This window comes from Cololabis saira, chromosome 7, assembly GCF_033807715.1.
Source record: "Cololabis saira isolate AMF1-May2022 chromosome 7, fColSai1.1, whole genome shotgun sequence".
In the NCBI taxonomy this organism is placed as follows: domain Eukaryota; kingdom Metazoa; phylum Chordata; class Actinopteri; order Beloniformes; family Belonidae; genus Cololabis; species Cololabis saira.
In genome coordinates, this window is record NC_084593.1 from 44169175 (window position 1) to 44235289 (window position 66115).

Here is a 66115-nt window from a genome sequence, read left to right on the forward strand (position 1 = left end):
AACCTGCTGGTATGCTTTAGAAATTTGACTTTTTCACTGTAGGTGCTCCTTGTGAAATCATAGCAGTTATGGTTTTGATAGTTCCTGTTTTATTTTGAAGCCCGTGTCTTTGTGTTTAAGTTCTGTTCTGCCCCGCCTGTTTCCCATCTGTCCTGATTGCCTACACCTGTGTCTCGTTAACCTTCTGTATATCTGGTCTTGTCTTTCCCTGCTCCCTGCTGGTCTGTACTGTTTCCTCCCTCCGTGTTTCCACGTCAGGTTTTTGTAGTTTTTGATTCATGTTTAAGCTCTTGTTTTTACAATCCTGCTAAGCAGCGCTTTTCTTTGATTTAAGTACAATAAATCACTATTTTTGGAGCTCCTGCCTCTTGTTCTCCTGCATCTAGGTCATACTCCATCATTTCCTGAAAGAACGCAACAGCTGTCACGGACCCAGCAGGAGAGACTTTTGATGTGTTGGAGTTCTTTCACCAGGAGGTGAAAAAGACAAGGCCCTGTTGGCAGGAGAGGATTCACCCTTATGGGGAACACGCCTAGCTGGGGGTGGGCCCAAGAGCTTTCAGGCTCAGTTCAGGCAAAGAGGGGGACAATGTCGGCGTCAGGGGCGTCGGATTCATTTCAGTGCGGGGCCAAAAAGTCTGTAAGTGTCTGCGTGTGTGTGCGTGGCGGTAGATAGACCTCACTTAACTTCTGTGAAGTAACTATAGCTTGTTTGCACCACAGGGTGGCGCTATAACAGATCATAAGAGAGACAGAAATGACTTTTCAGTTGCCTCTCCGCCGTCATCCAATTCAGCACCGCGGACAGCCCCGTGCTGCAACGCTGCGCTGTCCACGGTGCTGAAAGGGAAAACCCTGGTAACACTTTACAATAAAGTACACAACATTTAGAGTAGGCTAGTTACCAAAACCCTCATTAACATTAAGGAATTTTGCTTTGCAAATAAATGAATCTATTTAAACAAGACAAGGAATGAAATAATAATGGGCATAAAATAATAATAATAAGCTTTATTATTAACAAAATTATTTACAAAAAGTAAAAACTAATGACTTTTTACTGAATTATGATTTTTCTTATGTTTACGAATTTCTTTCTCCCACCGGGTCTGCTCTACCTAGAAACAGGAGTGTAAAGGCCCCGGTAGGTTTGTGATTGTCCAGCACACACATGCTCTCATTACCCCCAATGGCAAGCACACAGAGAGAGAGGGCCGGTAAAAACGGGTTTTTGACCATATGCCCGATGGCCAGTACAGAGCTGCTACTGTGGAGTTCTTCTGGCTGCCGCTGCACTGGTTCTGGGGCTGAAGGGCCGGGCTCCGAAGGAGTTGTGGACATCAGGGATGTTACGCTGAAGTTCAGTTTTGTTTGTATTTTCCTCTCTTATGCACTGGCTCTTTTGACATGTTTGCAGAAGCATGCAGTCAATTTGCAATAGCCTACTGGTAGTCAAGGTTATTAAGCTAGCTTAACGGTTCAAATAGACTTACTGTAAACAAAGTACAGCAACACACGTCACAGAATTGAAGCAATTTTATTGGTTATGATGTACACTGTATGCATTTGATTTTGTCCTCTTTGATTGGATTAAAATGTAAACATTCTTCCTGTTGTATGTTTGCCTTATTTGTTTTACCTAATAGGCGGGAATGATTTAAATTTCTTTTTACCGTAAGTGTTGCAATATAGGGGCATTTGAGGAGTGATTCACGACTTAAAAAGAATGTGAGAGGAGGGAAAAGTGGGGGGGCCAATGGCCCCCTGGCCTCCCCACTTCCGGCGCTCCCCCACTTGGTCGGCGTCGTATGGAGGAAGAGGAAACACGCCTGGCTGGAGGCGGGCCCAGGCTCAAGGGAAACAACGACGGTGACTTCAGCTCCACACAGAAAGGGTGTTTCTGCAGAAACACCCTTTCTGCAGAAACACCCTTTCTGCAGAAAGGGTGTTTCTGCAGAAAGGGTGTTTCTGTGTGGAGTTTGCATGTTCTCCCCATGTTCCCTTGGGTAGCTAATGTGAGCTACCCTCACAAAAACATGCAACAGTACAGATATACACCTGACAAGGATACTTGCACATAGAGGGCAGGGTGTACCCCTGCCTCTCGCCTTTGGATGGGGGGACACTGCTAAATGTGGTTACTGGCATAGCCACATGGTGCCCTGACCTCCCCCTCCCGGTTTTAACCACATTAGTCACACCCACACACACTCATCACCAGGGCCAGGAGTGAGGTCTTCCTCCACTCATGATTCCTGCACTCGGGTTGTTACACAACAAAACCTGGAGACTCTTATAATAAGTTTAGACCCAGAAAAAGCGTTTGACTCAGTGAGATGGTCCTTCCTATATAAAGTAATATCAAAATTTGGCTTTCATACAACTATTATTGAAGCAATTGCAGCATTGTATGATAAACCAACTGCCAGGATTAAAATGAACAGAGACCTAACTAATTCATTCACTCTAGAGAGTGGAACGAGGCAGGGATGTTGCATATCGCCGCTCCTCTTCCCGCTTTACATAGAACTGCTGCGCCAGTGGATAAGGCAAAGTTCGGAGATAAAAGAGATAAAGATGATGTCTGGGGAACAGAAACTGGCCCTTTTTGCAGATGATTTATTGATAAATTTAACACAATCCTCACAGACACTTCCAAAATTGATGACAATGTTAAAGGAGGCGTTTCAAACGGTTCTTCAGCGGTCGAACAGTGATATTAATGTTGTGAGTAGTCGACAGCATGTCGACTATAACATCATATTTGTGTCCTGCATCATTCTACCAAAATTCTGAGGTAGTGCGCCTATGATTCCGACTTCGCACCAAACAAAAATGACAGATTTAAGAAATGGATTTCTAAAGGCTTAACCACCTATTATTCCTTTGTCCACAAGGGGGCGTTCCAGAGATTTGAAGCTCTGCAGAACCAACAAGGGTTGGGAAAAGAGGACTTTTACTTGCAAGTTAGACATTATTTTAATCAACACATGAAAGAAGCTTTAGAAGAAGCTGAATCAGGGTTCCTGCAGGTATTTATATCATTACTTAAATCTCAAACCTGTAACAAAATTATATCCAAACTGTATACTGGCATTCAAAAATCAAAACAAGACAGTAGAAAATACATGAATTCATGTTCGGGGTCTCTGGAAAGTCTCTAGAGACAACATCTGTTGTATGAGACGCTATACAAATAAAATTGAATTGAATTGAATGAAGGTGAGGTGGGAAAGAGAAGGAAATACGATTCCTGTAGAGAGTTGGGAGAGAATATGTCTATACAGTGGATCTCAACAGGATCAAATCTGTGGCGTGACTTTTGCTGGAAAAACATATATAGATTTTTTATTCCGCCCATCCAGAAACAACATCAGGGTGGTGGTGGTTGGTGCTGGAGACTTGGTGGGACCAGTGGAGCTAAACACCTTCATGTCTTCTGGAACTGCCAGGTTACCAGAGTATTGGTAAGACATCCATGAACATAGTCTAAATGACTACAGACCCGTCGCCCTGACGTCTGTGGTCATGAAGACCTTTGAGCGACTGGTGTTGAGCCACCTGAAAGACACCACAGGCTCCCTGCTCGACCCCCTGCAGTTTGCTTACCGGGCAAACAGGTCGGTGGATGATGCAGTCAACATAGGACTGCATTACATCCTGCGTCATCTCGACACCTCAGGGACTTATGCAAGGATCCTGTTTGTGGACTTCAGCTCGGCGTTCAACACGATCGCACCCGCAATCCTCCACCAGAAGCTCACCCAGCTCACCGTGCCTGCCCCCACCTGTCAGTGGATTACCAGCTTCCTGAGTGACAGGAGGCAGCAGGTGAGGCTGGGGAGCATCACATCCAGCACCCGCACCATCAGCACTGGCGCCCCCCAGGGGTGCGTCCTCTCACCACTGCTCTTCTCCCTATACACAAACGACTGCACCTCAGGGGACTCTTCTGTGAAGCTCCTGAAGTACGCGGACGACACCACCGTCATCGGCCTGATCCGGGAAGGTGACGAGTCCGCGTACAGACGGGAGGTGGATCAGCTGGTCCACTGGTGCGGTCGGAACCACCTGGAACTGAACCCGCTCAAGACTGTGGAGTTGACAGTGGACTTCAGAAAAAACCCACTGCCACTCCTCCCCCTCACCATCCTCAACAGCACCGTCTCCTCCACAGACTCCTTCAAGTTCCTGGGGTCCACCATCTCCCGGGACCTGAAGTGGTCCACCCACATCAACTCCATCAGGAAGAAGGCGCAGCAGAGGTTGTACTTCCTGCGGCAGCTCAGGAAGTTCAACCTGCCACAGCAGCTGCTGATCACCTTCTACACTGCCATCATACAGTCTGTTCTCTGCTCTTCCATCACTGTCTGGTTTGGATCAGCCACCAAACTAGACAGGCACAGACTGCAACGGACCATCAGGTCTGCAGAGAGGATAGTTGGGACTAACCTCCCATCTATCGACGACCTGTACCGGTCCAGGACCAGGAAACGGGCAGGTCGAATCTCTGCAGACCCCTCACACCCGGGACACCGCCTGTTCCAACTCCTCCCCTCTGGACGGCGCTACAGAGCACTGTACGCCAAAACCTCCAGACACAAAGACAGTTTCTTCCCGCAAGCGGTTGCTCTGATGAACTCCCACAAATAATAAGTCTCAGAGTAACCAAACACGTGCAATAAAAAAATCATCCAGCACCCTCTTTAATAATCATGTCTGCCTCACTCTGCTGCACCTCTCACTTTTGTACTTCCTTTTGTATAATTTTTTGTATTTTTTGTATAATTTGTCTGTTAAATTGTATATAGGTTATACTTATTCTTATTTTTATTCAGAACTATCCTTCTTTTATCACTACCTCAAACTGCTGCACCTTAAAATGTTAAAATGTTAAAATGTTTATACTGTAGATAGTAATACCACATTTGTTTATTGTTTATTTGTTTATTGTTATTTGTTTACTACCAAAGAGCGAAATAACCGAATCAAATTCCTTGTTGGACAATGTTCGAACCTGGCCAATAAAGCTGATTCTGATTCTGATTCTGATTCTGATATAGAGTATATTTTGTGTAAATATTCCCTTCAAATATGAAGCGAGGTATTTGGGTGATATACAGTTTGATAAATGGAATACAGATGATAAAAATTGCTGTTTTCTGTTGGCAGCAAGTAAGAAATCTGTCACAAGAAGCTGGTTAAAATTAGAACCAGGCACTAATGATGAATGGATTGATACTGTATGCAAAAAGTTGTCATTTTCCCTCAGAATACAAAAAGAAAAGTTCTATAGGATTTGGTCTAAATGGACTGAGTACATGAAGCCTGTAAGATCTGATTTCATGGAATCTGTGTTTTTTGTGATGACCTGTTCTCTACACCTGATACCACTCTAATACTGGACTTTATTTCTTTTTCATCTTGCGAAGCTGTGACGATAACGAGAAAAGAGCTCCCCCAGTTCTGTTGTTATTTAAAATCTTATTTAAAAATTATTTTTAAAATCTTGGAAAAGCATCACGATCAAAGACACTTGGACTTTTGTGGGGGGTTTTTTGGATCCACCTTTCCCAATTTCATTGGGAACTTTGGAGAAAGACATTGCAATGGTCCAAGGAGTGAATGTAATACTGTATATGGAAACAATAGCTTTTTCAAATAAACAGGAAATTTCATTAAAAAAAATAAATAAAATAGCAGTGTTAGCATTTTTCATTAGAAACTCAAAATATTTACTCAATGAAGTGAAAAAAAATATTTTTTTTGGAAGATTTAGCATTCATGTGAATCACTCAAATAAGTTGTATAAGCACAGTTTTTGAGAGCCGTTTCACATCAGTGCTGCATCAGTTGGCCAAGCTCTTTAACGGCTATTCCAGCCAGGATGAGTCTGCATTTCTTGGTTTTGCCTCAAACAGCATTTCTGGATGTTTTCTGTTGGATTAAGGTCCGGGGATCGGGCCGGCCACTCCATTACCTGGATTATGGTCTGGAACCAAGGTGCTGCTGGCTACGGAAGAGTGTGAGGGCCAGGCAGGAGACAAATTTTTCATTATGCACTCCGAGAAAAAAGTCTAAATGTTGAGAAAAAAGTCTAAATGTCGAGAAAAAAGTTGAAATGTCGAGATTAATGTTGAAGTACAATTTCGAGAAAAAAAGGCGAAATGTTGAGAAAAAAGTTGAAATGTCGAGAAATGTTGCTTCTTCCGCCTCTCGACGAAGGCGGACGCTTTTCTGCTCTCTCCCTTATCTGCCTGCCCTGCTATTGCTTTTGTTTGTCTCGTCTTCAGAGTCTCTTCTTTTTCACTCCTCCGAAACTTTACAATCATGGAATTGATTAACTGGTCTCTCAGCACAATTGACCAAATTTTTGCGACAAGACGACAGGGGGTAAGGGAGCCCTCTTGCCCCGATGGGACTTTCTTTCTGGATACACAATGGATTCCTACAAATACTTGAAATCTTTGTGCCTCAAGATTCTGTCTGTCGAGGATGTTGAAGACGCCTTCATAATTGGATTTATGATAGCAGGATTTCTCTTGATCATCCTCCTGATCGGAGGGGGGGGATTCCTAGTATATCGACAAACGCGTAAGTCGTCGACAGCTGTTCTGGCTTTCAGAGCTGCCGGATGTGGCTGAAGGGTCAAGCAAAGCGATCAACGCTCAGACTCTTACGTTAGGGGAGCAGGGCCGTAAGCTGGATGCGATTCTCGAACAGAATCGCAGGCTGGCCGTGGTGTTTGAGCTCATTGGCAAGATGGATAACACCCTGGAGAAGTTGGAAGCTCGGCTTGGCGGGAAGTGATCACAAATTTGTGTGATTGGAGTCGCCATTGATGAACCAGAGACTGAAGGCAGACGGAAAATTACTGGGCTGCCTGTTTTCAATATAATTGTTGATCCTATAATCTGGCCTTGACAGAGCGGTCTTGGCCGATAGCTCCTGGTCACAATCTTCCTGGTGGAATGTAAACAAGATGAGTCTGCCCCCACTACCAACCCTCCCCCTCTCCCACGAACACCTGTGAATCCCTGTTTTCAAAACTGTACGAGCCGCCTGATAACATCAAGGACATTTGGCTGAGAGCAGCTCTGGGCGAAGGTTCACTGACTCATCGCTACACATACACTTACTGACAAACACACGCACTTCCCTCAATTCAACGCCTTCCTCGGCCCCTCCCTCCCCCCCCCCCCAACAGTCTCCGGGTTCGAGCGTCACGGAGGCCGCAGCCCTCACTTGGATGAACTGGGCCGGGATCCCCCGCCCCCCCTCGACATTTTAACTTCTCGAAATTGTATATCAACATCATTCTCGAAATTTCGACTTTTTTCTCGAAATTGTACTTCAACAGTAATCTCGACATTTTGACTTTTTTCTCAACATTGACTTTTTTCTCGAAATTGTACTTCGAAAGGGCACAAAAAAAAAAAAATCTTCCCCTCAAATATTTTTTCTCCTTCATGGCCCTAATACTCTTTTTTAGTATTTTGGTCCATGATCCCTGTTCGATCAACAGGCTTGTGCAATAATATTATTTGGACCAAAACACTGATCTGGTCAGTCATAATTTACTGATATTATTTTAAACACAACTGTACATTACTACCGTTTGTGTGGATAACAGATAAAAGATGCGACAGCGAGGCATTCATGGTGGAAGCAATGCAGCACGTCGACCAGACGTCACGTTTCAGATTTTTATTAGAAAAAAACTGCAACAGTTATGACCATTCAATTTTCACAGCAGTACTACATCGCCCCGAAATGTGGTTCTACCATCTCCAGGCTGCGTCTTCTGCAGAGCTCAGCGCCGGGCCGGCGCCAGCGGCGCTCTCTCCTGCACGACCCGGCTCCTAGAAACCTCCAGGACCGCTCCACATCTCCACACGGCCACGGGGAAATAAACTCCAGCTCCTCGGATCTGCATCTTATAATCCTCTCCCACAATCACATTCCTCAGTTCTGACCATCGGTGGCTAAAACAAGTGAATGGGTTCCATCAAGTCCTTCATTATTCCCTCAGATTCAAAAACGTTGGACTAAATAAACACCACCGGACCATCTGATGTGTGAAACCCTCAGAACTTTCTAAAACTGCTGGAGCTCTGCAGGCGGACCGGCTGCTGTCGACAACATCGGGCTCATCGTGTCAGCCCACAAAGGAAATAAAACAATCATTACTAGCTTTGCATGTAAATTAACAGCTTTGTAAAAAGAAACAGGACGTGGTGACACAGTTAAATTACAGATGGAGGGGTGTGGGGCGACGGCCACACCCCTGCTCTACGGGGTCTTACTGCCAAAACACAGTAGATGAGAATATATTATAGTAAGAATGACTGGGGACTGCCCCCCTCCCCACCCAGCCCGCCGCCCCATCGCAAAAGTCCTTAGTTGTCATGGCGACCTGGTGACAACGGTGCAGTGTTTACTGCTGGCCCTCCTTCTTCTCCCCCTCCGAGCTGGAGCTGCCGGAGCCGCTGGAGCCGCTAGAGCCGCTGGAGCCGCCGCTGCTGCCGTCCCGCTCCGCTGCCATCTGCAGGAACACGGACAGACGTCAGACTCTGACGGAACTTTTCAGGAAATTTTGATATGGGCATGCCCTACTGCCCATTCAGCCCCTCTTGCTGCTTTGGTTTGGGGCTGTAGTGGTTGTGTTCGGGGTGGTTCTATGTCAGTTTGAGGTGTTTACGGTTGTATTGCATTCATTCCTGTGCTCGCCGCAGGGGGTGTGGTGTAGGGCTGTTAATACACTGCAAAAACTCAAAATCTTACCAGGAATATTTGTCTTATTTCTAGTTAAAATGTCTCATTTTTTGTCAAAAAATGTCATTGCACTTAAAACAAGAGTCATTACCAGAAAAATAATTTATTTGACAATTTTCACCCGTTTCAAGTAAATTTTCACATGAAATAAGTAGAAAAATCTGCCAGTGGAACAAGATTTATCTTCTTATTACAAGCAAAGAAATATTGTTCCACTGGCAGATTTTTCTACTTATTTTAAGTGAAAATATACTTGAAACAGGTGAAAATTGTTGTTTTTTCCAGTGATGAGTCTTGTTTTAAGTGTAATGAGATTTTTTTGACTAAAAATGAGACATTTTAACTAGAAATAAGACAAATATTAGAGGAGGTTCGGGGTTGTGTGGTTTAGGGTGATTAATAATGGCCAAGAAGTAGTTTAGGGTTATTAATAAACCGTTAAAAGTTGTTGATAAACCTTTGGGAATGGGGCCATTTGGCATGCACGGTAACGCTTTTGACTGAGAAAAGTAATGCCCATCGAGGCACGATGGAGACGCAGCTAACGATGTATGGCATGCATGGGTGCATGTTGCGGTTCGGGCCGTATTAACAGACGAAAAAACGTGCCGAATAATAAGAATATGAAAAGGGAAACCTTTTCTGTATACCATTATATCGCCTTCATTTTCATGTTTTTCCGGCCGTGTTTTATTTTTTAGGGATTTTTTTTCCCACATCAGAGCGGGGTCATGCTTTACACCCTCTGGTGCGCAGTGGGACTTTTGCGACTTTAGCTTGTTAGCAAAATGCTAGCAACATTTCCCTTTGGACCATTCTGGACGATTGCAATATGGTCATGCCATTACTTGGCATGCCCATAATAATAGATTTTATTTATAGAGCACTTTTCATTCAAAGAATCTCAAAGTGCTTACAAGATTAAAACAGATACAAATTTAAAAACTCAGAGACGGAGAAGCGGCGAACAAACACGCCAGCGTCCTCTCCTCTCTCCTCTCTACTCTTCTTAACAGTTAAAACCTTCCCTGAATAGGAAGAAGGCCTGGGACGATAATCAATAAATCAATTAATCGCACGATAAATGAAAATGGACTCGATAATGTTTCCGGCCTCGATAAATGGCCATATGCACGCATATTTGTTTTCTTCGTCTCCGGCCTCCAAACACACTAGATGACAAGAGGGCTCACTCTGTGCATCGGTCTTAGCACCTGGGCGCGTTTGTTCCTTAGCGGAAAGAAAATGAACGGAGTGAACCATCTTGTCAATCATTCAGACTCTTTGTATCCGTGGGGGGAGGCGGAGCCGCGGGTTGAATCCCCCGAGTTGAATCCCCGGGCAGACTGCGCGGACCCCAGTTTATTTTCCTCCGCTTAGTAATATGCTTCAATTCAGCGGGTTGTCTCGTCTGATCTGAGGTCGTAGGCAAAAAAAAAAGGAGAGCGCGGGTGGAGAGGAGAGGGGCGGTGGCGGCCCGGTTGCCCGCCGTCTCTCTCCCGCCGTCTCTCTCCCTGATTGCCGGGCGCGCCGGGGCGGCGAGGGGACGAGCCGGAGCTCCGTCACCCCACGCTTCCGCCGCCAAGGTCCCCAAGTGGATGGGAGCGTGCGTCCGCCTCCGCCGGCCTTTCGCAGGCGCAGAGGTGCGCGGGCAGCGCGGAGACCTGAGTCCACCGCGCAAGCGGGGGGCTCGACGGAGACGGCACTCCCTTTAACCTCTCACCCCGCGGGTGAGAGCTGCTGTTTGGGGGGTGGCGGTTTCTGCAAGGTTTCTAAAGGTTTAATTATTAGATTTGGAAGGGTGTACTTGCATTATTATTATATATTAACATTACATAAGTGCTTATTTTCGTCTCGACAATGTCGACAATAATATCGTTTATCGTCAATAATTTGTGGGACAATGTATCGTCCAGCAAAATTTGTTATCGTCCCAGGCCTAATAGGAAGGTTTTAACGGTGCAGCCGGGAATCTTACCTTCTTGTAGGCCATCTCGAAGAGTTTGAGTGAGGCCTGCTGCAGGTTGTTGGCCGCCTGCTTGATGTTCTCGCCCGTCTCTGAATCCTTGTTGGCCAGAAGATCCCGGACCTTGGTGATCTCCTCCTTCAGCTTGGTGCACTGTGGGAGGAGAGGAGACACGAGTGAGCAGAGAGAGACGCCGTTGCTGGTGGGTTTTTTTCTCTTTTTTTTTTTGAGTTATTTGTGAAGAAGTACTGAGTTCCCTGTGAGGAAGGTTTTTTGTGTTTTTCTATTAAACTACGCCTTGTTTTGGCTAAAGTTTAACCCGGTTTGGTGTCGTGTGCTTGGGTTCAGAGAACGACCCATAACAGACGTGTGTACAGACGTGTGTACAGACGTGTGTACACACGTGTGTACACACGTGTGTACACACGTGTGTACAGACGTGTGTACACACGTGTGTACAGACGTGTGTACACACGTGTGTACAGACGTGTTAAAGAGGTAAAGCCACAGATTTGTTTTCTTTATTGTTGTAATCTGTGCCTTAAATAAATCTGACATTGTTTATTATATAACAGACTGATTTATTGCTTGTGTAGTTGAAAAATACATGAGAAGAGGACCTTGAAAAAATATATTAAATCGTAATATTGAGGCAATTAGATTATTTTCAAAAATCGTTCAGCCCTCCGTCCAACTACAAACTGCAGACACCGGGAGGGTCTGGAGGGATTTGGAGCTCCTGTTTTCTTTTTAACTGCAGTTTAATCAGCAGGTGAGTCTTCCAACAGCAGTCCCCTCATCGTTGGTTCCCCTTCAGGACCGGCAGCAGATAAACTCTCACTTTAACCGTCTGACATGTGTGTTCTGTCTGGAGCTTCACGGGGGTTGCTGGTGTCTGCTGATGCTTGTCATCTAAACTAGGGAAGCCCTGATACCGATACTGCTCTCATATATTCTAACTCTCCAAAATGCTCCGATACCACGCACCGATACTTCATTGTTGTTGTAGTTACTGGTTAGTGACTCTAGGGGGAGATGAGCTACAGTCAGCGTGGTGATGACAAGAGAGTGATGCATGAGTGAGAAGAGAGTGATCCATGAGTGAGAAGAGAGTGATCCATGAGTGAGAAGAGAGTGATCCATGAGTGAGAAGAGAGTGATCCATGAGTGAGAAGAGAGTGATCCATGAGTGAGAAGAGAGTGATCCATGAGTGAGAAGAGAGTGATCCATGAGTGAGAAGAGAGTGATCCATGAGTGAGAAGAGAGTGATCCATGAGTGAGAAGAGAGTGATCCATGAGTGAGAAGAGAGTGATCCATGAGTGAGAAGAGAGTGATCCATGAGTGAGAAGAGAGTGATCCATGAGTGAGAAGAGAGTGATCCATGAGTGAGAAGAGAGTGATCCATGAGTGAGAAGAGAGTGATCCATGAGTGAGAAGAGAGTGATCCATGAGTGAGAAGAGAGTGATCCATGAGTGAGAAGAGAGTGATCCATGAGTGAGAAGAGAGTGATACATGAGTGAGAAGAGAGTGATCCATGAGTGAGAAGAGAGTGATCCATGAGTGAGAAGAGAGTGATACATGAGTGAGAAGAGAGTGATCCATGAGTGAGAAGAGAGTGATCCATGAGTGAGAAGAGAGTGATCCATGAGTGAGAAGAGAGTGATCCATGAGTGAGAAGAGAGTGATCCATGAGTGAGAAGAGAGTGATACATGAGTGAGAAGAGAGTGATCCATGAGTGAGAAGAGAGTGATCCATGAGTGAGAAGAGAGTGATACATGAGTGAGAAGAGAGTGATCCATGAGTGAGAAGAGAGTGATCCATGAGTGAGAAGAGAGTGATCCATGAGTGAGAAGAGAGTGATCCATGAGTGAGAAGAGAGTGATCCATGAGTGAGAAGAGAGTGATCCATGAGTGAGAAGAGAGTGATACATGAGTGAGAAGAGAGTGATCCATGAGTGAGAAGAGAGTGATCCATGAGTGAGAAGAGAGTGATCCATGAGTGAGAAGAGAGTGATACATGAGTGAGAAGAGAGTGATCCATGAGTGAGAAGAGAGTGATACGTGAGTGAGACTGGCAGCTCTGTTTCAGGCAACATAGCAACAATTAATGCAGTGGGACGTCAGCAGTGTGGACATGTTTCAGAATAAGGGACAAGGACAGAAGCAAGACAGACTGAAGCTACTGCTGCTAAGGTGTCAAGAGGAGGAGAATACGTTGTTTAATACCAGCAACTTGATAAAACATCTCAAGACGCATCATAAAGCTGAGGATACGGAGTTTACTGATGCTACTGCAAGAATGCAACAGCAACATTAGCTCAGGTTCTGCAGAAGAGACAAGTTAAAATAACGGAAACTCTAACCCGTTATATTATATTATTATCTAGCGCTGGATGAGCAGCCACTTTCAGTTGGAGAAGACGAAGGATTTCACCGTCTTCTCTACGCACTCGAGCCGCGATATGATGTTTCATTGATATGTTTGATATTTTCTTAACCCTTGTACTGTCTGGGTCAAAATGACCTAATTCTCCTGTTCCTTCTTTCCTCCTACTCTCTCCTTCCTTCTCCCTTTCTTCCTTCTTTACTCCTTTCCTTCCTTCCTTCCTTTCTCCCTCCCTTCTTTTCTCCCTCCCTTCTTCCTTGACCCGCAGACAGCACAAGGGTTAACGTGAATGTGAAGACAGCGCCAGTGTGGAGACTTTTTATTTACACAGATTATTTTTTGTTTAAAATAGTTATTCTACTTCATTTATTTTTATTGAATTTATCTGTTGCAAATAAAACCTGTCTTCCAATTCATTGCATGTTTCATGTTTGTGGTAGAAGTATGGTATGGGTTCTGGGTAAACTGTTCTGGGTCCTCCCTGGTGTAACCTGTTCTCCTCAGCTCACCTCATCAGCAGGAAGCTGGTCCTTGAACTCCTCCATCTTGGACTCCGTGTCGTGTACGATTCCCTCGGCCGTGTTGACGGCCTCCACGCGATCCTGCAGGGGGAGAGTGTTAGTGTCGTCACCGAGGCGGCTGGACGCTCCGCTTGCAGCCGACGTCAGTAAACGTTACCTTCCTCCTCCGGTCCTCCTCGGCGTACTTCTCCGCGTTCTTCACCATGTTCTCAATGTCGTCCTTGCTGAGACCTCCCGACGACTGGATCACAACTGGGGAGACGGAGTGAAGCACGGTTAGTATGGCTGCAGCTATCGAATATTTTAGTAAGAGTATTCTACTGAAAATTCCATCTAGTAATCGGATAAAACATATTTTTGTTTAGTTAAATAGCAATTATAAATATACATTAGATGTTAATTGATATTACTAAGACTAAATTATATAATCCACTAGGTTCATGGCTGTGCATTTAAAAACCCTGAACTTACACCAGTTGACCAAATTCACTGATTCACTCAAAAAACTAAGGATCTTACCAAGAAATGTTCTTATTTCTAACCTAAAAATGCCATTACACCTGATAACACACATCACTTAAGAGGTTAGGTGTTTTTCCCACGTGTCTCAATTGAACTTTCATTTGTGTCAAGCACATTTTAAGTTCTAGTTACGGTAAGTTTTAAGTTAAAGTCTTTAAGATTTTGAGGTTTGGCAGTGTTCAAAATAAAATGATGAGACCTGCTGTATTGGAGCACATTTTCTTTTAGTTAAAACTGTAGCGGGAACAGATGTTTAGAGTAACCTATGTATGTACCGGGTGAAGGCTGATTTATGGTTCCGCGGCGGCTCTGCGTCGATTTAACGTGGAAGCATAAATCAGGCTTTAGGGGGGGAACATATAGGAGAACGGACCAGAAGAATATAGAGTGGATTAAAAATAAAAGTTAAGCACTGAGCTACATGTGTCTCCCGTCTGGGCCATTGCACACTATCTAGCATGGCATGTTACAAAAACCAAACATATCCGCCACATCTTTCTTCCCCCTTTAACGTGCACGGCGTCAGCGCGTTGTGCTGCATTAAATGTAGTCCGGGTGAAATACCTGCTTTGAGCTGCAAAATTAAACAATTCCTCAAGGCAGAGGAAATTCCTCCATCATTTTTTGTAATCGAATTACTCAAATTATTCGAGGAATCGTTTCAGCCCTAACAGTTAGGTAACGGTGACTCAGCAGAACCCGGCGGGGGCTGGGCGGCGCCGGTACTCACTCTGCTGCTCGCGGCCCGTGCCCTTGTCCTTGGCCGACACGTGGACGATGCCGTTGGCGTCGATGTCGAAGGTGACCTCGATCTGGGGGACGCCGCGGGGCGCGGGGGGGATCCCCACCAGCGTGAACTGGCCCAGCACCTTGTTGTCCGCCGCCATCTCCCTCTCGCCCTGACACACCTTGATCTCCACCTGGGTCTGTCCGTCCGCCGCCGTGGAGAACACCTGCCGGGGGAGAGGATGGGACTTTACATTACATTCCATAGCATTTATTACAACAGAAGTGTCTCTAGGGTCTTTCCAGAGACCAGAACATAAACCCCCAAGCAATTATTACATAGTTTGTGGAATGGTTTGAATTTGGAGTTAAAGGAATGTACAAACATAAAACAATTTAAGAAGAAACATAAAATTGTTTATTTGAGGTATACAGGACTGTCTCAGAAAATAAGAATATTGTGATAAAGTCCTTTATTTTCTGTAATGCAATTAAAACAAAAATGTCATACATTCTGGATTCATTACAAATCAACTGAAATATTGCAAACCTTTTATTATTTTAATATTGCTGATTATGGTTTACAGTTTAAGATTAAGATTCAATATTCTTATTTTCTGACACAGTCCTGTACAGACATAATTTATATTTAGTTGTGGAAAGGGGGTGGGATTAAATACGTTTATACTTCCTCCCACTCCTTTTCCAACATGGAACTTGAAATATGTGTTTTGATGTTGGTTTTTTTCTTTATGTGGTGGAATGCCCACCTGGATTTGTTTTCTTGTTTTTTAGCTTGTTTTTTTTTTATGTTCGAAATAAACATTACATAAACAATGGCAGGTAAAAACTCCCCTTTAGGAAGGTAGAAACCTGGATCATAAGGGGGATCCTGGTTCTGACCCCTGACCCCGGACTAAAGCATCACACGGAGGGCTGCTCGTACCTGGCCCTTCTTGGTGGGGATGGTGGTGTTCCTGTTGATGAGCTTGGTGAAGACGCCCCCCAGAGTCTCGATGCCCAGAGACAGAGGAGTCACGTCCAGCAGCAGCACGTCCGTCACGTCTCCCGCCAGCACGCCCCCCTGGATGGCTGCTCCCATGGCAACCGCCTCGTCCGGGTTCACTGACTTGCTGGGAGCGCGGCCGAACAGGTCCTGGACCGTCTGCTGGACCTGCAGGGACGGGGGAGACGGGGACGCCGTTAGCTCGTCAGAGACAACAGTGGTGTCAGCCGCAGGGCTGGGGGTCCAGTCAAATGTCAAGAATCAAGTCTGATTCTTAAGATTCAGAATCCATTATCACGCTTTGATTCGATCTGATATTGATTTGGGTTAGTGTTATTAAAACTGCTTTTTCAGCTGTTGCATGAATGATATGACTGTAGTTCTGCAACATATTAATACTAGTATTATATTGAGATTCAACAGCAAGTATTGGCAGCTAATGATGCTGTAAGGACCAATCAGCTCCCAGAATGCTGATAGAACTGCAAACAGAAACATCGTGTGTCAGAATTACCAAACAGATACAGGGAGGAAACAGAGAAGGATGAAATCGGTTTAACTTTTTCCCACATTCCGTTTACATTTTTTTCAGTTTTGAATTTTTGAGAATTTGGTTTTTAGCATTTTATGCAAATGTATATGTATGTATATGTATACCAAGACAGTATATAAAGTAATGAAATATAGACAATTTATGCAATTATAACCTAACACTTTAATGTTTTCATACCTTTAAACATATTTAAAGGCAAAAACATGGCCCCAGTTATTCTGGTGTCCAACAAAACATTCATTTTTTGGGCAAAAACAAAAAAATACCAAAAGTTGTAATGTAATGATGAAAAATAAAATAATAATAATAATAAATCGTTAGACATACGAATCAATTTTAAGAATCGATTTAAAATCAGAAGATCGATTTTTTTCCACACCGGCCTAGTCAGCCTGGTCACATGAACGCTCCGACATGAACACAAGTCTAGCGAGGAGGGACCACGTCAACAAGAACAGGTCTGGTGTGGTGCGTTTGGAGCAGTTAACAGGTCTGATGCAGAGAGGTTCGTACCTTGGGCATGCGGCTCATGCCTCCCACCAGCAGCACCTCCCCGATGTCTCCTTTGGTCACCTCGGCGTCCTGCAGGGCCTTCTGGCACGGGGCCACGGTGCGGCGGATCAGGTCGGACACGATGTTCTCAAACTGGGCCCGGGTCAGCTTAATGTTCAGGTGTTTGGGCCCGGAGGCGTCCATGGTCAGGTAGGGCAGGTTGATGTCCGTCTGGAGGAGAGACAGACAGACAGCGTTCAGACAGACTGCTGAGGGGGCGGGGCCACAGCAAGGGGACGCATCTCATTACCGTATCGGCCCCAATATAAGACCACCTCCTCTTTTTCAAGACTCCAGTTTGAAAAAATACTTTTTGAAAATAATGACAGTACATCTAAAACAAATGATTCTAACAATATATTGGAGAGAAAAATTTGTTATTTAGCCTCATTAAAATCATCATGTTGAAGTTTGCATCATAACTTCTCCTCAGCTGCCGGTTTACCTGCCGATCTTCCACCCACTTTTCTCCAGATTGGAGAAACTATGTTTCTCCATTTTCTGTTATCTCTTCTCTTATTTTCTTCTCTTTTCTTTCTTTTACCGCTTATTTCTTCTTCGTGACAGGGTTTTGCTTTGTACGGAAGAGTTTTAGGGCCATGCAGGAGAAATGTCGAGATTAATGTTGAAATACAATTTCGTGACTAAAGTCGAAATTATGTCTCAAAATTGTACTTCAATATTAATCTTGACATTTTGACTTTTTTCTCGAAGTGCATAATGAAAAGAAAATCTTCCTCCTCTAAAATATTATTAGTATTTTTCTCCTGCCTGGCCCTAATACTCTTGCGTAGCTTTGTCCTGGGGAGTTTAGTTCAGCATTTAAAGATATCTGGCTCCATCTAGCGTTGTAAATGGGTATAATGTCTAGACCCCGAATGGAAGACGACACCAACTTATTTCAATGCAAAAAAAACGGTCTTATATTCGGGCCAATAGGGTAAAAGAGACGGCATCTAATTAAAAGAGAGCAGCGTCGCTGCAGAGCAGGCTCTTCCACCAGGACCCCCGTCCCTCATTAGTCCCGCTAACACGTCCCCTGGGGCCGAGTCCGGCAGCAGCGCCGGACCCCGGGGAGGAGCTGCTGGCAGACACGTACCTGCAGGGCAGACGACAGCTCACACTTGGCCTTCTCTGCAGCTTCCCGGACTCTCTGCAGAGCCATGTTGTCCTTCAGCAGGTCCACGCCGGTCTGAAACACGACAGCGGTGTCAGTAAAAGCATGAAACCGGACGGAGGGTGGATCTGCAGACGGGGGGGATGCTCACCTCTCTCTTGAACTCCTTCACGATGTGCTTGAGCAGGTGCTGGTCGAAGTCTTCTCCTCCCAGGAACGTGTCTCCGTTGGTGGACTTCACCTCGAACACGCCCTTCTGGATCTCCAGGACGGAGATGTCGAACGTCCCTCCGCCCAGGTCGTACACGGCGATGCTGGAAACAGAAACACCGGACGGTCGGTCAGCGTTTCCCTACGTGGGACCGTTCCCTGTCCGCTGCAGCGGCACCGACGCCCCCTACTCACATCTTGTCCTGGGTCTTGTCCAGGCCGTAGGCCAGAGCGGCCGCCGTCGGCTCGTTGATCACACGCAGGACGTTCAGGCCGGCGATCTGACCCGCGTCTTTGGTGGCCTGAACATCAGAAACACAGATCAGAAACACAGATCAGCCACGCAGACGGACACGTCTCTCATGAGGACAAGTCTGGCTGGAATACTAGCGATGGTAAAGATGGACTTGGATCCAGAGCTTGTTTGGAGCCCTTTTAAACTAAACTCAGCCAGCCCAGCCGGCTTAGTTTAGTTTAAAATAGTTATTCTACTCATTTTATTTATTTTCATTGAATTTATCTGTTGCAAATAAAACCCGTCTTCCAATTCATTGCATTTTTAGCCTACATGACTGTCTCAGAAAATTAGAATATTGTGATAAAGTTCTTTATTTTCTGTAATGCAATTAAAAAAAACAAAAATGTCATACATTCTGGATTCATTACAAATCAACTGAAACTGTCTTTTGTAATTGCATTACAGAAAATCACAATATTCTAATTTTCTGAGACAGTCCTGTAGTTATTTTTGTGGTAGAAGTATCGTATCGGTATCGGCAAGTACACAAGTTAAAATACTCGTACTTGCACTCTGTGTGAAAAAAAATTGTATCGGGGCATACCTAAAAATCACTTCAAATAAGTTAACATAACATTGGCATGACATTTTGTAGAACTTCTGATGTCTAATTTGCCTCCTGGCTCTTCCCAGAATTTTCTTTGTAAAATATTTACATGGAAAGCTTCTCATCTTAAATATTACATACAGAAAATTACACACAAAGAAGAATGAGTAAAGATCCTGCTGTAGATTATATCAATATATCATATTACAAAACACATTTTGATCCCACTCTTGATCCCACTTTTGCTCACTGCCAGGAGAATCTGTAGCAGTTTCTTATCTTTGTTATTCCACCCCTCAAATTGGAGTATCAAACCGCTATGGAATTTTTACTCCAAATATACAGGACTGTCTCAGAAAATTAGAATTGTGATTTTCTGTAATGCAATTAAAAAAACAAAAATGTCATACATTCTGGATTCATTACAAATCAACTGAAATATTGCAAGCCTTTTATTATTTTAATATTGCTGATCATGGCTTACAGCTTAAGAAAACTCAAATGTCCTATCTCAAAAAATTAGAATATTCTGGGAATCTTAAACTGTAAACCATAATCAGCGATATTAAAATAATAAAAGGCTTGCAATATTTAATTATCACAATATTCAAATTTTCTTAGACAGTCCTGTATTATTAACGTGTTTGTGAATTTCCCCCCAATATGGTACAATATCCTTGCAATCCCAAAATAAGCTGGGGAAGTATTTCCGACGGTGTTGAGCGAGCGTGCGTTGCCGTGGTTACCTGTCTCTGGGAGTCGTTGAAGTACGCCGGTACGGTGACCACGGCGTTCTTCACCGCCGTTCCCATGTAACTTTCTAGAAAGAAACACAGCAAACGGGTTCAGAGACGGCTCTCCCGCTCCCAGCGGGGCAGGATAAGAGCCGTAAGAGCGTGAGAGACAGACCTGCCGTCTCCTTCATCTTCATCAGGACGAAGGCTCCGGCCTGGCTGGGCGAGTACATCTTCCCATGAGCCTCCACCCAGGCGTCGCCGTTGGACGCACGCACAATCTTGTAGGGGACGTTCTTCCTGTTGGTGCCGGGATACGGGAGGAAAAAAACACTTCAGTTAAATCCTTAAAATGCTGAATCTTTGTCTTTAAAATTAATCCAAAGCCCTCTCATCGCCATATTTGGGGTTCTGGATTCCTCACTGAATTTAAATCAGCCCAGAGATGTTGTGGCCTTTACGTCTTTAATAGCAAGTACATTATTGTTACATTGGAAATCTGCTGGAAGTCCCTACATTTCTATGTGGCTTAAGGATATGATGTCTTTTCTGAAACTTGAAGAAATCTGATACTCTATTTGTGGAAGTTCTGAAAGGTTCTACCAAAGATGGCAATATTTCATATCCCATGTTTCAAAATTAAAAGCGTTACTCACTTAGAGCCTGTTAGTGCTTGGCATTCATTCAGGTGTTTCCATATACTTTTTGTAATTGTATTTATGTGTGGGTGTGTATTTGCATTATGGTGTTTAGAATAATAGTTTAGTGCGCCGTTTTCTTTTTATTTTTTACTTTCTATTTTTTTTGTGTAATTAATTCTTTTCCTGCTATAATTTTATATCCATTTATTTTTATGTTCCTGTGTTGGAGGGGTTAAAAAAAGGGAAAAAATCTTTGACTTGTAATTTTCTTAGTGATACTTGGTACACTTGGGTCACTGTAGGTAGTGATCTCTCTATTTATTTTGTAACCCTTGTGTTGTCTTTGGGTCAAAATGACCTAATTCTTCTATCCTTCTTTCCTCCTGCCATGCTCTCTCCTTCCTTCTTCCTTTCCTCTTTTCCTCCCTTTTTACCCTCCTTTTTCTTCCTACCTCCCTTCCGTCATTGGTTCCTTTACCTTCATTCCCTTTCTCCCTTTCCTCCCTTCTTTCTTCCCTCCCTTCTCCCGTCCTTACTCCCTTTCCTACTTCCTTCCTTCCTTCTTTTCTCCCTTCCTTCATTCCTTCTTTTCTCCCTTGACCCAAGGACAACACAAGAGTTAAATAGTTATAAATATGCATGTACCATTGTAACTTTGGCTATTGATCTCAATAAAAAAATGCTGAATCTTTCTTAAAATCTTAACAGGTGCTGTCTAATGACTGTAGATAGAATCTCTACGTTCACATACATGTCCTTCTGGACCTCGGGGTCGTCGTAGCGCCGTCCTATCAGCCTCTTGGTGGCGTACAGCGTGTTCTGGGGGTTGGTGACGGCCTGCCGTTTGGCCGGCATGCCCACCAGACGCTCGCCGTCCGCACTGAAGGCCACGACCGACGGGGTCGTCCGGGCTCCTTCTGCATTCTCCAGCACCTGGAAAAATAAGAGGAAAAACTCCAGGTTCATTCAGGAAAATCCAATGTGGAGGAAAATAAAATGATGCAAAAATGTTGGAATGTGTAAAAGATCTATTTCACGCGAGGGAATCTCCCCTGAAACTAAACAGTCAACTGCAGAAAACTAGTCCAAGTACACAGAGCACACGGAGCACACGGAAACTAGAGACGCACCGATCAAAATTTTGCAATTACAAAAACCAAAAATGTCATACATTCTGGATTCATTACAAATCAACTGAAATATTGCAAGCCTTTTATTATTTTAATATTGCTGATTATGGCTTACAGTTTGAGATTAAGATTCCCAGAATATTCTAATTTTTTGATATAGGATATTTGAGTTTTCTTAAGCTGTAAGCCATGATCAGCAATATTAAATTAATAAAAGGCTTGCAATATTTCAGTTGATTTGTAATGAATCCATTTTTTAAATTGCATTACAGAAAATAAAGAACTTTATCACAATATTCTAATTTTCTGAGACAGTCCTGTGGTTTTTATTCATCTACGATATTGCATTATATATTTATTTATCGTTATTGTCACATGACCAGCATTTTCATTGCGTCTCGTCTCGTTTTCCTCAGTTGATAAAGGTTCATTGACGAAAGCAACTTTACCGGGAGACCCCAGGAGACCCCGGGAGACACTGGGCGATGCAGATTGAAAACGGCACAGACCGTCGTGCTCATCTACCATTTAAAACGAGTGTAATGAATGCTGCCGCTCCGGCTCACCTTGGCCTGTTTCCCGTCCATGACAGCGACGCAGGAGTTGGTGGTCCCCAGGTCGATGCCGATGACGGCGCCCCTGATGGCTTCAGAGCTGAAACACACGCAGGTTTTAACACACGGATCTCCAGCAACAACACGCCTGCAGCACCGGGATTATGTCAGTGTCACAGCAGTCACAAATGGGTCTAAATAGTTCATGAGATCAGTTTGATTTTCCTCTCCGACCTTAAAAACACTCTAAACTACTTTTATGACAAACACAGCAGCGTGTGTGCAGTATTGAGTATTGAAGGTACTCACGCGTAGTCTCTCCTGGACAGGACTCGGAGAACATCTGGCTGGAAGCCGCTCCCGCAGGCCTGCAGATGGACAGTTAACACAACATTCATTCACTTCTGCAGCTTTTACTGATAATAACTTAACATTCGGGGTTAAAACCACGCCGAGTCACGGTGGCTGCTTTCACCTTAACCTCTGTCTGTAGGTGCAGAAACACCAAGGCTCGTGTTTTCCTTGTTTTCCACCAACGGCATTTTCAAAACATCGTTATCGGTCAAAAAAGTATCGGGACATACCCAGTTATTACTGTTTTTGATATATATATTAAATCGTTTTATACATCGTTGCATTTAACGTCACTTACGGTCGGCGGCAGTGGCCGGAAGTGAGGAAGTAAGCTAAACTAACATGGTTTCCATCTTTGAATTGTGAAATGTATTCATTCATCCATTCAGAATGTTGCACTAAGGTTAAGCCAAAAAGTATTTTAATTTTCTTGTTTTTGTGAGTTTGACTGGATGTCATTCAACTACCTCTTTTGAAGTTAAATGTATTTATTTTTGTTATTGCACTATTCTGCACTTTTTGCTTTAGTTTACAATTTCATGATTGTACATTTTGTGGCACCAGTGCTGATAAGCTTTGTTGAAATAATGTCCATGTTGTTCTGCAATGGACAATAAAAGAAACTTGGATCGGATCGGGAGTTAAAAAATCATGATGGGGACAACCCTACTTTCTAATTCAGTATTTGACCCGGTCTTTGTATGTTTTGACCGTATAGAAACATTTTAAGAATGAGATGTACCTGCTGTACTCTACTGCCCTTACTTTTTAACAACTTGTGCTTTTTATTATTTTACCTATTTTCCTATCATTGTATTTATTATTTACTGTTTAATTGTGTCTTGCTGCTTTTAATGTTGACTTGTGTTGAATTGTTCTATACACTTCTTTAGTTGGTGAGTTCAGGGTCTGCAGGTTCAGAAACACCAAGGCTGGTGTTTTCTGGGTTGTGTTAGATAAACTAGTCGTATGTGCAGCGTTACAGAACCAGGGGGTCGGGAAGCCCCGGCTGAAGGTCACGGCTCTCCCTCCCCCGGTGCCGCTGTTCTGACCATTTCTGATGCAATGACAAAAAATGCTCCCTATGGATTTCTACCTTTGCAGAGCTACACTTTTACTGTGTTTTACTCCCTAAACCACTTCCCTTTCCCCCCCCAAGTGGTCCTTGTCTCTTGCCAGGTCGTCATTGTAAATAAGAATGTTCTTAATGACCTGCCTGGTTAAATAAAGGCGAATGACTGAATTAATATCAAATAAAGCCATAGAATTGTTGTTTTTTTTCCTCTTTATCCTATAATGTTCTCAAAGTGTAATGCAATTCATGTAATGGGTAGTGTATATTTGAAGGATCAAATACTCAACATCCCATATTATCCATTTTACATTGTGCAAGAAATTATGCAAACTTTGAAAATCGACTGTGCGCATGCGCAGAACCACAAAGTAGCATTTTTTCGGCAGGGAGCAAGGCTTGACAGGACACCGGACATGTTAACACCGAGACGACACATTTGAGTCAGAAAACCGACGCGACCTTCTGACAGCCGCCAGTCGGGGGGACGAGCACCGACGAACAGTCAAACGTCTCAGGTAGCACCAAAGTCGGCTGCAAAATGTCACACATCACCCCTCCGAGAGTTAACCGTGATTTATCTGGTTACCGGTGTTCTGCCAATCCTCGCTACCTGCCAGAAAATGACACTGTGGTTCTGCGCATGCGCAAAGTCGATTTTCAAAGTTTGACTGCCACACTAAATTGATAATATGGGATGTAGAGTATTTGATCCTTCAAAATACACCACCCATGACATGAATTGCATTACACTTTGTGAACATTATACGATAAAGAGAGAAAAACAACAATTCTATGGCTTTATTTGATATTCATTCAGTCATTGGCCTTTATTTAACCAGGCAGGTCATTAAGAACATTCTTATTTACAATGACGGCCTGGCAAGAGACAAGGACTTGGTTTAGGGAGTAAAACACAGTAAAATTGTAGCTCTACAAAAGGTAGAAACCCATAAGTAGCATTTTTTGGCAGAACAGCGGAAACAAATGGAGCCTGTGACATTTACCAGTGTCAGACTGGCCTTGAGCTACCTCCGTTAGCCTGACCCGCTAGGGGGTTTAAAGACGCCAAAAGCTCCAAAACGCTCGTTTATTCCGGCAATTGTTTTAAAAAGGTCAAACGCGTACCTTGCGGACCAGGGACGACACGGTCCTGGAGCAGGTCCGGGTCGGCAGGGACCGGGAAACGTGTCTGGCGACGCTCAACATCTTCAGCAAAGTCGTCGTGACGGGCGGAGTTTGGGGATTAAAACCTTCAGATCGGAGCCTGGGCGGCGGTTAAAGGCGAGGAGAGGACGCGGAGGTGTGGCCTGGAGCTCTGCGGGAGTTCTTCGGGGCTCTGCGGGGCTGCGGGGGTCGCTCTGCGGGCACACAGGCAGCTCGGCTCGGCCAGCAGCGTGAAGGAACTGCGGAGCTTCTGGAAACATCCACACATGTTCCGGCCCGAGGACCCCGGCCCGGGGTGGCCCGAGCACCGCCTGAACGCTTTCACCAGGAAAAATAAATAAAAAACCATCAAACCACTCACCCGTTTCACGCGTTCGTTTGACTACTAGATAATAAAAGGTGTATTTAAATTGATTCGTGTGAAATAAATACTTTAGAGCGGTTTTGGTTTTTATGGGCATTCAGGCGAGAATGGGGCGGACACACGCAGTGGGCATGTGAAGGTCATGATGTAACGAGCCCGGTAACGCAGAGAGCTTTCACGTGTGTTACATCAGGGACGGTCACTGATGACGCTGATGCAAAGTTGCTTCATTTTGGAACAACTGTAATATTATTTTCAAAGACAAAATATTATTTTTGGATAAATGGTTTGACAATGGAATAGTTTTTTGTTCAAAAAAGATGGGGTGTTATAATTACTCCGAATTTCTAATGAGATATTAAAGCTGCAAGCAGCGATGAACGTCCCTCGCACCCTTGTGCACGTTCAGGCTGCAGTGGAAGCTTGTATGACTTGATGTATATTCTTCAGGACTGGACATTAAGCAGATGACACCAGCCACGAGTCTCTATATCAAACCATTCAAAAGTTCTTGGCAGAAAGTAGGATCTATCAAATATCAACCAATCAGATGAAGGGGCCGGGCTAATTTGCACCAATTATGTTCAAGGACTCAAAACCGAGTCCGATGACACCACCCACGAGTCTTTATGTCAAACCATTCAAAAGTTATGGCAGAAAGTTGGAACTATCAAATATGGACCAATCAGGTGAAGGGGGGGGCACGCTTTTTGGCGTCTATCGTCGCCACGATAACGCTTTTGACTGAGAAAAGTAATGCGCGTCGTCGCAGGATCGAGACGCACCTTTTGATGTATAACACACCTGGGTGCACGTTACGGTTCGGGCCGCATTAACGGCCGAAGGAATGGCATAAATTTCGCGAAAATGACACGATTAATTCAAAATGGCTGACTTCCTGTTCGGTTTCGGCCATGGCGCCAAGAGACTTTTCTTTAAGTTGCGACATGATACAGGTGTGTACCGATTTTCGTGCATGTACGTCAAACCGTATTGTGGGGCTTGAGGCACAAAGTTTTCTAGGGGGCGCTGTTGAGCCATTAGGCCACGCCCATTAATGCAAACCATTAAATATCAAATTTATCACCAGGCCTGGCTTGGTGCAAAATCTGGTGACTTTTGGGGCACCTTTAGGGGGGAAAAAGGCCCTCCTTTTCCTCGAAAAAAAAGAAAAATTCCTACAGATACAATAGGGCCTTCTCACTGTAAGTGCTCGGGCCCTAATAATGTACCAATAACACCTTTTTTTTCGTATTTGATGCTATTCCTTCTGGTCTGTGCATGTTATTCAGGTCCTACAGTTCTCCTCTATCATCAGCCCTCCTGATGGGTCACAGTCTTCTCTTGGTAGTGTTTGCTTTTCATCTGCTAAGCTCCCGAATGCCAAAGTAATTGCCGTGTTCCAGGTTTAACTTCCATCCCACCAGACACATTTATCGGCTCAATTTCGTGACAGATATTGAGTGGACAAAACTTTTGTCATTACCACAAGGATTATTTCTAACAAATAAAGTCAAAGAGATCTCTTTTAAATTGATACACAAATTCTACCCTGCAAAACAATATTTATCAACATTTAAGAATGATTAGATGTTAATTGTTCTTTTTGCCAAAGGCATCCTCAAACATATTCTCACTTATTCTGGTCATGTGAATTCACTTATAAATTCTGGAAGGACTTGCACAAGTATACTGCTGATTCTGTCTTTTCTGATTTTCATCTTTATTATAAGAATGTTATTTTTGGTTTTCATCATTTTAATCACAAAGATAGTCACGCTTTTTTTTTTTTATAAATCTGTCTTTATTTTTAGCAAAGTTTCACATACATAAGTGCAAACTCATCCACAGAAAGCCTGAACTCTTTATACTCAAAAAAGAACTTGATCAATATATGAGGACGATCTACTCATGGAAAAACACAAAGGCACTAAAGACCATGGGCATCTGTAAATCACTGAATTTGTTAACATGAAACTTACTCTTGCACATTATGCTGTTTTTATTTTTATTAATTTATCTTTTTAATTTACATTCAACTGTCTAGTCCTTTATATTTTTGTTTATTTCTTTTCAATTTGGTGTTGGAGTCTATCTGTATTTGTATTTTGCCTTTGATTTTAATCTTTCATTGTATTTCAAGATTTAAATAAATAATAAAAAAAAGGCTTTCACGTGTGTTACATCAGAGACGTTGACTGATGACGAAACAGATAGATAGATATAGATATATGTTTATTGTCCCCGTGGGGAAATTTGTTTGCAGCAAAAGACACACATGGCAGTAGCATAAAAACAGGGACAGAACATTAACAGACACGGAGCATCCACTTATACATGGTATTACCAGCCAGCTGGGGGATATTTCCTAGAAATATTTAAAAGTTTAACCCTTGTGCTGTCTTTGGGTCAAGGGAGGGTGAAGGGAGAAAAGATGGAAGGAAGGAAGTAAGGAAGAAAGAAGGAAAGAACAAAGGAAGTAAGAAAGGGAGGAAGGAAGGGAGAAAAGATGGAAGGAAGGGAGAAAGGAAGGAAAGAAGGGAGAAAAGGAAAGAAGGGAGGGAGGAAGGAATCGAGAAAAGGAAAGAAAGAAGGGAGGAAAGAAGGAAGGAATCGAGAAAATAAGGAAGGAAAATCAAAGAAGGTAATAAAGGAACGAATGACGAAAGGGAGGTAGGAACAAAAAGGAGTAAAGGAGGGTAAAAAAGGAGGAAAAGAGGAAAGGAAGAAGGAAGGAGAGAGCAGGAGGAAAGAAGGATAGAAGAATTGGGTCATTTTGACCCAAAGACAGTACAAGGGTTAATGGCTTGGGGTATAAAGGACTTGTTTGACCTGTTTTTAGTGAACAGGGGGGGCGATAACGCTGAGCTGATGGCAACAGTTTAAACCTGGAGGTAAGTGGTGGCTTTATCAGCCACAATGGCCTTTACCTTGTTTGTTACCCGTCTCTGTATCGGCTTTCAAGCTGGGTGGGTGGTTGTTGTTACTGTCCTCCTAACAGAGCTCTTTGTGCCTCAGAGGCATTTCCAAACCAGCAGATGATACAGAAAGTTAAAACACTTTCAATAAAAGCACAATAAAACAAGTGGATCATTTTGCCAGTAACATTAAAAGACAACAGTTTATTTAAAAAGTGCAGTCTTTGTTGGGCCTTAGTGCACAGGCAGTCAGATTGAATTGTCCCATTTAAGTTTGTGATCAAACCCCAAGGTTCTTGTATTCGGTCACAGACTGGATCACCTCTCCGTTGATAAAAGTGGGCTGAAATTAATTTTGCTTCCTGAAATCAATGTTCATTTCCTTTGTCTTTAAGGTGTTGAGGACAAGGTTTTCCCTCTCACACCATTTAAGAAACTGGTCCAGAACTGGCCCGTGCTCCTCCTCTCCATCATGCAGGAGGTTCACTAATGTAGTATCATCTGCGTATTTAATAAAGTGTCTGTTGGAGAAAGTGCTTGTGCAGGAGTTTGTGTACAGAATAAATAAGAGTGGGGATAAAACACATCCCTGAGGGGAGAAGCCAGTAGAAGTGGAGATTTTATCTGAGAGTGATGTTCCAACTCTCACCTGCTGAGATCTACTGCTAAGAAAATCAACAATCCATAAAAGCAGACGAGATGGAAATGAGAATTCTGTTTCCAGTTTTTCTGCTAAGATGTTTTAGTAAAATTGTATTAAAAGCTGATGAAAAGTCCAGAAATAAAATCTTAGCATGGGTCTTGGGTTTCTCCAGATGAGTGTGTAGTACATGCAGTAGGGTCAGTACGGCATCCTCCACCCCCCTACAGGCCTGAGAAGCAAACTGCAGGGGGTCCATTAGAGGCTGAGTCAAAATTTCATGAATAAAGTCGAAATTTCGCCTTTTTTCTCAACATTTCAACTTTATTCACAAAATTTTGACTTTTTAAATTGTACTTCAACATTAATCTCTACATTTCGCCTTTTTTCCTCAACATTTCAACTTTTTTCTCGAAGTGCATAATGATAAAAAAATCTTCTTCCTCTAAAATATTATCTTTATTTTTCTCCTGCCTGGCCCATTAGGCCCATTGTGTTAACAGCTCTGAAGCCCAGAAGTATGGAAGAGTATTAACTCTTCCACTGACAGACACCTGTCACTCATCAGTCATGATGCAGGAGCCACAAACACTGAGACTCCTGGCTACCAGACAGCACAGTGGCCTGCTGCCGTCTGAAGCGGCAAATCCCATCAAATCTGACCAAAAATATGATCTGGTGTCCAGTTTTTGTGAACAAATCTGCATTTAAAAGTAGGGAGGAAGACATTTAAGAGTCAAGCGATGCACTTTATCATTAAAAGAGGTGTGTCTCCAAAACGGTGATGTGATTTTTAATATATCTGCAAACATAAATTTTTTTTGGATAGTACTTTTTTTTTATTGAACACAATTTATAAACAAAAACACACATTTATACAAACTGCTTGTGGAGGAAATACAATACAATTTAAGAAAAGAGAACATATTTTGGGAGGTATCATGAACTAGAGACATACACACAAACAATAAGGTAAACATAAATAAAATTAATAACAAAAACAGTAAGGCATTTTAAGGCAGATAGCTTCGACATTTCAGAAAAAGATTAAAATAAAAGATACCCCGATATATCCGCTATTAATTTTTTTGCAGTTATTTGACTTAATTTTCTTTATAGAGACAAAAAGAAAACGTTCATTTTTCTCCACTTACAACAGTGTATATGATATTTAACCAGTAAAAGAATGACATTAACCAAGAGAGACACTGAATTGTCAATTGTATCTATGTAAAAAATAATATTACCGATTTCTAATTTTGGGATGTCGTTCATTTTTAAAGATAGCCAATTTCCAGAGGTGGTAGTAACGAGTTACATTTACTCTGTTACATTTACTTGAGTAAGTTTTGGGAGATTTTGTACTTTTAGGAGTAGTTTTGAATCACATACTTTGTACTTTTACTTGAGTAGATTTGTGAAGAAGAAACTGTTCCTCTTACTCCGCTACATTAGGCTACGTTGAGCTGTTACTTTTCTTTTATCCCTTTTATCCGCGTACGCGTCAATCTCATGACATCACTGAGTGATTCTTTGGGAAAAATGTTTGTTTTTGCATGTTTTGTCACATTTACACAGACTCAAACACACACAGAGTTTCTATGAGTTCATGTTTGTTCTAGTTCTGCCTGGTTAAAAAAGAAAAGTACAAAGGCTTGAAATGTTGTGCAACTTGTGCTTAATTAATTTTTTTATTCCGTTATTATTTTATTTATTTTATTATTTATTAAAGTACTTGAATTTACTTTAAGATTATTTTAATTTAAGCTATTTTTTATTAATTTATGTTATTATTTTATTGATTTAATTTGCCTGAAGATGATTATTTTGTACTTTTGTCTGTTTCAATGGTTGTGTTAAAAAAATAAATCAGACGTTACTCAACAGTTACTCAGTACTTGAGTAGTTTTTTCACCAAGTACTTTTTTACTTTTACTCAAGTAATTATTTGGATGACTACTTTTTACTTCTACTTGAGTCATATTATTCAGAAGTAACAGTACTTTTACTTGAGTACAAACTTTGGGTAATCTACCCACCTCTGCCAATTTCTAATGTAATATATCTGCTAAAATACAAAGTGGGAACAAGCTTTAGGAGTTGTTATTCGTTTGGAGTTCCACTTTACGTTCGATTTCGGTGGTCCGTGAATGTTGCACGCTTATCTCGCGAGACCACGCTTCCTTGTCAACACCGTACGTGTCTTCCAGACTGGGAGGTTCAGTGATGCGCTTTTTTCCGGATAAATGGTTTATTTCTCCACAACATCAGTGCGTTGATTAATTATCAACATTTTGGAAGTCCCCGAGGACACCGCTGTCCCCCAAAGCTCCTATATCGGCTCTTCCTTGTTCGCAGCTGTGGTGAAGTCTGAAGACTGAAGACCGAGACCTGAAGGAGCCGCAGCCGGAAAACAGCTCCGGTTTCCCGGCTACGGTCCCCCGGTCCCCCCGGTCCCCCCGGTCCCCATGGCGGACGGCGGCTCCCCGGCGGAGTTCTCCCTGCCCACCCCGGCTCTGCCCCCGCCCAGGACCCGCATCTTCAAGATCATCGTGATCGGGGACTCGGGCGTGGGGAAGACCTGCCTCACCTACCGGTTCTGCGCAGGACGGTTCCCCGACAAGACCGAGGCCACGATCGGAGTGGACTTCCGGGAGAGGCTGGTGGGGATCGACGGGGAGCAGATCAAGGTGAGCTGACACCTGTCACAAATAGAAATAAGGGGCGACTGGTTTCAGCAGCGCAGGAGCCAAAATAAGGGACATCCACACAACTTTTTCATAGAAATGGGTTTATTTTATATGAAAAAAACAAACAAAATGCTTTGATTTAAAGTTTAAAGTTCTTTAATAGCATTGAACTTGCATGACTGTACAGACAGACAACCATTTAGCAACTGAAATGCTATGTATGTTCACATCAGGCCAGATGTAGAATATGGTGTAAAAGTTAATTTGTTTCAATAATTCAACTTAAAATGTGAAACTAATATACTACATAGTCTCATTACATGCAAAGCAAGATATTTTAAGCCTTTATTTGTTATAATTTTGATGATTGAATTGTTTATTGATTTCATAAACTATTCTAATTTTTTGAGATTTTTTATTTTTATTTTTGAGATTTATTTATTTTGATTTATTTTATTTTATTTTATTTTATTTTGTATTTTGTTTTTTATTTTCATAAGCTGTGAGCCATAATAACCAAAATTATATCAAATAAAGGCTTGAAATATCTCACTTTGAATGTAGTGGGAAATAATACAACACTGTCTCAGAAAATTAGAATATTGTGATAAAGTTCTTTATTTTCTGTAAGGCAAGGCAAGGCAAATTTATTTATAGAGCACAATTCAACACAAGGTAATTCAAAGTGCTTTACATTGACATTAAAAGCGACAAGACATAATAACAAATAGGTAAGAATAAGAAAAGAAGTAAAATAATAAAAAGCACAAGCTGTTAAAAATAAGGGCAGTAGAATACAGCAAGTAAGTAATGCAATTTAAAAAAAAAAAAAAAAAAAAATGTCATACATTCTGGATTCATTTCAAATCAACTGAAATATTGCAAGCCTTTTATTATTTTAATATTGCTGATTATGGCTTACAGTTTAAGATTAAGGTTCCCAGAATATTCTAATTTTTTGAGATAGGATATTTGAGTTTTCTTAAACTGTAAGCCATGATCAGCAATATTAAAATAATAAAAAGCTTGTAATATTTCAGTTGATTTGTAATGAATCCAGAATGTATGACATTTTTGTTTTTGTAATTGCATTACAGAAAATCACAATATTCTAATTTTCTGAGACAGTCCTGTAAATGTTGTTCATTGGCAATCGAGTTATGGTGCAGCTCAAGTGATATTGCGGAGTAATCCAAAAGTAATGTAACTAGTTACTTTCAGCAACCAGTAACTAAGTAGTGTAAGGGATTACTTTAAAAAAAGTAACTAGTAATATGTAATGGATTACTTTTTTTGAGTAACTACCCCAACACTGGTGGCCACCTGTCATATTGATTGGAAAAAAACTTGGATGCTTCCTAACAAGCTTTTAATCACAAATAAGGTTAAGGAGGTCTCTTACAAAATCATACATAAATATTATCCTGCTAGCCATTACATGCAGAAATTAAAAAAGGACATTAATACGAACTGTTCCTTCTGTAATTTACATCCAGAAACAGTTGTTCCTTTATTCTGGTTTTGCTCTCATTCGAAAAAACTATGGGCAGATATTAGCAAATGTATTATTGACTCTTTCACTATAGATTTTAATTTACATTGGGAAAATGTTGTTTTTGGTTTCCATTGTTTCCCTAAAAAAGAAGAAAATGTTACTTTTTGATACATTTGTTTTTATTTCTTGCCAAATTTCATATTCATTAGAGTACATTTTCAAAGAAAACCTTGCTTTTATGTTTTCCAGAAAGAAATGGAACTTTACTTAAAACTAATCACTAAATCAACAAATGAAAAGGCTGTTAAAACCGTAGACTTGTGTAATATGTATAATCTTCTTGAATAACGAACATCACCCCTGGCACATGTTCTGTATTCTATTTGTATACTGTTCCTGTATACTATTCTGTGATAATTCTTTTAAATAAAGTAATAAAAAAAAGGCTCGCCACCTTTTACAAATACAAATAAGAGACACCCCGATTTCAGCAGCGCAGGAGCCAAAATAAGGGACATTCACGAAACGTATAAACTGCATAGAAATGGGTTTATTTTATATGAAATAACAACATTCTTTGATTTAAAGTTTAAAGTGCTTTAATAGCATTGAACTTGCACAACTGTACAGACACACAACCATACTAGCAACTGAAATGCTACAGGACTGTCTCAGAAAATTAGAATATTGTGATAAAGTTCTTTATTTTCTGTAATGCAATTTAAGAAAAAAAAAAAAAAAAAAAAAAAAAAAAAAAAAAAAAAAAAAATTCATACATTCTGGATTCATTACAAATCAACTAAAATATTGCAAGCCTTTTATTATTTTAATATTGCTGAGTGTTAGTCGCAGCCCTCAGCCACGTCCGGCAGCTCTGAAAGAGCCAAAACAGCTGTCGACAACTTACGCGACCAGGAATCCCCCTCCTATCAGGAGGATGATCAGGAGAAATCCTGCTGTCATAAATCCAATTATGAAGGCATCTTCAATGTCCTCGACAGACAGAATCGCCAAACACAACGGTTTCCAATATTTGTATGAATCCATTGTGTATCCAGCAAAAAATGTCCCATCGGGGCAAGAGGGCTCCCTTACCCCCTCACTACTTGTCGCAAAAATTTGGTCAATTGTTCTGAGAGACCAGTTAATCAATTCCATGATTGTAGAGTTTTGGAGGAGTGAAAAGGAGAGACTCTGAAGAGGAGACAGGACAAAAAGCAGTAGCAGGGCAGATTGATAAGGGAGAGGAGCAGAAAAGCGTCCGCCTTCGTCGAGAGCCGGAAAAAGAGGTTATTGGTGTTTACATGGCCGTGCAAATTCGGGTTATTGCCAATGTTCCGGTTTTAAAAGGGTTATTGATGCATGGAAACGCAGTCAGTGAGAACATGAGGGATTATTACAGGGCACTCCTTGTCTTTCTTAAAGAGATCGGACCGGATATATATATAGGTTCCCCAGTCCCCCCGTCCCCCGGTCCGGACTCAATCCCTGACGTGTTCTTGGTTTGGTTGTGCCTGATCCCCTCCCCTCCCTCCACAGATCCAGCTGTGGGACACGGCGGGACAGGAGCGCTTCCGTAAGTCCATGGTGCAGCACTACTACCGCAACGTGCACGCCGTGGTGTTCGTGTACGACGTGACCAACGCCGGCAGCTTCCAGAGCCTGCCGGCCTGGATCGAGGAGTGCAAGCAGCACTCTCTGGGCACCGAGGTGCCGCGGATCCTGGTGGGGAACAAGTGCGACCTGCAGGACTCGGTGCAGGTGGCCACCGACGTGGCGCAGCAGTTCGCCGACTCCCACTCCATGCCGCTGTTTGAGACGTCGGCCAAGAACCCCGGCAGCCCGGGGGACGGGGGCCCTCGGGGCCAGCGGGACAGCGACCACGTGGAGGCCATCTTCATGACCGTGGCACACAAGCTGAAGTCCCAGAAGCCCCTGGTGCTGAGCCAGCCGGCCGAGGGCCCGGGGGCCCCCGTGGCCCTGGGCCCCGGGGGGGACGGGGGGGCCCGGGGCTGGGGCTGCAGCTGCTGAGGGCAGGGACACGCAGGGATCCGTCAAACACCGGGGGACACGTCTTCACCGCTTGCTTCACTGTTGTCTTGGGTCTTTGTGACGTTCACGTGTCCGTTGGCTGGTCCAGATGCTGGTCTGTCCTGGAACTACTGGAGGTGTGACGGTTAAAGCAGCTTTCCGGTTGGAGGAAAGTGCCGTGTCTGGAACCTGAACACGCAGCGCAGGGGGGCAGCCGACGCCCAGGACCGCGGCTGCATCCGTTCTCACCCCCACCTCGTCTCATCTCCATCGGCAGAGTGAGGACGCGTGACAGTGGTCATCTGGTTGTGCTTCTGCAACCAGCGTAAACATTGAACACTGGCCCACAATGCACTTGTGCAGTATTATAGTTGGAGTGAGATGAAGGAATGCAGCTCAGTGGATAAAGGTTAACCCGTAAAACACAACTGTTGATCAGGTTCTGGACCGGTGAGGAGCTGAGCTACGTACTGGACCTCCTCCAGAGGAACGGCTTGTTTCTGTTGTGTAAACTCGCCATGCAACATTCAGTAATGGCTCTTTTCCATTAGCACCTACTCAGCTCTACTCATCTCAACTGGGCCTGGTTTCTTTTCCATAACAATTCAGCACCTGGAGCAGAAGTAGGAGGTTGGAGAAGCTGCTGTGACGTATTTGATTGTGTATCTAAAAGAAGAAGACAACAACACTAAAGATGTAGAACCTGGAGGAGATGATAGATGTGCTGCTGGGTCTGTGGCTTGTGTTTGATATCAAGTTAAAAAATGAGAGTGAGAGAAGCTTCAAGCAGCAACACTTTTTAATTTTTGTTAGTTTGTCTCTGTGCTGCTGAAAAGTCAGCTGGAGCCGTGAGCAGCTATGAAGAGACAGAGCTCCTGGTAGATCTGGTCGTTCCTTATCTCCGTCTAGATCCCTTTTTAATTCTCTCCTCAGCACCAGGTTTATGAACATCTGCACCTCAGAGTTGGACCAGAAACAGACTTTTGCTGCAATTGCTGTTGGATAAAATGAACAAGAATCTGTCAGAGTCTCTTTCTCTGATTTCCTCCTCCTGACTCAGACGTTTGACTCCAACCCCCCGACCAATCGGTGGCCTGTAGTGTGATGATGTCAGATACAGCTGACTCAGCCGCTTAGAACCTCGGCAGAATAGTTACAGAAAAGTATCTACTCGGCACGTTAGACTAGCGCAGGGGTCGGCAACCCGCAGCTCTAGAGCCGCATGCGGCTCTTTAGCGCCGCCCTAGTGGCTCCTGGAGCTTTTTTTTTCTCTTTTTTTCTTCCTCTTTCCTTTCCTTTTTAATCTCGACATTTCGACTTTTTTCCACAAAATTCGAACTATTTCCTCAACATTTCGACTTTTTTCTCAACATTTCTCCTTTCACCATTTGCCTTCATTCTAAGGCTGATACAAGACTTTTCATTTTTTGCGGCTCCAGACATATTAGTTTTTTGTGTTTTTGGTCCAATATGGCTCTTTCAACATTTTGGGTTGCCGACCGCTGGACTAGTGGGAAAGAACCAAACCGAGTGGAGTCGAGTCGGGCTGAGTAGGTACTGATGGAAAAGCACTAAGTGTCTCTGCGCTGTACACTGGTAGCTTTCACTGCTGCAGCCGTGTCCTCGTGTCCTCGTGTCCCATCATGCACTTCTGTGTCCACAGCTGGTCCTGTGGCTCTGACCCGGTTCTCCCAGGACGACCCGGTTCTCCCAGTACGCCTCTCTCAGGACTCTAACGGAGAGCAGGCAGTGACGGCTCCATAAGTGACCTTTGTTTTATTTCCAGTTCAACAAATTCTGTGTGAAAGACGTGCGTTCAGTGGGGAAGTATAACCGTGCAATAAACTGACCAGAAAACACAGAGAAGTTCATTTATTCATCCTCAGTCGCCATGACAACAGCATGGATGATTGGACATTTGAGTTTTAAATGTGACATGTACAAAAAGATTCAAATCTGACACGGTTGGAGATTCACTGTTGGGTAAATAAAAATAACGTCATGTTGTAAAGATCCGAGTGTCAACGATGCTTCATTTCAATCCTGCGGAGTCGGGCCGGTATGTCTGTCCACATGTGTGTCCCGTCAGGCCAGCCTGCTGTAGGGGGGCAGCCCGGAGCTCGGAGCCTCCTCTTCCTCGGCCGTGTCTCTGCCGGGCTGAGCCGGGGAGTTGAAGAGGCTGCCGTCGCCTCCTGCTGGAAGAAAAGAGAACTACATCACCACACTGATCCCACACGTCTCTTCCACACCGTCATACTTTAACTAGGGAAGAGTATCGGGGCCAGGCAGGAGAAAAATATTTGAGAGGGGAAGATTTTTTTTATTGTGCATTTCGAGAAAAAAGTCGAAATGTTGAAGTACAATTTTTGAGAAAAAAGTCGAAATTTTGTGAATAAAGTCGAAATTTCGAGAATAATCGACTTTTTTCTCAACATTTCCACTTTATTCTCGAAATTGTATTTCAACATTAATTTGATTAACATTTCGACTTTTTTCTCGACATTTTGACTTTTTTCTCGAAGTGCACAATAAAAAAAACTTCCGTACAACTGTCACGAATAAGAAAAATAGGGGTAAGAAAGAAAAGAGAAGAAAATAAGAGAAGAGATAAGATCGGCAGGTGAACCGGCAGCTGAGGAAAAGTTATGATGCAAACTTCAAGATGATGATTTGAATGAGGCAAAATAACATGCTTTTTCTCTCAAATATATTGTTATAATCCTTTGTTTCAGATGTACTGTCATTATTTTCTGTATAAAAATCGAATTTGGTGTTTTTTTTTCAAACTGGAGTCTTAAAAAAGAGGGGGTGGTGTTATATTGGGGCCGATACGGTAATATCTGAAGGAGTTAATGGCAGCAACCAAATCTGAGCCCGCCGACTCCACGTGCACTGAGGGTTTAACACAGCAAAATGTTTTAGAGCCATATTGGACCAAAAACACAAAAAACTAATATGTCTGGAGGCGCAAAAAATGAAAAGTCTTGTATCAGCCTTAGAATGAAGACAACACATGCTGCATGTAGCTATGTTAGTTAGAACTGGGGGAAGATTTTTTTTTTCATTATGCACTTCGAGAAAAAAGTCGAAATGTCGAGAAAAAAGTCGAAATGTTGAGAAAAAAGTTGAAATGTCGAGAAGTCAAAATTTCAAGAAAAAAGTTGAAATGTCGAGATTATAAAGGAAAGGAAAAATGAAGAAAAAACAGAACAGAAGGTAAAAAAAGAAGAAAAAAGAAAAGAAAAAAAGGAAAAAAAAGGTCAAATATTTCTGAAAAAGCTCCAGGAGCCACTAGGGCGGCGCTAAAGAGCCGCATGCGGCTCTAGAGCCGCGGGTTGCCGACCCCTGGTTTAACATCTTAACTTGAGGATTATGGAGCCACACAGATATTTCTGCGTCATATTGTGTGGACACCGGTCTAAACAGGCCATAGGCAGGTTCAACACCTGAACCCCCCGCGGGCTCCACCGTACCGAGACTACGCAGGTGCTCAGGTTTGGTGTCAGCAGAACCATAGACATATATACGGAGACGCCCCATCGAGTGGTTTTGCCCACTGTTTATCCACAATATATATCCCCCTCACAAAAATAAGAAAAATATAGAAACATATTTTCTCATCAACAAAGCATATTTATAAATATATTCATAAACATATTTAAAAATTTTCAAGTAACAAAATAACATATTTGAACCATTTTTCAGATTTTTTCAGTTATTATATTGTCTGAAAAATGGTTCAAATGTAATTTTATTGTCTGAAAAATGGTTCAAATATGTTATTTTGTTATTTGAAAATTTTTAAATTTGTTTTGTTGATGAGAAAATATGTTTCTGTATTTTTCTTATTTTTGTGAGGGGGGATATATATTGTTTTTCCGCACTACCTTGTTCTCTATAGCTGATATAACATGAATTACTCCTATGTGGGATCAATAAAGTTCTTATTTTTTCCATCTGAGAAAATTAAATATATTATATTTGGTGCCTAACTGTTTCCAAGTATATTAGTGCGTGTGTGAATGAATAAATGAGACGTAAAACGTACATTTCTTTGTAGAAAGGCGCTTTATGAAAATAAGTCAATTTACTTGTAGTTTACAGCGCAGTCTTGAACATCCAATATGGCGGCGTCATTGACGTATCACAGCAGCTCCATGGGAGGAGGAGGAGAAATGTCTCTGGTGCAGAGCAACATCTACCATCGTCTTACCTTGCCAGGCGACCACCATCTCGGTGTCTCCGGGGTCGCTCTGAGGAACCAGGGTCTCCTGGAACACACAACACACACGCCTCACTAGCAGCTCCAACACAACCAACCCTCACAGTCTGGTTATTCACTTCCTGTTTTATTTTGAAACCCATGTCTTTGTGTTTAAGTTCTGGTTTGACCTTCCTGTTTCCACCTGTCCTGATTGTCTGCACCTGTGTCTCGTTAACCCTTCTATTCTGTATATCTGGTCTGGTCTTTCCTGCTGCTCCGTACTGGTTCCTCCCTCCGTGTTCCTGTGAGGCTTTTTAGTTTTTGGCTCGTACGTTTCTTTTTGTCAATCCCGCTAAGCAGTGCTTTTCTCTGATTTAAGTTAATAACTCACCATCCTTGGAACTCCTGCATTTGGGTCCTATCTACAACTCAACGTTACACCAACAACCCATCCAGATATCTGCTGGAAGATGTGACACCCCCCCCCCATTTAGGAAAATGTTATTTCTATAGTGTCTATTACAACAGAAGTTGTTTCTAGGCGCTTTCCAGGGACCAGAACATAAACCCACGAGCAAAAACACATTTAAGTGTTTAAAAGCATGTTCTTTTGAGAAAGACTACACTTGAATTTACACATTGGTTCCTCCAGAGTTCCTAAAATGCAACAATCTGGAGGAACTTGGGTGCTTGGGTGCACCATAAGTCTGGCTTTACATACTGTAGTCTTGTTGAAACTTGGTAAAGTAAATGAAATAAAGATCGTCAGCTGATACTCCAACTAGAGAGAAAAGTCAGGGAACAGCATAATGACTTTAGATGTGAGGCTGGTGTTACAGCTTGATGAACCGACGCAGGGGAACACATCTTTACTTCTCCTAACTGCAGCTCTTACCAGGCCAGTCCTGCTGTCATAGCAACGGCAGCGGGGGAGGCTGCGGCAGCCGGCGTAGGCGATGAGGCCGGAGAGCAGCAGGCTGACGGAGCAGCTCAGGAGGATGGTGGCGTTGGCTCCCTTCACCATCCGGTGGAGCACGAAGGTCTGCACACAAACAACCACAGTTTACAACACCACTGCTGCTGCTGGGTTTGACTGGAGATCAGAGTTTAACCCTGGTGCTGTCTACAGGTCAAGGGAGGGAGGGAAGGAAGGAAGGAAGGAAGGAAGGAAGGAAGGAAGGAAGGAAGGAAGGAAGGAAGGAAGGAAGGAAGGAAGGAAGGAAGGAAGGAAGGAAGGAAGGAAGGAAGGAAGGAAGGAAGGAAGGAAGGAAGGAAGGAAGGAAGGAAGGAAGGAGAGAGCAGGAGGAAAGAAGGGAAGAAGGAAGGGAGAAAAGAAGGGAAGAAGGAAGGGAGAAAAGAAGGGGCGCGCTCTCTGGTATTTGAGACTCAACGTACTTCGATGGTAATTAATTTCAAATCGACATGCAAATAACTAGTCCTGTCCAGCGAACCATCTGGGCATCTTTTTGAAAGTGAATTAGCCGTTCAAAAGTCCCTTTTCATTCTCCATCTTTCAGTTCACCATACTTTTCCTCAGGTACTGAGGAAAAGTATGGTGAACTTTCGAGCGCCTTTCGAGCGCCAGAAATTATATAATGGGCCTTTTTTTTTCTTTTATCCTGTGCGTTAATCGTGCGTTAAAAAAATTGTCGGCGTTAAGAGGACGTTATGTTACGCGTTAACTTTGACAGCCCTAATATATATACATATATATATACGCACATATACATACATGCATACATCCATCCTCCAGATGTTCCCGTGAAAACCACCTGATCTAATAAGACCATGTGACCTCTGTCTCCTCGGCTACCGGTCCTGTCACGGTTGTGTTGGATTATTGGGAGTGTGTGTGTGTGTGTGTGTGTGTGTGTGGATGTGTGTGTTGGGTCGTTGGGAGTGTGTGTGTGTGTGTGTGTTGGGTCATTGGGAGTGTGTGTGGATGTGTGTGTTGGGTCATTGGGAGTGTGTGTGGATGTGTGTGTTGGGTTGTTGGGAGTGTGTGTGGATGTGTGTGTTGGGTTGTTGGGAGTGTGTGTGGAGGTGTGTGTTGGGTCGTTGGGAGTGTGTGTGGATGTGTGTGTTGGGTCATTGGGAGTGTGTGTGGATGTGTGTGTTGGGTTGTTGGGAGTGTGTGTGGAGGTGTGTGTTGGGTCGTTGGGAGTGTGTGTGGTGTGTGTGTTGGGTCATTGGGAGTGTGTGTGGAGGTGTGTGTTGGGTCGTTGGGAGTGTGTGTGGATGTGTGTGTTGGGTCATTGGGAGTGTGTGTGGTGTGTGTGTTGGGTCGTTGGGAGTGTGTGTGGTGTGTGTGGTGGGTGGTTGGGAGTGTGTGTGGATGTGTGTGTTGGGTCGTTGGGAGTGTGTGTGGTGTGTGTGTTGGGTCATTGGGAGTGTGTGTGGTGTGTGTGTTGGGTCGTTGGGAGTGTGTGTGGTGTGTGTGTTGGGTGGTTGGGAGTGTGTGTGGTGTGTGTGTTGGGTCATTGGGAGTGTGTGTGGTGTGTGTGTTGGGTCATTGGGAGTGTGTGTGGATGTGTGTGTTGGGTCGTTGGGAGTGTGTGTGGATGTGTGTGTTGGGTCATTGGGAGTGTGTGTGGATGTGTGTGTTGGGTCGTTGGGAGTGTGTGTGGATGTGTGTGTTGGGTCATTGGGAGTGTGTGTGGATGTGTGTGTTGGGTCGTTGGGAGTGTGTGTGGATGTGTGTGTTGGGTCGTTGGGAGTGTGTGTGGTGTGTGTGTTGGGTCGTTGGGAGTGTGTGTGGATGTGTGTGTTGGGTCGTTGGGAGTGTGTGTGGTGTGTGTGTTGGGTCATTGGGAGTGTGTGTGGTGTGTGTGTTGGGTCATTGGGAGTGTGTGTGGAGGTGTGTGTTGGGTCGTTGGGAGTGTGTGTGGAGGTGTGTGTGTTGGGTCGTTGGGAGTGTGTGTGGATGTGTGTGTTGGGTCGTTGGGAGTGTGTGTGGATGTGTGTGTTGGGTCGTTGGGAGTGTGTGTGGTGTGTGTGTTGGGTCGTTGGGAGTGTGTGTGGTGTGTGTGTTGGGTGGTTGGAGGTGTGTGGATGTGTGTGTTGGGTGGTTGGGAGTGTGTGTGGAGGTGTGTGTTGGGTCGTTGGGAGTGTGTGTGGAGGTGTGTGTTGGGTCGTTGGGAGTGTGTGTGGAGGTGTGTGTTGGGTCGTTGGGAGTGTGTGTGGAGGTGTGTGTTGGGTCGTTGGGAGTGTGTGTGGAGGTGTGTGTTGGGTCGTTGGGAGTGTGTGTGGTGTGTGTGTTGGGTCATTGGGAGTGTGTGTGGTGTGTGTGTTGGGTCGTTGGGAGTGTGTGTGGTGTGTGTGTTGGGTCGTTGGGAGTGTGTGTGGTGTGTGTGTTGGGTCGTTGGGGGAGTGTGTGTGGAGGTGTGTGTTGGGTCGTTGGGAGTGTGTGTGGATGTGTGTGTGTGTTGGGTCGTTGGGAGTGTGTGTGGTGTGTGTGTTGGGTGGTTGGAGGTGTGTGGATGTGTGTGTTGGGTCGTTGGGAGTGTGTGGTGTGTGTGTTGGGTCGTTGGGAGTGTGTGTGGTGTGTGTGTTGGGTCATTGGGAGTGTGTGTGGATGTGTGTGTTGGGTCGTTGGGAGTGTGTGTGGTGTGTGTGTTGGGTCATTGGGAGTGTGTGTGGTGTGTGTGTTGGGTCATTGGGAGTGTGTGTGGTGTGTGTGTTGGGTCATTGGGAGTGTGTGTGGAGGTGTGTGTTGGGTCATTGGGAGTGTGTGTGGAGGTGTGTGTTGGGTCATTGGGAGTGTGTGTGGATGTGTGTGTTGGGTCGTTGGGAGTGTGTGTGGTGTGTGTGTTGGGTCGTTGGGAGTGTGTGTGGATGTGTGTGTTGGGTCGTTGGGAGTGTGTGTGGTGTGTGTGTTGGGTGGTTGGGAGTGTGTGTGGAGGTGTGTGTTGGGTCGTTGGGAGTGTGTGTGTGTGTGTGTTGGGTCGTTGGGAGTGTGTGTGGATGTGTGTGTTGGGTCGTTGGGAGTGTGTGTGGAGGTGTGTGTTGGGTGGTTGGGAGTGTGTGTGGGTGTGTGTGTTGGGTCGTTGGGAGTGTGTGTGGAGGTGTGTGTTGGGTCGTTGGGAGTGTGTGGTGTGTGTGTTGGGTCGTTGGGAGTGTGTGTAGAGGTGTGTGTTGGGTCGTTGGGAGTGTGTGGTGTGTGTGTTGGCCAGTACCACGTGAGGACTGTCGTGGTGGTGAAACACGTCTTCATCCTCCTCCCCGTAGGTGAGGGTGAGGGACGAGTAGCCCCCTATGACGACTGCAGCTGCACAGGACAGTCCAGCGGCCGCCAGCATCGCCCACACCTGAGGACACACAGTTCCCCCGCGTCACAACTCTAAGAGAGTGACATGTCTACAGTTGTGTTTGTTGGTGCACATGTTTTACATAATTATTACCACAGGAAACCTGGCTGTTCTTGAAAGAAGGTTGACATGTCATTGGGAGGAATTCAGGCAGGCGGGTGGGAAAAGGTAGGCACGTTTAAGAGAAAAGCTGTTAAAGCAGGCTAACATTCAGAACTCCTCAGACTTACCAGCAGTGCGTTTTTCTTCTGGGAGGCAAACAGCGCCAAAACACCAGGAGATGCCATGATCTGAAAGTTAGAAGATATGAATGAAGGAACATCCACACCCATCATCCCTGACAGTTCACACCACACACACGACTGATGGATGGATGGATGGATGGATGGATGGATGGATGGATGGATGGATGGATGGATGGATGGATGGATGGATGGATGGATGCATGGATGGATGGATGGATGGATGGATGGATGGATGGATGGATGGATGGATGGATGGATGGAGCACAGATGCACCAGACTAGGGTTGCCACCCGTCCCTTGAAATACGGAATTGTTACGTAATTGTGAATTAAAAGTTGCGTTCTGTATTGAACCAATACAGACACATATTATACTCTTATTTATTGATATCATAATATACAGGTGAAGGTCTGAAAATTTGAATATATTGCAAAACAAAATTGAGAAATACTTTATTTTAGCTCCCTGGGTTTATTTTGCTAGCTCGATTTACACGTCAGTACGTATCAGGAGTATCAGAGGCCAGGCAGGAGAAAAAATATTTGAGAGGGGAAGATTTATTTTTATTGTGCACTTTGAGAAAAAAGTCCAAATGTCGAGAAAAAAGTCAAAATGTCAAGATTAATGTTGAAATGTCGAGAAAAAAGTTGAAATGTAGAGATTAATGTTGAAATAAAATTTTGTGAATAAAGTCGAAATGTCGAAATGAATGTTGAAATACAATTTCAAGAATGAAGTCAAAATTTCGTGAATAAAGTTGAAATGTTGAGAAAGAAGGCGAAATTTCGACTTTATTCACGAAATTTCGCCTTTATACTAGAAATTGTATTTCAACATTAATCTCGACATTTTGACTTTTTTTCGAAGTGCACAATAAAATATTTTTTCTCCTGCCTGGCCCTAATACTCTCCCATATGACGGAGTATTAAGGCCAAACTAAGACAAAAAAAATGGAAATTACGAGAAAGAAGTCATAATAATATGACAATAAAGTCGTAAAATTACGAGAATAAAGTCATAAGATTATGAGAATAAAGTCGTAATATTTTTAGAATAAAGTCGTAATATTACGAGAATAAAGTCGTAATATAAAATATATTATAAATATATAAATATAACTTCATAAGATGCTCAATATTCCTCATTTTAACACAGGGAGAAGATGCTCTTCCTGTTAGAGTTCTCATAAATTATATTCTCATAATATTACAATTTTATTCTCATAATATTACGACTTTATTCTCATAATATTACGATTTTATTCTCATACATTACGACTTTATTCTCGTAGTATTACGACTTTATTCTCATACATTACGACTTTATTCTCATAATATTACGACTTTATTCTATTACAACTTTATTCTCGCAACATTATGACTTTATTTTCGTAATTTTGCGACTTTATTCTCGTAATATTATGACTTTATTCTCAGAAATTACGACTTTATTCTTGCAATATTACGACTTTATTCTCATAATATTACAATTTTATTCTCATAATATTACGACTTTATTCTCATAATATTACGATTTTATTCTCATACATTACGACTTTATTCTCATAATATTACGACTTTATTCTATTACAACTTTATTCTCGCAACATTATGACTTTATTTTCGTAATTTTGCGACTTTATTCTCGTAATATTATGACTTTATTCTCAGAAATTACGACTTTATTCTTGTAATATTACGACTTTATTCTCATAATATTACGACTTTATTCTATTATGACTTTATTCTCGCAGCATTATGACTTTATTTTCGTAATTTTACAACTTTATTCTCATAATATTATGACTTTATTCTATTACAACTTTATTCTCGCAAAATTATGACTTTATTTTCGTAATTTTACGACTTTATTCTCATAATATTATGACTTTATTCTCGTAATTTCCAAAAAAAAATGTTGTCTTAGTTTGGCCCTAATACTCTGTCGTACTTCCTACCTCAGACACCCAGTTTTCTTCTCCAGAGAGTTGTACTGTGTGCTCCCCTGAGCCGCTGTTACCGGCCCTGCCGGCCCTGTACAGGTGCTGAGTGAACCTCACCAGTGCCCCCCACAGCGGGGTGCGGCTGCCGCTCAGCGGGGTGTTCCTGCGGAACGCCGCGTCCATGACCCCGCAGACGGCGCAGAGCCCCGCGCAGGCGACCTGGAGGACGCCCAGGACCAGCACGCTCCTCTGGTTGAAGATAAAGTACCGGTATCGGTCCATGACCGGGGGCCGTTATCCCAGCGGGGCCGGCGCTCAGCGCTGCTCAGGTGTTTGTGACAGAAACATTAGTGGACCTGGACGCTCAGCGTCCGTCCGCAGTTCCGTGTCCGAGGATGACGCCGCCCTGCCGGGCAGCAGGAAGAGGAAGGTTTATCCATTAACCTGCAGACCAGCCGCAGGTGGAGAGGAGGGGCAGGGCCCTCAGTCTGGACTTGCAGGTGGAGGTGGCGGCCGTGGCCCTCAGTGTGGGCTCGCAGGTCTCGTACACTAAACCACTTCACTAACAACTAGGGTTGCCAACTCCCTGAAAAGTAAATAAGGGGCACCTCATCGAAGTATTCTCTCCATAAAAAATATTTGAGAGGGGAAGATTTTTTTTTATTGTTCACTTAGAGAAAAAAGTCAAAATGTTGAGAAAAAGTTTAAATGTCGAGATTAATGTTGAAACACAATTTCAAGAATAAAGTCGAAATTTCGTGAATAAAGTCGAAATGTTGACTTTTTTCCCGACATTGTACTTCAACATTAATCTCGACATTTCGACTTTTTTCTCGAAGTGCATAATGAAAAAAAATCCTCCTCTAAAATATGATTTTTGTTTTCCTCCTGTTCATGCAACAGTTGAAAAAACAGTTTTAATAACACTAACCCAAATCAATATCGGAATCAAATCAAATCGTGAACATTGATTCTGAATCTTAATTGAATCTGATTCTTAACTGGAATAGAATCGATTCTTAACATTTGAATGGATCCCCAGCCCTGCTAAAGATGCGTGCTATGATCCGTTATTCTCACAACACACAGATACTGTTAAAATGTATTTTAAATACGAGAACAAACTAAAACCACATTTGTCTGAATGAATGGTGAATGAATGGGAAGCAACAGGCCAACTTAGACAACTGCTTTCAGTTATGCACATTGATAAATGGTGTTTGAAAGTGCATTTTGTTTGCGGATTGATTTATTGGAGCTACAAAGAGTACAAAGTTTGTGGGCCGACACACTTTTGATAACCTGCAATAAGGAACTGATTGCACTATGAATGGGATTCCTGCCCATGATTGTGTTGAATGCGTGTTAAGAGCTGCACGTTGTAGTGTTATATAAGGATTATGAGTCACTTCTTACTTATCTTTGGACCACTTTATTAAAACTTGGTAACAACTTAAAGCAGCACTATGTAACCTTTCCACCTTAATATAATATTTCCAGAGTCATTGTGATGGTACATCAACTTCCAACAGGTATAATGAACCTCTGTCATGGTCTGAGGGGTCTGTATCGCCTTCACTGGCACTATGTAACTTTGAGGAGCATGGTAGGAACCCTTCCACACTAAAAAACTACAAATCTTTACGGCTTTGACTGCTTTACGGCATACGTCACTTCCCCCTCCTTCCCGATTCGCAGTCGAGACGAAAATGGGCGGGGCTTGGAGCGCAGAGCTCAGCAGAAGCTGGTAACCCGTTGCTGCGTTGTGGCTGCAGCAGCTCCACACACAACAGACGTGGAGAAAAGATCGCTAATGGTTTAACTTTTCACCACTTTCCTGCTCGGAGGCAGAACCACGGAGGCCAAGTATCTGATATAACAGAGTAAAAGAGTGAAAGAGTCGTCGGCTCGGTTGGATCGCGGCTGTAACGACCAAACATAACCTTCCACAATAAACAAACTAACACGCACACAGACCGGGTCGGATCAAAACACAGGTTTTATTCCCCACTTCTCCAGCTAAACGCAGTTGCTGGCCAGCTCTCTGCGGTGCAATTAACCCCAATCTTCAGATAAAACTAGTTTGTTGAGGAAAAAATATTAACTCTTATTTGTAGCTGCAGAGGAAAAAAATAATCTCACGAGGAAAACAAAAATATTGCTCACGCCTCGGAGCCTCTTCACCATAATATAGCAGTCAAAAAAAAAAGAAGAGAAGTAAGAGGGATACAAAACATGTACTGTATGTTGTACTATTATACAAATTCATTGAAACACATGGCGAGTCAAACATTTACCAAAGCAGCTGCCAAACACTCCTAAACAAGGTAGCCTAAGACGTGGGTTGTGCAGAACTGCGGCAGTAAATCCTTCTAAAGAGTGGCGCTCTGACGAGGAGCTCCATTCTTTAGTAGGGATTTCATATGGATCCAGACCGTTAATAATCATTAGACCCTGAAGACTGAAGACCTGCAGCCGGAGCAGGCACAGCCTCCGATATGCTGGGAGAACCTCCGTTAGGTGAGCAGACGTGCACTTCTGGCAGCCTTCAAAAAGTCCAGTCAAACGGCGCTGCATGCCTTGGTCAGCGGCAGGAGCTGCCACGGCGCTAGACTTGCCCTTCATCTCGTCTTCCTCAGACCAGCTACCGCAGGGTCTAAATCCAGCACTGTTGATTCTGTTAACCTCTGATTTATACCAGCCTCCAGATCCGCCCAAGGTATAAGAGAACTAAGCAGCTGCTTAGGGCCCCGTGACCACCAGGGGGAGCCCAAGAGCTAGAAAATAACATTATTTTTTTATGTGTGAGTGATGATTCATACATTATCAAAAGGTATGTTATTGTACAAAAACACAATAATTAATATTATTACATAAAAATATTATGTTAACAGACTAGAGTAGATACTGCTGGCGTATTAACTGCTGCCTCTCAGCTCTATTTGTTTGATTTTATTTGTCTATTCTATTTAATAATGTGTTTTTTTACATTTGAATTTATTCTTATATGGAGAACATATTGACGAGGTTCTGTTTATCTAAGTTGAGTGATTTTAATTATAGTTCTAGTTTTTGTAGTACTTTGTTGTTGCACTTAATTGTTACACATTTCTGTTGCAGTTTATTTAAAACCCAAAATATAGTAGACAACGTGTTTACAGTAAATGGTTTATAAATGATCTATTTGATTATTTTGTTTCTTTTAGTAGCCTACACTGTAGTTGACACTCAGTATCACACTTAGTACTATATCACTTTAAATATTAAGTGTAAATCAACCCCAGGCTGCTCTTGTAGCTGAATTTGCTCCATTTAAGATTAAAAACCATAGATGGTAAAAACCTGCCAGGCTGACAGTAGGATGATGGAAACAACACTGCTGCAACTGTGCAGCTCTCTGACCTTTGACCTGTTGCTTCTCTGTGTGGCCAGTAGGGGCAGTTGCTGACTTTGTAAAATATTAATGAAAGATTTTTCTGAAAGTTTGTTAATCTGTTGTAGCTTCCATGTTCTAAATCACTGTGGATTACAATCTAACTACAACTAAAAGTTCTTACATCTAGTTTTACAAGTGTATTTGTAATGACAGGGAAGAACATGAAATAAGTTTATAGTGGGTGTGTGAAGGATCAATAATCAGTATTATTGGCAGTAATGCGACTGCGACAAGACGCACTGAATGAGGCTCGTGGAGCGGAGTGTGTTTATCTCAGACTTTATTGTTGAGAGCACGTCAACACAAACACACCATTAGTCTAGAAAAGTGGGACAGGCTCATCGGTCTTGCAAGTAGACCTCCGTGTTTTCTCCTCCAGTTAGAAATTCACTTTACAAATCTCAATAAATAGAGCACATAACCAATTTAACATTGTAAATAAAATAAGTCACCATGATGTGTAGCGTCTGTCAGGTGTGAGGGAGCGTAGAAAGTTAGTGATAAACCAGATGGATGAGATAAATACGCCAGTGACGGTGGAAACATCAGAGCAGAGCGCCGACAGGTCGACTCCAGCTCAACGGAGACAGAGTCGACAGAAAGACGGAGTGGTTTGTCCATCTAAAAGCCCCAGCAACACGGAGGAACACGATGAAGAGGAGGACAGAGAGAGCACCAGATGGGGGGGGGGACGTGTCCGTCAGCAGCCTTTGGCATCTTGCAGAGCTCTGGTGTCTCCGGCCCAGAGGGGTTGGCAGCTCCAGGGGGGTGAAGGCGTCTCTGGTCATTGGCCAGGAGGAGCTGCTTCCCTCTGCCGGAACACCTCCAGCTCCTGCTTGTACCAGTCGGGAGCCTCGGGGCCCGTCTTCCCCGTGGGGTCGTGGTCGTAACCGTAGGCAACCGTCAGCTCCTCGTCCTTCTGCACGGCGCTCAGGGTTCGGATGCACTTGATGAGGCCGAAGCGAGGATGGACGAACCTGGACAAAAACAACAGACGGAGTCACAAAAATAAAACGGCAGCCTCGTCGTTCTCAGCGGAGCGACATGCTGCACTCTGGGTAAAGCCTGAATTATGGTTCTGCGTCAAATCGACGCCGTCGACTCCGTCTGCGTCGCCTCAACGCGTAGTTACAATTTTTGGGAGGTACACGTCAGCGACGGCGTAAGGTACGCGTCGACGTGTACCCTACGGTGTCGTTTTGACGCAGAACCATAACTCAGCCTTAAACCCAACTCCAACCCTAACCCCCAACGACAACCGTAACCCCCAACGCCAACCTTAACCCCCAACCCTAACCCCCAACGACAACCGTAACCCCCAACGCCAACCTTAACCCCCAACCCTAACCCCCAACGACAACCGTAACCCCCAACCCTAACCCCCAACGCCAACCGTAACCCCCAACCCTAACCCCCAACGCCAACCTTAACCCCCAACCCTAACCCCCAACGCCAACCTTAACCCCCAACCCTAACCCCCAACGCCAACCTTAACCCCAACCCTAACCCCCAACGCCAACCCTAACCCCCAATGCCAACCCTAACCCCCAACGCCAACCCTTACCCCCAACGGCAACCCTAACCCCCAACCCCTAACTCCAACCCTAACCCCCAACCCCTAACTCCAACCCTAACCCCCAACGCCAACCCTAACCCCCAACTCCAACCCTAACGCCCAACCCATAATTCCAACCCTAACCCCCAACGCCAACCCTAACCCCCAACGCCAACCCTAACCCCCAACTCCTAACTCCAACCCTAACCCCCAACCCCTAACTCCAACCCTAACTCCCAACCCCTAACCCCCAACGCCAACCCTAACCCCTAACTCCAACCCTAACCCCCAACTCCTAACTCCAACCCTAACCCCCAACCCCTAACTCCAACCCTAACCCCTAACTCCAACCCTAACCCCCAACGCCAACCCTAACCCCCAACCCCTAACTCCAACCCCCAACGCCAACCCTAACCCCTAACTCCAACCCCCAATGCCAACCCTAACCCCTAACTCCAACCCTAACCCCCAACCCCTAACTCCAACCCCCAACGCCAACCCTAACCCCTAACTCCAACCCTAACCCCCAACCCTTAACTTCAACCCCCAACGCCAACCCTAACCCCCAACTCCAACTGTAACCCCCAACCCCTAACTCCAACCCCAACAACCAAACCCAACCCGAAGATCTGAATAAAGCTGTGTTCCCGCACCCAAACGTTACACCTGATAAAACTGATCGATTAAACGCTAACTGGATCACTAGTATTAAAGCCACGGCTGCGACTGGCTGCACAGCTGTGCACATCTGTGCTCTCTGGCCTGTACTGGTGCATCTCTTGATCAGAACGTGCACACTTGTGCTACAAATCTGACGTGTTTCCTTGGAGCCGGTTGGTACTCACGGGTCGTATTTGCAGTTGGGGGTAAAGGAGTGGTTGGCCTTGTGACCCAGAGAAGCGCAGTATCTCTCCATCTGGTCGAAGGGCTGAGGGACGTCGATCACCGTATCCTCATCCAGAGAGATGGTGTTCCCGTTCAACGCCCAGGCTCGGCTGTCCACCTGGGGAGTCAGAAACCAGGTGAGTCTAATCTGAATGTTGCCGGAGCTTTGGGCTTTGTATCTATACTCATGAAGGCGTCTCTGGAGGGCACGTACGACCTCCTCCCGAGTATTACTGACTACCGCTGACGCTGTGAAGGACAGGACTAGGTGATCCTCTACTCATCTGTGGTCTGGCGGGTCTTTGGACTTTGGCTTCTGTTCTCTTCAAGAAGGCACCAAACTGACCCGGTTTAGGTTCCTGTCCTCCTACTGATGTCCTCCTTCCCTTGAATCAAAATATCTGGACTTCATATCGGCAGCTCCGGTTAAACGGCTGCCAAATCCCAACCCAGTACCTGATACCAACACTAGACCATTTAGCTGGTTCATTCGTCTCGTCGCCACGAGGGACTGGGTCTCACTTGGCCACACTTCCTGTCACCTAATTGTTAAGATATTTGTGAGCACCTGAAAATGGAGGTTCTGACTTGCATCTATCGAATATTTTAGTAATTGAGTATTCTACTGAAAATTCCATCGATTAATTGGATAAAACATATTTTTGTTTAGTTAAAGAGCAATTATAAATATACATAAGATGTTAGATGTTAATAGACATTACTAAGACTAAATTATATAATCCAGTAGGTTCATGGCTGTGCATTTAAAAACCCTGAACTTACACCAGTCGACCAAATTCACTCAAAAAACTAGGATCTTACCAAGAAATGTTCTTATTTCTAACCTAAAAATGCCATTACACCTGATAACACACATCACTTTTTTAGGTTAGGTGTTTTTCCCACGTGTTTCAATTGAACTTTCATTTGTGTCAAGCACATTTTAAGTTCTAGTTAAGTTTTAAGTCTTTATAAGATTTTGAGTTTTGGCAGTGTTCAAAATATAATTATGAGACCTGCTGTATTGGAGCACATTTTCTTTTAGTTAAAACTGTAGCGGGAACAGATGATTAGGGGAACCTGTGTATGTACCGGGTTAGAGGGGGAACATATAGGAGAATGGACCAGAAGAATATAGAATGGATTGAAAATAAAAGTTAAGCACTGAGCTACATGTGTCTCCCGTCTGGGCCATTGCAGACTGAGAATGGCATGTTACTAAAACCAAACAAATCCGCCGCCTCTTTGTTTTACCTTTACGTGCGTGGCATCAGCGCGTTGTGCCACATTAAATGTAGTCCGGGTGAAACACCTGCTTTGAGCTGCAAAATTAAACGATTCCTCGAGGCAGAAAAAATTCCTCCATCATTTTTTGTAATCGAATTATTCGAGGAATCTTTTCAGCCCTACCTGCATTAAATGCTCGTTTCAGTGAAACCTTCATGCTGATCACATCAATCTCACTCTGAATTTCTTCAGCACCCTTCACACAACGGTCACATGACAAGTCCAGTACCTGATCGAGGGGGCAAAGGACAACAAATGTGCTGCTTCTCACGTCGGCCGTCGTACCTCGGAGTGAGTGATGCGAACTCCGTTATAGAAGGCCATGATGGTGCCGGGCTCAGCGTCCATCCTGGTGAACAGGCCCTGTCCCGCTCCTCTGATGGTGGAGTCCCCCACAAACACCCTGACATGGACAGAACACACGACTGCACGTGAAGCCGAGTCATCCACCGTCCGGCATCAGTCAGCGTCAGCACAAACATCACCAACCTCTGGCTCTCGTACGGGTCGGGCAGCAGCGTGTGGGTGGCGATGCAGCTGGACGTGGACTTGTCGTACGAGAACACGGGACCTTGGAACGAGAGCAGGGGGTTGAACGTTTACAGAGGTGCATTTCTGAAGGACAGTCAGAGAAATGACAGACCGGGGAAACTCTCACGTTACAACTGATGAGTACCAGGCCGGCATAGGATGACGCCAAAGGTGCACGTTATCAATCAGTTGAATGCGTTGCATCACATGGTATGCTACGTGTAACAGGTATAGGCTTTGCTTCTGTGTGGCATCGTGACTCTTTTCTACCAAACGGGATACAGAGAAGCTGTTCCATCACCTCCATCTGCCACATTATACCACTCAGAGTTGAGCTGTTAACGGTGCGAGCTCGGGTCCTACGTCCACGAACCAACGACGGTCTACAAACACAACCTGCTCTGGAGCTGCCAATCACGTCACCAAGCAAGGAGGGGGCGCCGCACCGGGGCTCGGGGGGGGGGGGGGGGGGGGGGGGCTATAACCCTGTCAAAAATCTATGTAGCCCCAGTTAAGCCCCTCAAGCATTTTATTTTATTTTTTTATTAAAACATTAAAAAGTTCACAAGTAGGGCCGCTCGGTGGCGCAGTGGGTTAAGCAGCGGGCCATATACTGAGGCTACAGTCCTCCTCCTGCAGCAGTCGTGGGTTCGAATCCAGCCCGCGCACCTTTGCTGCGTGTCTTCCCCGTTGTCTCTCTACCCCTTTCCAATCTGCATCTCCAATAAAGGGCCACTAGAGCCCAAAAAAACCTTTAAAAAAAAAAAAAAAAAAGTTCACAAGTAGCCATTCTGTTCCAATCCAATTCCCGCTTGCGTGTTTGTGCTGCGGGAATGTACCCTATAACCCAGGGATATTCAACTGGCGGCCCGCGGGCCACTTGCGGCCCGCCAGCAGTCTTTATGTTGTCCCTGGTCATATTTCATACCTAGTTATTAATGTTTTCAATATTAAATCGTTTTATACATCGTTGCATTTAATGCCACTCCTGATCGGCGGCCGGAAGTGACGAAGTAAGTGAAACTAACATGGTTTACATATCGCATTTTGTTAATTAATAAAAGTTTAAGATGCTTGGTAGCCTTTTCAGTTGGTTAATGATTCATTGGACAGTGTTTATGTTAATCTCTGCTGGAGATGTTTTTTACTAATTTGGATGTTTTGCCAGTGTTGCACAGTGATAATGTTTGTCACATTATTTGTTATTAACCTCCGTTTATAGAGGACTAGTTTACATCATTAGGCTTCTACGATTGGCCTGAAATGATTTTCATTTGAATCTTTAAATGAGGACTTTGCATTTCAGACGGACTTCTAATCCTCCTATAATTTTAAGTTATTGTTTTGTTTTGCTGATATAAAGCACAGATGTGTCATAAATAAAGGAGCTTATGGTTAATATTTTGGTTGCTTATTTATAACATCAAACTGGCTACTATGGACTGAAATGCTTAATATAATATTCAAATAAGGAAATCTTGGTGGAAAGTGGTGCTTTGTCATTATGGCGTGTTTTATTAAAAGTAGGTCAATATAAACTTCATTAAGTTTGCACAATGCATGGTTTCAAAATGAACTTGCATTTAAAATAATATTTCTTTATCTGAATAATATATTTAACATTCACAATGACTAAATCTGTAGACAATTAATACATAATTCATATGTAAACTAGACACATATTCTCCTGCTCATTCCTGAGCACAAATGTATTATATTTACATAAATCTTCGTCTTTGAGTGCAAAATACATTTTGAAAACCCCCACATTTTCAGTGCGGCCCTCTCCATACAGTCTTTTTGCAGATGTGGCCCCCGGCCGAATCTAGTTGAAGACCCCTGGTGTAACTTGTGTGTGTGTGTGTGTGTGTGTGTGTGTGTGTGTGTGTGTGTGTGTGTGTGTGTGTGGAGTCTTTTGTTTCTACTCCCGCGTTAGGCTAAGGCCAGCTAGCCTACGATCCGTTTGTAATGGATCGTTTTGTGATTAAAGAAATACATTTAAAAAAAATGTAGTGTTCTGAATGAAAGGTGCACTTCAGGCACAGACTAGTGGCTCCTCCTCCTTCGTGCATCTTATATAAACGTGTAACTGTAGTGACTATGGTGCCTAGTCTTTGAGGGATCATTCCAGCAGCACCACCAGCACTCCAGTGTTTCTTCTACATTCATTCAGCAGTGGCGGCCCGCCACTGCTAAATCATAGCCGCCACGCCTGAAAATTTTATTTTATTAAAAAAATAAATAAATAAATAAAAATATATATATATATTTTTTTGCAAATGCACCATCGCTGCATCTCTCCACCTTTACAGCACAGCCTGTGTGATGATGAGCGCAACGGCGGGGGGAGGGGAGGGAGGGAGTGGGCTGTTTGGAGTGTTTGGGGTGTTTTGGGGGATCCTATTGGCGTTAATTACCCGTGAGGGGGATCATCTTGCAGCATGTGTGCTGCTAAGCATCAATGGGCCACCTCTGGGAGAATTTCCCTACAACAGAGCCTTAGAGCTCTTCTTTAAAAAGCCAAGGAAAATTAAGTGCTCTGAGCCTGGGTGCAAACTTTTGCCGCGTTCCATTTACCTCGGAAATCAGAACTGGGAACTAGGAATGGCAGCCATCTTGGAATGGTAACTCGGGGGTGGTGAAGCTTCTCCCACCCCCAGTAGGAAATCCCACTTCGAGGGGCGTTCCAGTTGAAAATTCCGACTGGGAACTGGGAAATTCCGACTTCCGAGGACAAATGGAAATGGAAAATTGGTCAATGAGTCTACACAGCCTCATCTAGCTGATGTTTACATGTTATTTATTTAATGTTATTGTTTTTATTTATTTTTTACATTTTCAACTGGTTAGAGTTGAAGTTGAAGTAACATTTATTTTTTGTTCAGGGATTGTTCTTCAAAAGTTCAGGGATAAAAGCGAATAAATAGGTTTTGAAAGTTACATTTGCTGTCAAGTGGCTATTTGTGTACGCCGTACATTTACACCGCCGCCGCCGCCGCCGCCACCCCCCCCCCCGGGAAGATGCCCCCACTGCTGAAAAAATTCCTAGAGGAAACACCGCACTGGATGAAGGCAACACGCTTTAAGAGTCAGTGGATACTCGTTTGAGTGGGATTTTCAGCGTTGAACAAGACTGCTGGAGCAGCAGGTGGAGGATCTTTTCCACCAGCACCTTCTCAGCTTGACTCAACTCAGTCAAGTTTCTTTTCCACTACAATTCACCTGGAGCAGAAGTAGGAGGTTGGAGTGAAGCTGCTGTGACGTATTTGATTGTGTATCTAAAGGAAGAAGAACAACACTAAAGATGTAGAACCTGGAGGAGATGATAGATGTGCTGCTGGGTCTGTGGCTTGTGTTCCATATCAAGTTAAAAATTGAGAGTAAGAAGTAAGGCCCAGGAGAAAATAAGAAGATGCATCAATAATCAAAACATCACTGCATTTCCTCTGGATGTTTAAGAGTCATTCACCTCAACAAGTTGAGTTAGCAGGTGTTTCTGTCACCTGCTAACTGCAGAAAGAGGATGACTGTAACTCTACTTACTGCTGGGAGAGCGTTCAAAGCGAGGTCTTCCCGTCTGGTTGGAGATCACCGTAGCCAGGTGAGCCTTGATCAACTCTCCGTCCACGAAGCTCCCGTAGAAAGCCGTGCGTCCGTCCGGGTAGATGTAGGCTAGGGAGTCCCCGGTCATCTCTCCGTCCTCGTTCACCGCCCCGTACAAGCCGCCCCCGTCCTTCATGGCACACACCCACAGGTTCCCGGTCTCTCTCGTGAACATTTCTCAGAGCACACGGTTCTGTAGCAGTTCTGCACTCACTCACAGGGTAGTAGACCCAGCACTCGCCACAGCGGTTGTTGTCCTTGTACTGGCCCTTGAACACCAGCCGGCCGTCTCCGTCCAGCTCCTGGGCCGGCCCGTTGAGCTCCCCCTCCACGTACGTGCCGTTGAGGACGCCGCCGTCCTCGTACGTGTACACCCCTTGGCCCTGCAGGGCGTCGTCCACGTAGAACCCCTCCAGGGTGCTGCGGACAGAGAGAACACGGGAGTGAGAGTCCTGAGAGTCCTGAGAGTCCTCCACCTCTACGCCCTCAAGGCCAGCATTGTCTGATTCTAAAATCCATTCTCTTTCATTCCTAAAAATCGATTTGTACGTCTAAAGTAGGGATGGGCGGTATGGACTAAAAAATGTATCACAATAATTTCTGGCATTTATCCCGATAACGATAAAAAAAAAAATACCAATTCAACTCCACCTTTTTAACTATAAATCTATCTCCACATTCAGTCTTTGGAGCCCCCAAAACACTGCTCTAAAAGGATACTAAATGCTACTAAACGACATTAATGGGAATTTATTGTTTTTTCATTCATTCATGCATTCATTCATTCATTCTTTCAGGCTCATATATTTTCTTTCAGGCTCATATCCTTCCTTTCTTCCTTCCTTCCTTCCTTTCTGGCTCATTTCCTTCCTTCACGCACATGTACGTTGTGCGTGGATTTAACGCAGAACCATAAATCAGCTTTATACAAAAACGTCATCAACGGGAATTTATCGTTTTTACCAATGTTTATCCAAACTTGTGTGATACCAGTCCGTCTCTTGCGTCTGGTAGTTTCCTAGTAACGGCTTCGCTACCTTCCATCAAAGAAGAAGAACTTCCCCCTCCCGTTCTTCTCTCCGTGGGTGAAGCTTCCCTCAAACCGGTCACTGGAGGAGTAGGCCACGGTGCAGAACCCGTGGGGCTGCCCATCTTCATCCAGGGGGCCTGGACGGAGACAGGGACACATGCACACACACAAGTTCAACACGGAAAAGATGGAGTATAACATTGTTATATAAGGACTGCTCCGTATCAATCATTAGCACTGCTTTTATCTGATTAAACCAGAGGGATTAACGATAGCAGCCCGTGGTTAAACAAACACTGTGATCAAGTGCTAAATTTAAAGCTTAATGACAACATAACAGCAATGGAACCTGTCAATCACACCGATTACACCCATACTGGAGTTGAGGGGGATGAGGGGGGATGAGGGGGGATGGCATCGCCCCCTGAAATAAAAACGGTCAAAATCATCCCCCCTTTCCATCTCTTATGTCATTTCATCAATGAATGTGGTTTTACTGCTATTTCAACATTTAGAGTCATCACCAGAAAAATAACTTATTTGATCATTTTTACCTGTTTCAAGTAAATTTTCACTTGAAATAAGTAGAAAAATCTGCCAGTGGGACAAGATTTATCTTCTCATTACAAGCAAAAAAATCTTGTTCCACTGGCAGATTTTTCTACTTATTTCAAGTGAAAATCTACTTGAAACAGGTGAAAATTGTTGTTTTTTCCAGTGATGAGTCTTGTTTTAAGTGTAATGAGATTTTTTTACTAAAATGAGACATTTTAACTAGAAATAAGACAAATATTCTTGTTAATATTTAGAGTTTTTGCAGTGATCCATTTTCCTTATCCTGTGAAGGACAGAGTCATATTGATAAGTTCAGAAAAGTGTTTTTTATTGTAGTGTTTTGATGTATTTGATGTAAGCCCAGTGGATATTTAAAGCTTACAGAAGGCTGCATTTAACTGCTGCTATGTCATTCCTGCAGTATTTCTGCAGGTGTTTTGGTCACTGCTATTATTTGTAATATATGATATTATTTGTAAACAGCACAAATTATCTGTCCCCATATGATAAAATCCACCATCCCCCCTGATTTTCTTTTACAACTTGAGTAGTGATTACACCAATGCACCAGCCTCTTCACAAAGGCTACAGGTTTGCAGCCCATTAAGAGGTGCAGTACATGTGGCATAATGTGAAATTATTTGCAGACATTTACAAGAAAATTGAATTGCACAGTAATCAGGTCTTAAGTGGCTCCAAAGTAGTAAAGTTCTATTTAAGTGTTTGAGTTAATTTATTCAGACACCCATGCATATGTTGTAATCTGTACCATTATGAACCAAAGCAGCAAAAATGCTCAAACTGTATTTTCATGAGACAAGCTGTTGATTCTCTGCGGCCACTTCCACTATTTTCTTTTTCTCTGACAAATATAAAAACTTTACTTCCATAACATGCAACTGTTCACAAAGTAACAAAAGTTGTGTCTCTTAATCCTGTTAAAACAAGTGTCGCTAATCCTCATCTACGGCAGATTTAGTTTGGGAAACTAAAGTGCCACATGTCAGATGACTTCCGCAGCCAGGCGGGCAGCGGCACCACCCTGCCATAACTGCCCGCCCTCGGTCGCCTCTCAAGCGGACTCGTGTCTGAAATCGAGTGCGAGGCTCTCCGTTATCGGCTGGGCCCTGACGCGAGGTTCAGCGGAGAACCGCCGACGGAACCTTAAGAAATCCTCAAAATGTCGCCCAGAGTTTATATTCTGCATTTGTACCCCACTGGAGAAATGTTACAGACCTTCCACGACCTCTTCCACGTTTTCGTCGTCGCTATCCATCCCGCAGGAGGCTGCCGGCCGGGGGACTCTATCACGCTGCGGAGGGGCTCGTTACTCGAGGGTCGTGATGGCGTCGCGGCAGCACATGGCAGCTCGCAAGGTGTCCGGCCAGGTCACACCCAAATGATTTATGGTTCTGCGTTATACCAACGCACACCGTACGGTGTGCGTCGCCGCGTTCCCCCTGACGCTCTGCGTTGGTATAACGCGGAACCATAAATCAGCCTTTACTTCTGCATCAAAGTTGGTTTCTGACATGATGACTTTCTTATTAATAATCAGAGCTGGGTAGAGGAGCCAAAAATTGTACTCAAGTAAAAGTACTGTTACTTCAGAATAATATGACTCAAATAGAAGTAAAAACTAGTCATCCAAATAATTACTTGAGTAAAAGTAATAAGTACTTGGTGAAAAACTACTCAAGTACTGAGTAACTGTTGAGTAACGTCTGATTTATTTTTTAACACAACCATTCAAACAGACAAAAGTACAAAATAATCATCTTAGGGGCAAATTAAATCAATAAAATAATAAAATAAATTAAAATTAATAAAAAAATAGCTTAAATTAAAATAATCAAGTACTTTAATAAATAAAATAGTAACAATATAAAAATAAATTGAGCACAAGTAGCACAAAATTTCCAGCCTTTGTACTTTTCTTTTTTAACCATCAGAACTAGAACAAACATGAACTCATAGAAACTCTGTGTGTGTTTGAGTCTGTGTAAATGTGACAAAACATGCAAAAACAAACATTTTCCCCAAAGAATCAGCCATTGATGTCATGAGATTGACGCGTACGTGGATAAAAGGGATAAAAGAAAAGTAACAGCTCAACGTAGCCTAATGTAGCGGAGTAAGAGGAACAGTTTCTTCTTCACAAATCTACTCAAGTAAAAGTAAAAAGTATAGTGATTCAAACTATACTATACTATACTAAAACTACTCCTAAAAGTAAAAAAATCCCAAAACTTACTCAAGTAAATGTAACGGAGTAAATGTAACTCGTTACTACCCACCTCTGTTAATAATATCATAATTCTGGGTAAATTCCATATCCACAAGTCCAAGTATATGAAAGTGAAACCTCGATTTTGTGTATTCCATAACGAATTCCTTCACTTTTTCTAAAGCCCTTAAAATCATGACAAAAAGAAATGCAATACAACTTTTGAACATAATTGTTGAATATAATTTATTGGATAAGCCCTAGCCCCTTTTACGGAAGAGTATTAGGGCCAGGCAGGAGAAAAATAAAAATATTTTAGAGGAGGAAGATTTTTTTTTTATTGTGCACTTCGAGAAAAAAGTCGAAATGTTGAGAAAAAAGTCGAAATGTTGAGAAAAAAGTCAAAAAGTCGACATTAATGTTGAAGTATAATTCTGAGAAAAAAGTCGAAATGTCGAGAAAAAATCCAAAATTTCGATATCATTCACGAAATTTCGACTTTTTTCTCGAAATTGTATTTCAACATTAATTTCGACATTTCAACTTTTTTCTAGAAGTGCGCAATAAAAAAAATCTTCCACTCTCAAATTTTTTTTCTCTTGCATGGCCCTAATACTCCTCCGTACCCTGTCATTATTTTCCTTTTCATTCTATCTATTTTCTTTTCCTTCTGTTTTCTCTCAATTGCACCTGTTCCTTGAAGCATTTTGATAAAGATTGATGCCTTGTTGTTTGTATATAAAGATATTGTCAATAAAAAAAAAAGTTTGTTTCTGACGTAGAAATCCGAGTAAAACCTGTTTATGCAACACAAACCAATTTGTTCTGTCTTTATTTGTGATGATAACAGAATTACAGTTTTAACTTTTTTCTGTTTCATCAAAGCAAACCAGGCACTTTCACTACTCCTCTTTCAGACGTGGACTTTTAAAGCGAAGAAATAGACTTGTGATTTCCCTCAAATCTCCAGATTATTGGAAAGTGTTTTTTTTAAAGTGCGTAATTTGTTTTTGCTTTTTATTTATTACATTAATTGAAATGGAAAAAGGGACATATAAAATAAGCTTAGTCTTCTTTCTGTTCTCTTTGATTTGATTTATATTTTGTACATGTAAAATACAACAATTAAAAGAGAAGATAAGAAAACAAAGCAAACAAAAAAAAAAACAAAACAAAGAATTTCATACTTTAACACTTAATATCTTAATTTACATGTGCAAAAATGAGTAGGAAGAAGTGTAAACTTATTTAATCATACCCCCATTCACTAATCATTTATTAACACGTATTTATAATAGCTAACTATACTATAATTATACTCTCACACTAACCTATACATACATACACATACGGTAGTTGAATATTTCTATATATTTGTACACACATGCCCATATAAATATTTATATAAATATACTAATTTACACCATACTATCTCTATATTAACTCCATCTGCTCTATATCTATATATATATATATATATATATATATATATATATATATATATATATACACAGTATATACAGTATATATATATATATATATATATATATATATACTGTATATATATATATATATATATATATATATATATATATACACAGTATATACAGTATATATATATATATATATATATATATATATATATATATACTGTATATATATATATATATATATATATATATATACACACAGTATATATATATATATATATATATACACATATGGCATGCCGTTCAGGAAATTAATATTTGAATATATTGAATGAACCTTGAATATATTGAATGAACCTTGAATATATTGAATGAACCTTGAATATATTGAATGAACCTTGAATATATTGAATGAACCTTGAATATATTGAATGAAACCCCGAATATATTGAATGAACCTTGAATATATTGAATCAACTTTGATATATATTGAATCAACTTTGATATATATTGAATCAACTTTGATATATATTGACTCAACTTTGATATATATTGACTCAACTTTGACTGACGTCATCATTAACGCCATCTTGGACATCATATTTGCTGCTGCTGCAAAATATGAGCCAGTCAGCTCCAATCTAGCCACAGAAACCAGAGAAAAAAATATCAGTATCATGTTATAACATGAAACGTTTATTGTTAGAACAATAAACGTTTCACGTTTATGTACTATTCATCACGTGATAGTGTGTTGTGGCTGGAGTCGGGCCGGGCTGAGTCTCATGTGTTCCGGTTGTGAACTGGCATCACCACGACCCAAAACATGGATAAAGTTACTCCACTGTTGAGCTTTCTACGAAATCGCGGTGTACCAGAAGAGTTCCTCTCACGCATGGAACAAGAACATGTGAGTGTATAAAACTTCTTGTGAAAACTTTATTTCACTGCTGTCAAGGCTCAGTCATGCAGCTAGTATAACCTAGTTAACTTAGTCAGCCAGCCAGGGTTACCGGGTAACACCGGTACTATGCACAGTTTTGCATCCCTGCCCCGAATTACCATGTGATTTCTATCAAACTTTGATTTTAAAGTGTCATTACTGAGTGTTAAGGGGTTGAGTTGCCGCGCGGTGACGCAATTCTAGCAGGGATGCAAAACTCGGCATAACACCGGTGCAGTTACAACAATTACCAGGAGAAAGAGATGCTGGTTCTTCAGGTCCTCTGTATGAACCGAACTGAACCTACATTCAACCAGAATGACCCTATTTATACAAGAAACCACATTTACTAACATTACAACAAAATCAAGTTATTGGGCTACTTATAAACTGTTTATCCCATAGCCTACATACACTCCAACATCTGCCAAGTAATGTCAACTATTTAGCACTTTTAAAACAGTATTACAAAGTGCACCGATTTAAGCTTCAGACCCCAGTATAGTTGTTAAAGGTAGCAGTGTGTGTGTGTGTGTGTGTGTGTGTGTGTGTGTGTGTGTGTGTGTGTGTGTGTGTGTGTGTGTGTGTGTGTGTGTGTGAGCATGCACATGGCAGGGTTCCCACGGTGTCCCCTCATTTTCTCCTCCTCTCCTTGTACTCTCTTGCTCCTCCTCCTCCTACTCCTCTCCCCATCACTCCTTCTCTTCCTCTCCTTCTCCCCATCACTCCTTCTCTTCTTCTCTTCCTCCTCCTCCTCCTCCTCTCCGCATCACTCCTTCTCTTCCTCCTCCTCCTCCTCCTCCTCTCCCCATCACTCCTTCTCTTCCTCTCCTTCTCCCCATCACTCCTTCTCTTCTTCTCTTCCTCCTCCTCCTCCTCCTCTCCCCATCACTCCTTCTCTTCCTCTCCTCGTCTCCTCCTCCTGGAGTAAGAGCCTCATTATTGCGCCCTATGATCTATATATTGTTCTGCTTATTTTAAACTACTATTAAAGTCATGGAAATTGCGTCAAATATTATGGAAAAGTTTAGCAAATTAATTGATAAAACTGTGGGAACTGTGGTGGGAGGATGTTGTCTTGTCCTTGAGTTGTAATAATTCTGTCTCTCTTGACAGATTGATGCCACAGTCATTGACTGTATGGATGATGACACTCTGGCTGGAACATCCCAACATATGGAGATCAGATATCAGGAAGACGCTTCTGTATGGAAAATCAAGGTGCAAGTGCAAGAGAACCAAAATAACATTCACTGCTTGAAAAACTAAAGAAAAAGATGGGCATTGATGGGAATGATGATAAGAAATCTGATCAGGAGGAGACTTCTTCTCCAAAGCAGAAAATACGTTATCGAAAAAACTACAGATCGTCTGAAAAGAAAGACCAGAAAAGTTGAGTTAGGGTGGATTCATGAAGGTAAACAAGTGAGGAAATGTAAAAGAGGCGGAACAAGGGCCATTGATGTACCCAAAGAACCAATAAAAGCTGACATGTTACAGTATGCTAAAGACCTTTTTTCCCACACGGAAAAAAGAAATTTGGAAAATTTGAGACATTTAGTCATGACATATTAAACTATCAGGAGGAAGCTGTATTTGATGAAAATATCACAGTTGGGGAACTGTGCACGGTACTTAGGATGGCAGAATGAATCAATATGGTTAAGTCTATGGTTTTAGACACGTCATTTTGTGATATTATATATGATATAAGATGCATGTTGCTACAATGCCTAAATGAAAATAAATGAATAGTTGCAGCTTTCAAAGTGAATGTTCACTGTCATTTTTGGTCTTTCATAAAATTTCATTTTTTCTCTTATGTTTATTCATAGAAACCATATCAAATTAAGACCTCTCTCGTTCTATATGAACGAAAATAATGACAAGTGCATGACAAATGTACATGTTTTATTTATTCTTAAATGATTTTGACATTTTTCATATTTTGGCATTTGACAGAAATCTGTCAGTAAGTGAGTGTTAGTAGTTTCACTGATTATTTTCATCCAAATACGATTTAAAACAAATCCACATTGGAAACATGAAGGTTGACAAATGTTTTTGGTATCAACAGTGAAAAAATGTCGGTTTTATATCATGAAAACAAAAATAAAGGGATACAAACAACACAACAGTCTCAGAGTTTGGGCAGGAAGAACCTCTTCTCATGATGAGCACTGGATGAACTCTACTGCCACGTGGGACTCAGGAGCCTGGCCCCTTTTTGATAGTTTTAAGTGAGCAGATGTGCAGTGCAGGCAAAATATTTTGTTAAACCCATTTAGATATTCTCTTTTTCTGCACAGATTAAGACGTGCAAACTGGTCTTATACATTTTCCATCTGCCAAACTGTTTATCAGCAAGTTGTTGCATATGACAGCAAATGTGTTGTCACCCAATTATTATTTTTTCCTACTTAATGCAAATATTTGTAAACAAACAAATATCCATGGTTATTTAAAGTTGATCATTTCTTTGAATTTAACTGGAATTTGTGTCTTTTTCATTACCAGTGGTGTTTATTGCACTGTGATTGACGGTGCAGAAACAGATGTCTTTAAAAAATGAATATAGGATCTATAGACGAATCCGGCGAAACCCGGAAGTCGAGCGGGCCGCCATTACTGCGGTGGCGGCTCCGCTCCTCCGCTCCAGCCCATAGACATATATACGTATGGATCTATTACTCCGCTCCCTGCCAGGCTCTCTTAATGTATTTGTATCATCGGAAAACTCCTGTCCCGTCACGTGCATTTGTTTTGATAGTGAATGAAGACGGGACGGACTGTCAAAACCACTTTTCTGTTTCACCAAGTGAACAGACGGAACGCAAAAAAAAGATGTTAAACTGCTGGAAAGGAACTGGAATTTACCTGGATACCTTAAACAAGGAAGCCAGGGAGCGGTATATGGAGAAAATAATGATTATTAACGGTTTGATCCATATGAAATCACTA

At 42.8% G+C, this 66115-nt stretch overlaps 4 protein-coding genes across 7 annotated transcripts; 1 reads left to right on the forward strand and 3 right to left on the reverse strand.

The window, feature by feature from the left end:
• Positions 1 to 7692: 7692 nt before the first annotated feature.
• hspa9 (heat shock protein 9) lies at positions 7693 to 25082 on the reverse strand. Its single transcript, XM_061725933.1, has 16 exons — positions 24797 to 25082; positions 22552 to 22610; positions 22255 to 22342; positions 21310 to 21491; positions 20093 to 20217; positions 19930 to 20003; positions 18534 to 18640; positions 18280 to 18442; positions 18111 to 18203; positions 16973 to 17182; positions 15847 to 16074; positions 14905 to 15127; positions 13810 to 13904; positions 13641 to 13733; positions 10754 to 10894; positions 7693 to 8545 (listed from the first exon to the last, which is right to left on the reverse strand). The coding sequence occupies exons 1-16, from the start codon at positions 24875 to 24877 to the stop codon at positions 8438 to 8440; spliced, it is 2070 nt and encodes a 689-aa protein (XP_061581917.1). The 5' UTR covers positions 24878 to 25082; the 3' UTR covers positions 7693 to 8437.
• Positions 25083 to 30876: 5794 nt separating this feature from the next.
• Positions 30877 to 37276, forward strand: rab33ba (RAB33B, member RAS oncogene family a). Its single transcript, XM_061725939.1, has 2 exons — positions 30877 to 31447; positions 34482 to 37276. The coding sequence occupies exons 1-2, from the start codon at positions 31226 to 31228 to the stop codon at positions 34971 to 34973; spliced, it is 714 nt and encodes a 237-aa protein (XP_061581923.1). The 5' UTR covers positions 30877 to 31225; the 3' UTR covers positions 34974 to 37276.
• Positions 36831 to 46082, reverse strand: zgc:113425 (uncharacterized protein LOC541425 homolog). 4 transcript variants are annotated; one of them, XM_061725937.1, is made up of 6 exons: positions 45790 to 46082; positions 43715 to 43774; positions 43353 to 43484; positions 40073 to 40219; positions 39187 to 39244; positions 36831 to 37168 (listed from the first exon to the last, which is right to left on the reverse strand). In XM_061725937.1, exons 1-6 carry the CDS (start codon positions 45952 to 45954, stop codon positions 37059 to 37061), a joined length of 672 nt encoding a protein of 223 aa, XP_061581921.1. In that variant the 5' UTR covers positions 45955 to 46082; the 3' UTR covers positions 36831 to 37058. The 4 variants fall into 4 exon arrangements, with proteins under 4 accessions (XP_061581921.1, XP_061581920.1, XP_061581918.1 ...); XM_061725936.1 differs by having other exon boundaries at positions 36831 to 37165; positions 45688 to 46082; XM_061725934.1 differs by having other exon boundaries at positions 45688 to 46082.
• Positions 46083 to 49374: 3292 nt separating this feature from the next.
• Positions 49375 to 59925, reverse strand: setd7 (SET domain containing 7, histone lysine methyltransferase). The gene is made up of 8 exons (XM_061725940.1): positions 59791 to 59925; positions 58007 to 58136; positions 57188 to 57389; positions 56910 to 57099; positions 53325 to 53406; positions 53121 to 53238; positions 51509 to 51666; positions 49375 to 50085 (listed from the first exon to the last, which is right to left on the reverse strand). The coding sequence occupies exons 1-8, from the start codon at positions 59828 to 59830 to the stop codon at positions 49893 to 49895; spliced, it is 1113 nt and encodes a 370-aa protein (XP_061581924.1). The 5' UTR covers positions 59831 to 59925; the 3' UTR covers positions 49375 to 49892.
• Between the last annotated feature and the right edge of the window lie 6190 nt (positions 59926 to 66115).

Excerpts from the sequence above, each read along its gene's own strand:
- hspa9 (XM_061725933.1), bottom strand. The coding sequence starts at position 24,877 with ATGTTGAGCGTCGCCAGACACGTTTCCCGGTCCCTGCCGACCCGGACC. Across the intron at positions 22,343-22,551 it reads CTGTCCAGGAGAGACTACGC|CTCTGAAGCCATCAGGGGCG; the intron begins GTGAGTACCTTC and ends CGTGTGTTTCAG. Across the intron at positions 20,218-21,309 it reads CCCGAGGTCCAGAAGGACAT|GAAGAACGTCCCCTACAAGA; the intron begins GTATGTGAACGT and ends CGGCACCAACAG.
- setd7 (XM_061725940.1), bottom strand. The coding sequence starts at position 59,830 with ATGGATAGCGACGACGAAAACGTGGAAGAGGTCGTGGAAG. Across the intron at positions 57,100-57,187 it reads AGTGCTGGGTCTACTACCCT|GACGGGGGCGGCTTGTACGG; the intron begins GTGAGTGAGTGC and ends TGTGCCATGAAG. Across the intron at positions 51,667-53,120 it reads TTCGCATCACTCACTCCGAG|GTGGACAGCCGAGCCTGGGC; the intron begins GTACGACGGCCG and ends CTGACTCCCCAG.
- zgc:113425 (XM_061725934.1), bottom strand. The coding sequence starts at position 45,954 with ATGGACCGATACCGGTACTTTATCTTCAACCAGAGGAGCGTGCTGGTC. Across the intron at positions 43,485-43,714 it reads AGAAGAAAAACGCACTGCTG|GTGTGGGCGATGCTGGCGGC; the intron begins GTAAGTCTGAGG and ends GTGTGTCCTCAG. Across the intron at positions 40,220-43,352 it reads ACCACGACAGTCCTCACGTG|ACCTTCGTGCTCCACCGGAT; the intron begins GTACTGGCCAAC and ends GTTTGTGTGCAG.
- rab33ba (XM_061725939.1), top strand. The coding sequence starts at position 31,226 with ATGGCGGACGGCGGCTCCCCGGCGGAGTTCTCCCTGCCCACCCCGGCT. Across the intron at positions 31,448-34,481 it reads TCGACGGGGAGCAGATCAAG|ATCCAGCTGTGGGACACGGC; the intron begins GTGAGCTGACAC and ends CTCCCTCCACAG.